We start from the raw sequence: 59702 nt of genomic DNA, 5'->3' as shown, positions 1-59702 counted from the left end.
CATGTGGGAAATGGCCAGCCTGAACTCAAGGCATGATTCCCTGACTAAAAATGCCTGCAGGTCCTCCACCCTCTTGATGGAAGTCTGTGCGGTCAATAGTGCTTGCTTTAGAGGTAGGATTTTTAACTTGACTGACTCCAGGAGGGAATGAGGCACGGCTTTGGAGGATTTAGCCTCCTGGCGCCTCTCAGGAACCTCAGGAAAAGCACAGAGCTGATCAGACATTCCCAGGGGTCTTCCCGCTGGCAAGAGCACCACTCGGCAAACAGACTTCACTTCAAAGCATAAACTTGTCTAGTAGAGGGAGCTCTGGCTTAAGTGATAGTGTCGACAGGCGCCATTGGTTGGCCCCTGGGGCCAGCTGTGTGCCACCGCGTCCGTGCCGAGGAGTGCATTGGTCAGAGAGTAAAAGAGCGGGCAGTTGGAGGGAGTGAGATGGGTGAGTAGCACTGCCAGCAGTTTCTAGGAAATTGGTATGCTACTGTAGTCAAGGTCCCATCCAGGAGCCCAAAGCTGCATGTCCATTGCATACAGCCTCCCAGACCGTTCTGGAGGCATGTCTTCCCCGTGAATGCATTCAGGCAGTTCAGCACTGATGGTGTCATGCTTGTCATATTGACCGAGTCCAACTCGAGAAAAGACATCCTCTGCTGACCCGAAGCCCCAGAAGGCTGAGGTGCCTGAGCACCAGGTCCCTGTGTTCGCACTACAGATATTGAGAGTAATGTAGAATGAACCAGTAGTCAAGATAGTTCAGAAGGCGAATCCCCATTACCTTAGCAGGGCGAGGACAGCCTCCGCAACTTTGGTAAAGACGCAGGGAGACAGGGACGGCCCAAAGGAGAGGACCTTGTACTGGTAAGCCTGACCGTCGATAGCAAACCGCAGAAATGGTCTGTGTCAAGGTAAAATCGAGACATGGACGACACGTCCTTCAGGTCGATAGCTGAAAACCAATCTTAAGGGGCCAACGCATGTGAGAATGTTTTTCTGCGTCAGAATCTTGAACGGGAGCTTGTAAAGGGCCCGGTTCAAAACTCATAGATCCAAGATCGGCCGTAACCCACCTCGGCTGGAGGGACAGGCTCTATTGCGTCCTTCACAAACAGGACCGTAATCTCAGCACGCAGATCAGGGGCATCTTTGCCTGCCACAGAGGTAAACAAGATGCCTCTGAACCTGGGGGGATGCCTGGTGGACTGAATCACATAGCCGAGACTGATTGTACGAATAAGCCAGAGGGACGGCTTAGTACGAAGAAACTAGAAAGTGAGATTGCTATAGGCAACCACTCGGCTCCGAAGCAAAAATCGGAATGAGTGGATGCGTGCCGCCATCTTATATACCCATATGTACAGGGAAGTGGCTTGCCATGCCAATTCCATTGGCCATTTTTTTTAAGCTTAGAGGTTATTGGGGCTCCCAAGTGAGACCCCATTTGTCAGTCAACATAACGTTGTAGTGACTGACAGATAGGGAACTATGAATAGGATTGTCATAAAATATACAAATAGTTTCCTCATGGTTTATTTTATTATTCTATTTTAGTTGTATTTTTTACAAGAATTTAAAATGTCCTAAAATCATCACTATAATCTGTTAGAAATGTAGATAGTTTTAGAACCTCTTTTTATGATCCTTGGTTTCAAGTGCCTTTAAGTTTTGGTAAAGAAGTCCCTATGCCCATGCAAAAGACCCATGCGAGTAAATGACCGTCAGAATCCAGCACACATCAATTCAGTAAATTGGCAGCAGCAAAACAAACTCTCCTCATGCAGCATTTGGTTTGTCTAAAATGTCCAACGAGGGATTGCTTGGATGATTAGCCATCAAAATGACAGGTCTCTGTTGCTTAGGAACATGACTAGACTGCATGAATTGTTGCATCGCTTGATCTACTCCAAGCAGACTCACAGTGACAGCACTTGTAGTCCCCTCTTCATATGTGTGTATACAATTATTGCACACAATCCCTATTTTTAATGCCTTATTGTGCAGCTCAAGCCACTGAGGGCTCTGGTGCCATACTGCTTTGACAAATGTTAATCTCGTTTTTATTTATTTATTATTATTTATTTTCCCTACATGTGGCACAAGACACATCTATGTTTATATATGTAGACTATCCTGACAGTCACTTGCAAACATGTCTGAAAGTACTGGTTGCTTTATGATGCTGGTTGCTATGGTAACCTCTAGGAACCAAACAAAAGGGGAAACAGGAAGGGGAGGGGGAGCCCCGATGCAAGTGGGTGACTGCCCTTGTGCTCTGTTAAATTTTGTTAACAGGACTATATGTGTATGGTTGCAGGACACAATGAGCTGGGACCGAAAGCTTTTGACTAAACCTGAGTTACCTTATATTTTCCACTTTCAAATATTTTCATTTTTTCACATCATACCAGCAATCATTTCAAATAAGCTTTCCATTTTCTCTTATTTGGTGTTACTGTGACCTAAATGTCAGTGTTGTATTCAAACATGGTGAACAGATCTTAGCACCAAAACAGCCTTTTGGCTTGGCCATGTATACTTCAGCAAAAATTAACTAATGCCAAATGCGAGTATAAATCGGCGTGTATATATATATGAAAAGGACAGTTGACCGGTAACATTTTAATTAATTCTAACAATGCAAAATTGTATGAATATTAACGTGAACAGTGTGAATGTGTTTTGTCGTCACGAAAGTTTAAGCCTTGCCAATTTAAATATTCAAGCTCAAAAAGGCGCGAAAGAGAATTCAATTGGTTGATCGCCCAGAAATGCACGTCTCTGACAGTGCGCTAATACTGAATTGAGCTACTCTTGCACTTGAACAGACATATTCAAACAAAATGTCATCATATGTCTTGGCAAGTATCCTTGTTGTAAACACAGTCAGTTATGTCTTAACTGAACTAAAAAGTTGAGAAATAAAACGCATAGGTGACAGTATATTCATTGGATCCGTCCATTAGCTCTTAAAGGGATAGCAGCCTAATAGTCCTGTTGCTGTCTTTGTTATTAGTGTTTATCAGACAAACAAAAGACAAAGAACAACCGCTCATTGCTCTTGACTGAATAACATTTGTAACTTTAATATGGATTAATTATGTTTCATGGCTGATAAAAAATATTTATTGTAAATTTTCTCAAGTCACCAGCCATTGGCAAAAAGTTAGCTTTAGGCCTTGCTTCAGCTGCTTTATTATAACTTGTTATGATTGCTTTTAGAAATACTGCATCATTCCATTTAAATTTATTTATATACTTTTTTTACTAGGAGGGTTGAAAGAAACTTCTCTGTGCTATTTAATTAATGGGAATGTAAGTGAAAAACCTTTGGGGGCATAAAGGTAATTAGTGGATTATGGTGGAAGTGGTCCTGCTTATTTCCAGAGCAAGAATACTTGACCGAACTTACCTCTTGAAATGCTTTACAGAATTAAAAATTAACAAGCAATAATACAAACCTGATTACTCAATTGCAGTCAAAAATAGCTTGTTGGTCTAACTTAATAAAACACATTTCCAGATAGTTGAATAGATTGATTTGAACCTAAACTAGAAGTACTTGTGTTAAATTCAACTTAATTCAGTGAGGTTTCATTTGATGGATTCTGTGAGCGTTGCCTGAACAACATAATTCACTCTTGTTATTCCAACCGGTTCTGTCGCTGGTCAAATTGGTACTCATATGCCGAGTTTTCAACTATAGTTGTTAGTGTTTAATGTTATATTTGACTTTTAAAAGATTTAAACAAAGAGGGTTTTTGTTGTTGTTGTTTTTTATGCGGTAAAGAGATGAGATTGTGTTTAAACTGAGTTATAACAAACAAGTAGCCTAAATGTAATTAATAAGTATAAAAAATAAACTTCTCACTGGAATTAGTAGTTACAATATGGCTCGTAGCATCTTTCTATTTGTAGTAGCCACTCACAGTCTGCACAAGGTCTACTCTTCAGCACAATGGTAACCACAAAAATCCACATAACAGAAACTCTTTTAAATGTCAAACATAACTGAACATTAAACATTAACAGGTATTTCCCTTTACTAAAAAAATACATAGCACTTACTTTCAAGATGTACTCTCCTAATCCAGCCCTGCAAAGCATGCTGGGAATTAGAAATCCACTGCTCTGTTTCAGTCAATGCAACAAAGAAAGTTAATTTAACATTTTACAAATTGAATTCCATTTGACGTAATAAAATTGAGTGCAAAAGACAATTAAGTAAAATAAATGTGTTGCTTTAGCTCATTTTAATTAAGTAAACTGAGCAAACAGCTCAAATCATTTGTACTCAGTGAAGTAATTTGTTGGTAAGTGTTTTTGCACACAGTTCGACTATGTTAAATGTCCACTTTGTGGCACACACATAGCACCAGATATTCAGAAATATATGTATTATTCATTTTAGATAAGGGTTTTCATACACACAATCTATGATTAAGTGCAAGGGTCTGTGAAAAGGTTTCTATATAAATAAATATATTTTATATTTTTGGTATAATGGTATTATAAATATACAGACCTTAATAATGTTTGTTGTTTGTAATAATGTTTGTTATTATTACTGAAAGAAACATTAAAAGCATGCAGGCACAACTCACTTGCCCACCAAGTGCTCCTATTATAAAGTACAACGGGGCTAAAGGCACACCCTAAGAATAAATGTGCTTTCTGCAGCATTGAATGAGATCCCATAATTCTTTAATATAGCCTATTGTAGTAACAAATAAATATTATATGAAATTATTAATATCATATATTTTGAAATGGTTTGTTATAAATAGGCCTATGATGATTATCTCTAAGGTGGACACCCACCTTTAAATATGATATTTGCCATCTGAGACTAACCATGTCATTTCAGCAAATGAAAGAGTAATGTATTTATTATCATGTTAATTATTGTGCTGTAGCTTTTTTGAGTTAGTTAGGCTATGTAAGAAAAATACACTGAGTGATTGTGATTGAAAAAAGGGCAGGATTGCAGAGTGATGTCAGTAGATCAGTGATGTGCTCGTTCAGTGCCATTAACCCCAACAGTACCTTTTACCCCAAATACCATAATATTCGTCCGTTATTGATTAACTGTTGTTTTAATACCTTGAACAAAACTGAAAGTCATTAACTCTTTCCCCGCCATTGACGGAATTTTCCGTGTTTTCACTGCTATACGATAGGGGGCACTATGACACATCTTCTGAAAGATTACTGAAACTCCTGATCACAACACAGACGAAAACAAGCAGAAACAAGCGCTAGCATATTATGTAAACATATGTCAAATAACTCGACCATAGGCTTAACGTTACGTAATGTTACCAAATGAAATGTCGACCCAGGACGAGGTTCAGAAATGTGAAGCTTTTTCTGCTTATTTACTCGTATTTAATCTGTGAGTTATGCACTCTTTTTTTTCCAGCTTTTTGGTCAAAATGTTTTTTTCTTTTTATGAAACTTACCCACATTCAAGTGTTGATTTAAAAAGAATGCATGAAGCTAGAATACAACTGAATGTTTCTTTTGATATATTGCATGTTCAGATATATATATTAAAAAAATGTCATGAAACTTTTGTTAAAATTATCAAAAGTGCTGGCGCTGACTGGCAACTTTTTTCAAAAATGCTGGTGAGGGAAAGAGTTAACAAGACATTTGTCTTAAAAAATAGTCTAGAATTTTATTTATTCTATTTGCTACATAAAACTACAACATTAAAAAAAAATGAAATATTAGATATTTAGAGCAGAATCAACTGCGTTGCTGTCCGCGATCGTGTTAATGATAAAAAAAATGTCATCGTCAAAAGCGGTTGAAAAAAATGGAGAAGAATTTAGTCAAATGCCTTTTACCCCCGTGTGCCTTTACTTGAACTAGTTTATATAGCCTATTATATACACAAATGTTTAACATTTTAGAATAATGGTGTGTGGTCATGAAAACTATGAAGCATTGGTAGCCTATTTCATAGTGATCATAAAATGTAATCTTATATTTGAGCTTTTCCTTTACTACATACATTTTAGTTGTCTATTTGTGTGTATGTGTATAATGCATGTCATATATAATATAAATATTTGTTATTTCCTTTATTTTTATAATCCAAATTACGGTGACGTAATGGGCGCTCGGTTTTGTCCTCGTTCCAATCGCGGTGACGTCATCGGCGTTCGTGAAATTGACGGGCCACCTGTCGGTGGAATGGACCTCGCCTTTAAGAAGCTCCTGCAGGATGAAAACTGGAGCTGTTCACAGCACATGGTGCTGAACGAAGCCGAGCACGCCGAGACATTATCGAGAGCGAAGAAGACACAGACAGAACGGCACAGAAACACTGCTTATGCCGGAGAACATGTGCACAGTTTGAAGAGCCACTGCTGGGAAGCGGAATCCATGGAGCAAGACGTCGTTTTCACAGTGTGTAGCTTTCACATGTTCTCAGTTTAATAGCCATGTTGATAAAATGTCATCTGTGTGTGTTGGCGTGGGAGTGAGTGCCACAGACATCACTGGACGAAGCAACAGGTAGCTTCAATCGTTAATTTCCTTTTTTCAGGCTTGATTATTATTATTAGTATTTTTTCTGTGAATGTTGTCAGGAGAAACTGTGGAATATTTCACGGTAGAAGGGGACTAAATCGAGAGCTAAAGCTCAATGTTATTTCTTCTTCTTCTTCCTGTTTTTTATTTTCCTCTTTCATTTGAGTAACTTTTCAATGTAACTGTTTGAGTCTTTTAGACCTGTTGATTACAAATGCGTGTTTAAGATTTCCACGTTTATTTTCATCCTGTCAACGCCTGTTTCTCCCATTGCACATATCGAGTGATTCTGTCCTTTTGTGTATTTATGATACAACCTAGATTGAATTTTGAAATCCATTATTATTATTATTTGTACTTGTGCTAGTGTTTTGATTGTGTTCATTTGCAATCATTTGTATACGATTATTTCTTCATTTCCCCCGTTGTGTTGTATAGTTTTTTGTGTACAGACTTTGTGCATGAACAGCATCGTTTTAAACTGGATTTTGCTTTATTTCTGAGCTCTAGGTTAAAAATGTCAGTTTTGCTTCTAAAGGCCCCTTAGTGATTTTTAATTTGTAGGATATTTAAGCTGTGACATATCTGAGTTATATTTCTGAAAAGTAATGGAAGTGGGCTCTACTGGGCTCAATATCAATGTCCAATAATAGATCAAACCTAATGACAACATAAATATGCAATTTAAAAAATGCAATGTTTTCTAATTTCTAAAAAAAAAAAAATGTAATGTCTGTGTCATGTAAATCACCTGTTCAGATTAGATTGCACTGTTCCATTTAAACAACACAAAATATATTAGGCTGTTACCATTGCTTGCAAATTCATCATGCATTACTGTTATCACCACATCAAATGCTGCGCTGTGTACATGTTGCATGCAATTCAGCCAGCGTGGCAGCAACTGGACAGATAAGTGATTAGAAAATAGGTGGGTTCACATATTGGCGTGAATGTACACACAACTTTGAAGAGGACCTGCTTTTGAAGGAGCAGGCCTTTTGAAGCCCCACATGGCCTTCAAAAAAAAAAAAGATCAAAACTTGATAGAATGTGCACAAACAGGGCCAGTTCAGGGACACATTTGATGTGCCATTACAATCAGGCCTGGAGGAGAACCCAAGCTTGCCGTATAGTCCCTACAGGCAGCAGGGAGCAAGGACAGTATTTGATCTAGTGTTTCATAGACCCAGGTGCTGGTAGCAGTACTGACTTCTTTTGTTAAAAAAAATTTAATGCTTACAAGGGCATGTAATGAACACTATAAGTCCCATAGTATCTGTCATTGGATTAAAATGGCAACATTCCAAATAAATCATCATTAAAGGGTTCTCTATTGAACCTTAAAGGGATAGTTCACCCAAAAATGAAAATTCAAAAAGGGAGGATCATGACACCCTCAAATTGCTCCAAACCTGTATGAGTTTCTTTCTTCTGTTGAACACAAAATAAGATATTTGAAAGAATGTTGGTAATCAAACAGTTGACAGCCATTGACTTCCATAGTAAAAAAAAATATATGGAAGTCAGTGGCAACCGTCAACTGTCTGGTTACCAAAATTCTTTAAAATATCTTATTTTGTGTTCAACAGAAGAAAGAAACTCATACAGGTTTGGAACAACTTGATGGTGAGTAAATGATGACAGTAGTTTTCATTTTTGGGCGAACTTTCCTTTAAAAGTTTATGTTAGGCGCTTCATATATATCTTTTTAGGGGTTCACATAATGGGATCATATTTAGTTTTAGTTTTATGTCATTACATTTTATTAAAGCTTGCAAATATACTTTATAATTAGAATAACCTGTTAAACACAATAGTATTATGCAATTATTTAAGACATTTTTAAAAATTGAGTTAATAACCCTACTATACCTTTTTTTTCTTCTTTTTTCTAAGAGTGTATAGGCTATATTTTGGTGATGTTTGTAATCTAATGACAAAAGATGGACCGGTCAATTTACTGCCATGTCTGATTTGCGCCTTCCTGAGTTTCATCTCAGTGTTAAAGGCAAATGAAAAAACTATGCTAGATAAACAGGGTTAGAATGCTAAATAAGGTTAACTCGCAAAATTGTCATATAATGTGATCATGCTGGTGTCACAGGGTTTATTTCAGGGTCAGATCTGGCGTGTTACACAGCAAGCGGCCTTAATGAGGACCCATGTCATAAGAACTCCCTGCTCCACTCCAGTCTTAGCAAACGTGACACCCGGATGAGGAGAACCGTTCCCACCTCTCCTCGATCAGATGAAGGTATAAAACATGACTCATGCAGTGCGACTCAAAAACCAGTGCGTTTGTAGAATTCACCATGGGAAAAAAAGAGGAAATACAAATCTGAAACATACATTGCAGTGTTCTTTATTCAGTAGAATGAAGTAATTGCTATGAAACAGATGCTGAGGAGGAACACAGCATCTGTTCTTTTTGCTTTTTATAGACATCTTTCGATACATGATTGGAACGATTGCATGCAATTCATATCTGTTTGTTGAAAGCATAACCAAACATATAATGTTTTAGGTGTAAAAACTGTTCAAATAAGCATTGCATGGACAAATATTAAAGTTTAGAAGGTAAACAGATCGTATCCTCAATATTTCCCATTTATGAACATTCACTGTTCAGGTAGTGGTAACTGAGAAGGCACATAACCGTGTATGATTTATCAAAATCACGAAATTATATCCGACTTCAAATGTGATATCTCATTTGTTTGTGTCTGAGTGTACTTAAGAAAAACACTACTGTTATAAAAATGATAATTTTGTCTGTCAGTCAGAACAGAATATTGCATTCTTGATAAGCACATTAAAGGCCCGTTCACACCAAGGACGATAACTATATTAGCGTCCACACTAGCGAACGATAATGCTCTGTTTCTTTTGTGTACACCTTCGCTTTCTTGCCTATCACTTTAAATGCTCAAGCCCTTAATGGATTCTGATTGGCTGTCGATGTTTTTATCTTTCCTCTGCTGTTCTGAAAGTGATTCCAACGATATTGTTTCTGTGTCGCTATCGTTATAGTCGTGGTGTGGACTCTGCTATTCTTTTAGAACGATTTCTAGAACTATATCTAGTTGGTGTGAACGGGCCTTAACATTTATTTACCGGCATTATGACAGACAATTCGTTCGAGAATATAAAAAAGATTTTCCTTTATTGATCGAGTCTGTGTTGTTTGCATACATAAACTTGTTTATGATGGGCAGCATTATGCCAACAAAGGTATCTAGATGTTTGTCCTTATTATATCCACACACTAATTGACTATATGGGTTTTTATTGCATGATCAACCTCTGATTAGTTCTCTGATAACCTTCTGTTAAAGCAGACAACACATTACAGCCGTGTTATTGGTGTATATCTGAGTGTGACTGTGCTTCTCTGTTTGTGAAGGAACAGCCTGGGGTGGGGGGAAAAAGAATCAAAAATGTCTTCTTTTTTGCATGGCATTTCAGTTCAGCGCTCAGGAGGTGGAAATTAATCAAATTAATATGAATAAAAACGAATAGTAGACCTTCCTGTCGCACTCTCTGAGTAACAAGCTTGCTTGATGAGGCATCATAATTAAATTACAGCAGACTGAGAAAACTGCTTCACCACAGACATAGGATTGTTGTTGTTATTTATCTGATCCATATGCATTTGTGTAGAAAATGTGTTCACATCTGAGTTTTTTTTAAACAATACATTTAATATATCTAAAAAAAAAACATCTAAAATAACTAGTCAAAAATATGATTTCATATTGCTGAATTAACCTAAATGCATTAATTTATAGCAACAAAATGAATTTATATGGGTTAAATCAAGTAAAAAAAACAGCTCTTTATGTTAACAAATGCAGGTTACCACTTTTTACAGTGCATGTTTGTCTAATAAGCTACAAATAATAATAATAATTATTATTATAATTAAAATATGTTTCCGCATATTCATCTTTTACATCACAAAAATACAATACATCAAATGGTAACTATCAAAAAAAAAAAAAAAAAAACTTTCACAGCAACGGAAATTCTCTGAAAAATATGATCTGTGAATGTCCTCCCTATTCTTCCATCTGCCAGTCATCCGGAACATAAGTGGCTTGAGAGTTGTATTCTCCCTACGAAACGGACTAATTAGGTTCTTCTTTTGGAAAGTGTAGTCCGGTTGTTTATTTCAACAGTGGGCACAATTTCTCAGAACAATATTTCTGTTGTTCGCATTGTTTGCCCCCTCGTTTTCAGAGTGGATGTTGAAAATGGTTCGTGAGTGGCAAGTCAAGCAAGTTGCACAAGTGATTATTATGACCATTTGTGTCCATTCAAACCACACAAGGACACACTAACCATACACCCACTTTTACCCAAAATGCCTCAGTGTGAAATTGTACAAAATGTAAGACCCTCTTTGCAACTAGAGAACATGATTTCTTAAGATTTTAATAATGCATTACTATTCACCCATTATATCCGCCAAGAGGTTGATTGGATAGCCCGCAGTAAAAGAGACCTTTTTCATGAGGCGAGACCTTTAGTAAATGCCTGAATGCATGCGGATGTGCAGAATGGTTTAAAAGGATCCGTCTTTGGTTACGATCTCGACTATTATGACAGTCTGTGTCATCCCAGTGCGATGTATGTACAATGTTCAGTACAAATGGATGGTGTTCCTCCAATAGAGCTTCTTTTTTTCTTCTTTTTTTTAACCTCCAGGCAAGTCAAAAGTTATTCTGCATAATTGTTTAGAGAGAGAGAGGCAGTGAATGTTTTATGAGGGCAGGTCCTGTGCATCCACATTTAAACTGGTAGCCAACATTGAAATGTAATAAAGGATCAGTGTAAGAGGCTTGAGTAATGAGGAGTCAGTTGATAACCTGTGGATATAAAGACGGATATGGACAGCAGAGACTGCGTCTGGAAAGGGCATGGGGATTCAATGGCTTGACATTATTAACTCCAGACATTATTTCTGAATGTGTCTTCAAGTCGCTTTATATTAAACGAGGGTTTTATTGGCTTCTGGTCTTTTTTTTTCATCTTCTTTGAATCTGAAATGTTTCTATCCATGATGAACTGTTCTGGTACTGTTTATTTATAGTATTGTTAGTATTCATCCTTACAAATTGCAACTGCTGTCATTAAAAGCTTGGTTTTCGTTTTGTTGCAGTGACAGGTCAACATTTGACATCAACATTAACCTGAGAGTTACCAAATGCATGGTACATACTGTAATCACATTAATTCTGCTGTATTTCACATTCACATATTTTGGTCACCATGGAAGACTAGTGATTTTGTTGTTGTGAAGTCACCAGTACTGACAACAAGTCACAGTCTGCCTCAGTGACCAGAATCCACTCAGCGTGAACTTTCGACTGGCAGATCATCACTTTCCAGCTAAGATGACATTGATCAGTGATGCTGGCATTGTGCCTATAAGAGGCAAGAGGTTCAAAAATGCAAAATGTATTCTGTTCCGTTCAGAAGAACAAGACTGGCATCCTAATAACTGTTTTTACTTTGCAAAATGTGATATCCACTATACTGTAGTTCTCACTCGTTTTATTGTGCTGTGTTTTCCAAATAAATCAATAAAAGAAACGAAAAACATGTCTCTTTTTTTACCCATTTGCTTAATGACTAATAAAAACAATCACATGCAATGGCAAATACATATTAAAAAAAGGGTTTGCTATTTTATTTTTTGCTATTGACTTTTTACAGTTATGAAAGCAGTTAATTTCCTAACAGAAAAAGTGTGGAACTAGTTGTCAGATAGGGAATAAAAAGTAAAGCAAAAAGTCTAATTACACAAATGGCTTTTGTTCACTGTTTAAAACCCTCTTAAAATAGCCGTCTTATTTCTGTGAATTCTAGCAAATGAACAATTTTTTTTTCCCCATTGATTGGCTTCTAATTGAGTGAAAAGGAAGGAAAAAGAAAACAATAAAATCACATTGGCTTAGATTGAACTAAATAACCAAGACAGATTTTAACTGAAAGGTTGAATCCAGGGCAAGAGTATTTTTCAGGGAAAGGCAGTTACATTTTAAATGTAGTACATGCAAGCAATTATATTTGCTGGACAAAACAATATTTTTGATGTTATTTTTTTTACAGAAATTATTTTACGCTTTCAATTTGGAACAAATTTTCGTAGTCAAGAATCTTTGCTTTTAAGGTTTGTGCCTATCAAATATAAACAGAGTAGGCTAAACTGTGACAACTATCCCCAGTCTCCCCTATAGGCCTAGCTACATGCTGGTTACAAACAAAATCATCAATATTGTTTTTTTATTATTATCCCTATTAGCCTACAAATGCAAACACAATGATACTTTTCAGAAACACAAAGGTTTCTTTTTATAGGTTTCATCTATCTATCTATCAAACTATTACAACAAACAGAACTAAACAAAGATCCGCTGTAAATCAGATTTTACTCAGGCATTTGGGGAGCCGACTGAATGACATCACTGCATCCACTGCGCTCGTCATGGGCTGGTCTGGATCCAGGGAATGGGCTTTGGGAATAGGAATGGGATGTGCCCTGAGGACTCAGAATTGATGGACTCGGAAACAACAGTAAGTTAGAAAGTTATGAAAAACCTCTAAAAACTTTACATAACAGTAACGTTAGCAGCTTTGCACGCGCTAACTTATATGTGTTGTAGGCAAATCTGCGCGTGCGTGTTTTGAGCTTTGTTTTCAGTGTGCTGTGTGTGTTAAAGAGATTTTAACTTTTAATACATTTGCTAGCGGCTAGGCTAATCTGACTTTAGGGAAAAAGTTAAACACATTCATCTGCATAGTTATCATCTCGCTGAGACTTTCCATATCTCGTCAATTTAATTTCTTGTGCTGGAAACGTGTTAGGAAATTTTTATTTACTTTTATTTGCTGTTGCATGTTTTTTTTTCGACACAAATGAAACTTTTCTCAAAACTAGTTTGGGATACGAACACTGAAAGTTGGTTTATGGTTTAGCCTATTGTTTCGTATATGTAGATTGTGATTATTTCATGCTTTTTTTATTGTCTTTTTTAAGTTTTTATTGTTTTTTAAGATGCACTTTAACAAAACAAAACAAAAACACAAAAAATACTATTATAATACTATCTAATATATTAAATACTAAATTATACGTAGCCTAAGCAAATACCATTCCATCAGCTAAACCATGTCCTTTTAATGTTTGCATTAACTCACAAATTATTGAGTTAAATATTGCTTGTTTGATATGGATTTTAAATAATTAAATCCCAGATATGTTTATAAAGAGTAGTTTGACATGTAAAATATTTGATATACATAAAAAAGGAATTAGTAGGCTAATTAAATGTGTAATATATATTATATATGTGTGTGTGTGTGTGTGTGTGTGTATTCAATAATATATTTTTTAACTTTTAATTTAAAGTGACCTTGAACAATCTACAAATAATAATTATTATTATTGAGTCATTCCATGTCAAATCAAACTTTTTTATTTTGATAATATTTTATCTTAATATTTTAAAGCCGACAAACATTAATATTGATAACAGCCAAAAGGTTAAATGTCACAGATGCATATTTACTGTGTAATCCACTATTTTGTAGGGGGTCAAAAAGGACAGTTTTCACCTGAGATTTTGAGCCAAATTATAGGTGGGAGAAAATGACTTTGTGTATTTTTATAAATAAAGAGGTCGATTAGTAAATACTGTGGACTTCTTTAGCAATCCTTTCATTATATGCCAATAGAGACTCATAAATTGTTACATTTACTCAGTGGTCAAAAAAACAAATGTGGTTCACTTTGCATAGCTGATACTTTCTTTTGAAGAAGAATGTCTTAAATAATATTAATAAAATAAATGTATCTTGTTTACTTTTATGAAAGCAATAGAACATGCCTGTCTGAGTACCAAAATATTATTTTTCCAAAGTTTGCTTGTCTATAACTCTAGAAGTGTTAAAGATATCTCAATATCCTTTTAGATTCTGGTTCTCAACAAACTTTTCTTTTGGTATCTTAATTTTAAAGACCATTTAAGCTATATGGTCCATTGCCAGATATATAAGGATCTCAAATATATATTATATTTATAATATATATAAATATAATATATAGATCTCAAATATATATGTCCAAATTTGTTGAACTTTAGCCATTTCCAATGGTCGAAAACCAAGTATGGGCAACTTTCAAACAGCTGATATGCCTTGTATTGAAATAGGAATGTCTGATGAACAAATAATGTTGATAGTAATGTATCTTCTTTACTTCTATCAAAACAACTGCATTGGACATACCAATTTTTTTACAATATGTCAGTGCCAAAAATACTGAAATGGTCAAGTTGAGGCACATTAACTTTCTCTCAATAGTTTATTCATAGGATTATATATTTTAATCAGTCTCAATTGGTATTTAATGCTACAATGATTGCTAAGACAAAATAACTTACTAATAGACCTACTAATCTAATTTTTGTGTAAAAATAAAATAATGTTGCTGCCATCTTTCTAAAGTCATTTTTACCCCCTGTAACTTGGCTTTAAATTGTGGGTAAAAATTCTGAACCCCCTCTACAAAATAGTGAATTACTCCAATTATTTATATATGGTACTTAATATTTTGGCTTTTATCATCACTATTTATGTTAGTCTTTCTTCAGAAAAGGGGAATAGAGCTGGGGAATAACATAAACAATGACCCTATTTATTATTATTGACCTAGAAGTTAGTTGAAAGGTCTCTGTCAAAGATGGTTTGCCCTTTACTCTGTTAATCCATATTTCTTATTTAATTCAGTGCCTAAAGGAAGCAGTATCACGGCAGCACCACAGAAGTAATGAGGGTCTGCTAATCATCTCAGAAATGTCTCCCAAAGGAGTTGGCCAAAGTAAGGTAGAGGAAACCGCTGTACAGGTGGCCATCCGGGTGCGTCCGCTGCTTCCCAAAGAGATTTTGCACAACCACGAGAGTTGCATCACTGCAGACCCAGAGGAGAGGAGGGTCACCCTGGGCAATGGACGCCACTTCCACTGTGACTTTGTGTTTGAGGATAGCTCTACACAGGAGGATGTGTACACAGACTGCGTTCAGCCTCTAATCGAGGCCTTCTTTAATGGTTTCAATGCCACGGTTTTTGCCTACGGGCAGACCGGCTCGGGCAAAACCTACACCATTGGAGAAGCCAACATTTGTAAGTCTTTTAAATGGAAGTCAAGTCACATTTATTTACATAGTGCTTGCACAGATTGTTTCAAAGCAGCTTCACATGAATAAACCGTAAAATAACAGTGTTAAGGATGTAAAATTAATCAATATATAAAAGTGCAGTGTTTTTATTTTATTGGAGGTATATTGAGTATTGTGACAGCTAATGTGTTGAGTAAACAGATCAAAAGCATGCCTAAGTTCAATTCCGTGCAGCATATTATTATAAATGTGCTTCATCTAGACCAGACATGATTCACGTTAAGGCTAGGAAAGGCTTTGTCTGTCTTGTTAAAATGCTTCCACGAGTTTGCACGTTCGTTCTGCCAGCAACACCTCCCCCGGTTCAGTTGCCACCGCTCCACTGGCAATCTGAGATCTCGCGTTTTAGCATTCTGCCTCATAGAGTTATTCATTAACCTTCTGTTGGTTTTTTGGCCGCAGCTGCTTTTAGGGATGACGAGCAGGGCATCATTCCCCGAGCTGTGGCCGAGATCTTCAAACTGCTGGATGAGAATGAGCTCGTTGACTTCTCTGTCCGAGTGTCGTACATGGAGGTTTACAAAGAGGTCTTCAGAGACCTTTTGGAAGTTGAGACGGCCAGTAAAGACATACATATTCGAGAGGATGAAAAGGGCAACATAGGTAAGTTTGCGAGGAAAAGTGATGCAAGAAGTGGAATAAGTACGGGTGTGCAAAACTATATTACCGGTCAAAAGTTTGGATTTGGTAAGAGTTTTTTTTTGTCTTTTATGCTCACCAATGCTGCATTTATTTGATCAAAATACAGTAAATAAAGTGATACTTTAAGACAAATCTGAAATTGCTCCAGTCTCCAGTGTTACATGATCCTTCACAAATATGCTGATTTGCTGCTCAATAAGCATTTCTTATTACTATCTATGTTGAAAATAATTTTTATATTATGCTTGATAGTTTTGTGGAGTCTTTAATAATAATAAAAAATCAGGATTCTTTGATAAATAGAAAGTTCAAAAGAACATTTAAAATATATATATTTTTGTGTACCTTTAAAATGTCTTTACTGCCACTTTTGACCGATTTAATGCATTTATTAAAAGTCCTGAATAAACGTGTTAATATAATTTTACTGAGCCCAAACTTTCAAATGCTAGTGTACGTATTCTCAAAATCAACTACTTTGTGGGTTGCCTGTAAAGCTAAGCTAGACTAAACGATTTTATTAAATAATAAAAATATCCTCCATATAAATAATTAAAGAATTATTATTGTTTAAATGCATATTTATAAATAATATATTTCCGTAACATTTCTAATAATTATTGTTACATTTTTTTTCTTTCTTTTTTTTAGATTAATTATAGCATGTCACACTGCACAAACATACAACTTGAAATCATGTCAGCTGCCCATAAGTCGACAAAGACCCCTCAAAATCCTGAGAGCATCCGTTTATTATTAGTATTATTTACTTTTGGTATGCTTCTCCTTTGTTAAAATGCTTCATTTTCTGTTTCTGTTTTTTATGTACTTAAAGTATAGTAGTTCACCCAAGAAAATAAGAATTTCAATCATTTACTCACCAACATTCTTTAAAATATCTTCTTTTGTGTTTAGTAGAGGAAAGAAACTCATACAGGTTTGAAACAAGTTGAGGGTGAGTAAATGATGACAAAATAAAAAAGATTTGGGTGAACTATCCCTTTATGGTGCATCCCCGATTCGCGTACTTATTCACTATTCTGTGCCATTTTGTAGTAGAAATACTGCAAATAATTTGTTCACACTGAAAATTCCAAAAGAAAAAGTGTACTTTTAAATACCCGGATGATGCATTTATTTAACAGAAAAATGCTCGACACTTCATGCACTCGACTGTCACAGCTTTATTTACGTAGCGGAGGGGGAGGGGCTATGACAAAATAACCTTATAAAGTTCATACACTACACTGTTGAGTAAATAGTGCATAAGTAGATAGTGTGTCATTTGGGACACAACTTTAGTGTTTTGTGTTATGACTCTTCAAAACTGCCCATTTAGACTAGTCGACTAATCAGGACATTTTCGATTGCTGAAGTGTTTTTCAGCAATACGTGACCGTTCAGAAAAAGAAAGACATCTTTTGTGTGTTCCCACAGTGCTTTGTGGTGTGAAGGAATGTGAAGTGGAGGGACTTGATGAGGTGCTGAGTCTCTTAGAGTCAGGAAAGACGGCCCGTCACACAGGGGCCACCCAGATGAACCCCCACTCCAGTCGCTCTCACACCATCTTCACGGTGCTCATGGAACAGAGGCGTGGAGGTTCTCGAGGAGCATCCGGGACTGTGCAGATCCTCTCTTCCAAATTCCATTTTGTGGACCTGGCTGGATCAGAGCGAATCCTCAAAACCGGCAACACCGGTGAACGGCTCAAGGAGAGCATTCAGATCAACAGTGGGCTTCTCGCTCTCGGAAATGTCATTGGAGCGCTTGGGGACCCCAAAAGAAAAGGCACCCATATTCCATACAGGGATTCCAAAATCACAAGGTACAAATCTTTTTATGCTAATAGTAGTGTTTGCTAATGCAAGAATCACTATTACTATTGCTTACTCTTAAAGTTTGGGATAAGACAAAAAGGCTGTTTTTTTTAGTGAAGTGTCAACAGGAAAAATCTTAAGTAGATTCTATCTTTCTGAATGTAAATTATTTATTGTCTTTTAAACAATAAATTTGTTATTATGATTTTTTGTTTTACTGTTTCTTAAAAGTAGACGTAGGTCTCTAAAACTAAGCACCACTGACTTTTTGTTTTGTTTAAAAAAAATGTAAAAAATTAGAGTGAGACATAATGCTGTTCAAAATTAAGTCAGTTAGATTTTTTTTTTAAATATATTTTTGAAAAAAAGTCACTTATGTTCATCAAGGCTGCATTTATCAAGGCTGCAACTGTTTTCTTATTTAATATATTTTAAAATGTAATTTATTGTTGTTTTTTAAAGAAATTAATAATTTTATTCCACACAAGGATGCATTAAACTGAGGAATAGTGAAAATAAAGACATAATTAAAGAAAATATTTCATAAAAGATTCCTATTTCAAATAAATGCTGCACTTTTGAACCTTTTGTTCATCAAAGAAACCATGAAAATAAATTATCACGATTCCACAAAAATATTAAACAACACAACTGTTTATAAGAAGAAGAACTGTTTCTTGAACAGCTAATAAGCATATCAGAATGATTTCTGATGGATCATGTGACTGAAGACTGGAGTAATGATGCTGAAAATTCAGCTTTGACATCACAGGAATAAATTACATTTGAAAATATTAATAATAATTTTGCTAATGTTAAAGGAACACGCCGACTTTTTGGGACTTTAGCTTATTCACTGTATCCCCCAGAGTTAGATAAGTCCATACATACCCTTTTCATCTCCGTGCGTGCCGTAACACACTCTGACACACTCACCGCTAGCCTAGCTTAGCACAAAGACTGGAGATAAACGGCTCCAGCTAGCATACTGCTCCCAATAAGTGACAAAATAAGGCCAACATTTTCCTATTTACATGTTGTGATTTGTATAGTCACAGTGTGTACAAATAACAAGGTCACATGAGACACAGCCATCTTCTAACCGTATACATACTGGGAACTATATTCTCAGAAGGCGAAGCACTGCTACTTCTGCGGAGTGATTAGCGCAACACTCTGAGCGAACTCTCTGCTCCTCACCACAGGGCTTCTCAGGTGCTGCGAGCAAATCACTCCGCAGAAGTAGCAGTGCTTCGCCTTCTGAGAATATAGTTCCCAGTATGTATATGGTTAGTTGCTGTGTCTCATGTGACCTTGTTATTTGTACACGCTGTAACTATACAAATCACAACATGTAAATAGGAAATGTTGGCGTTATTTTGTCACTTATTGGGAGCAGTATGCTAGCTGGAGCCGTTTACCTCCAGTCTTTTTGCTAAGCTAGGCTAGCGGTGAGTGTGTCAGACAGAGTTACGGCACGCACGGAGATGAAAAGGGTATGTATGGACTTATCTAACTCTGGGGGATACAGTGAATAAGCTAAAGTCCCAAAAAGTTGGCGTGTTCCTTTAATAAATTTTTTTTTTTTTTTTTTTCTTCTCTTGTATTGTATTTGATCCAATGAATTAAGCCTTGGTGAGCATAAGAGACTTCTTAAAAAAAAAAAAAAATCTTAAAACCCACAAAGTTTTAAACGGTCGTGTGTAAGCTGTTGTTATTTTACTACTGACCGCACTGAAATCACACGTTGCTGCTCACCTTCCCTATCTCTGATTGAAATGCTTTCAGTAGTTTTTTTTATAGGGAAGGGTTTAGGAAAAAGGGCATGTGTAACATCGCCTTTATGTAGTTTAAAGGCTTTCGAGGTTGAGGATGTCAATCTGCGTTGCATCTTGTTGTCAGGATCTTAAAGGATTCTCTTGGAGGCAACGCCAAAACCCTCATGATTGCGTGCATAAGCCCTTCCTCCTCAGACTTTGATGAGAGCCTAAATACACTCAACTATGCCAAGCGGGCTCGTAACATCCAGAACCGGGCCACAGTCAACTGTCGGGGGGAACCTGACCGCGTCGAGGGGCTTGAACTCCAGATCAAAGCGTTAAGAAGAGCTCTTGAAAACCGCCAGCGCTCTGAAACCCGTATCATCGCTCGTTCCGACCCCGAGAAGAGACTTCGGCCCTTTGAGCTTTTGGACGTGAGAAAGCTGCAAGCGGAGAGCGCCCACTACCGGACGTGCACGGACTCGGCCTACAGGCTTTTGACGGAGCTGCAGGGGGAAGGAACTCTGAACGCAGGTCAGCTCCTGCGGGTGAAAGAGTGGCTTTGTGCCGTTGAGGAGGAACGCAGCGGCCTGACCTCAGCATCAGGGCTGGACAGTGGCATCGAGAGCACCTCTACTGAGGACAGCACTGCGCTAAAAAGGGGGCGGGCGGCATTGAACAACCAGGTTAGCTGCAGGCACATCCATTTTCAAATATGAATATTTTATGTTGAACAATTCATCATAAAAAGGCAATTACGCATCTTGTCAGGTCATTATTTCTCCAGCATTAATTTCAGATATGCTCGCATGATGTAAACTATGTGATTATCTGCGTAATTCTCACAGCAGTGGGATTTATTTATGCTAAAGGATCCTGACCACGTCAAAGTGGATTGGAACGGGGACCGCGAGGACTACATTTCCCAGCTGCAAGCCCAGATGCAGCAACTAGAACAAGAAAACACTGATTTTCTAGCTGCTCTGGAAGATGCCATGGAACAATACAAACAACAGGTGAGGGGATTGAACATTCTCTGCACTTTTAGTTGTTTTTGATTTTGAAGATTTAATTGTGCTATGTTCCAGCTATATTCCAGAGTTGGAAATTAATAAAGTCTTGGAAAAGTCTTTGTTTCTATAGTAAATAAAAATTAATATAATTATCCTCTTCTCTAAAATATGTAATTGGCTAATTGTTGCTCTTGACGGACCCTTTTCACATACAGTGATGTTTCCAAAGTTATTACCATCATAAATCTAGCAATTTTTTTTTTTTTTTTTTTTTTTTTATTATACTATACACTACTGTTCAAAAGTTTGGGGTCGGTAAGATGTTTCTGCTCACCAATGCTGTGAAATATTATTACAATTTAAAATAACTGTTTTCTATTGTAATATATTTGTAAAAAAAAAATTATACCTGTGATGACAAAGCTGAATTTTCAGCATCTTTACTTTACTACAGTCTTCAGTGTCACATGATCCTTCAGAAATCATTCCAATATGCCGATTTGCTGCTCAAGAAATATTTCTTATTATTATAAACAGTTGGTATGCTTAATATTTTTGTGGAAACCATGATATTTTCTTATATAACCTGTGCATTAAATTACCAAACATTATTTAAAACGGCTTTGAGGGTGTTTGTTCACTGTGATTTTGCCAAGTAAGACATATTCCGGGATCAACATCTTTTGTTTATTCTGAAACAATATTCTTGTTCAAAAACAATCCTAACCCTACCCATAAATTATCCCTAAATTCAAAAAGAAATGATAGGTGAATAAGAATGGTGTAGAAGCCCCATAACCCTTATTATAAGCCTAGATTTTAACTTTAAACCTATCCCTCAAATATCATTGGATGATTGGAATATTGTTCCAGGATCAACTAAGATCCTTCACAAATCAAATTTAACAGTGAACGATTCTGAATCTATCTATCTATCTATCTGTCTGTCTGTCTGTCTGTCTGTCTGTCACAATGCACTTAATCCTTAAAACAGTACTTGGGACATCTTTGGTATTTTCACAAGGATTTAACTGCTTGTTGTTTTCTCTCGTTCCTAGAGCGATAAGCTACAAGAGCAGCAGGACCTAATAGCAGAGCTTCACAGTCTGTTAGCCCAGCCTGGTGGAGTGGGACTGCTCCACCTGAAACCGAGACCTCACACTGCTCCTATCCACTCACTGCTGCAGACATCCGACAGCTCCGGCCGCCTCACTCCTCCCTGCGACAGTGATGTGGGCAGAAGCCTCGCCAGACAGGTAATTGATATGTTTTGATTTGTCTCGCAGCATCCTCGGCCGCAAACACACATCAACTTTAATTCAAGATACAATCCACAGCTGCCGCCACCTGGGCTGAGCCGTTAGCAGTACACAAACATCTTCAAACACTTGTCACACACGCTGGCTAATTCTGTGTTTTTACTTCACCCACATATTCTCTGATCCAAACAAATTCTGCTAATTGCCAAGGTAACACTGTGATTTCTTAACAGACAATTATACACCCTAAACCCACTTTTGATGCTTATTTTTCAAGCCTGTTGTATGACAAGCTGGGATTTGATGTATTGTCTGGAGACAGGGTTATTTATTAAAGCAATAAGCCATGAGCGGCTGTGTGTTGAGCCTTGTTTGTGCTTTCGCTTGGCACCAGCCATTCTCCGAAACAACAGATGGCAGTGACGAGAATATATCAGTTGTAACAGCAGTGATGAAGTAACTTGCAGAATTTTTTACGTTCGCCTATATTGTTTGTTTACTATATAGTATTTGTTATTTACATTATTTGTTTGTGTTTATTGAAAATGAGTCAATTGCAAAAGGAGGATAAAACAACAGAAACACATAAGTTTACTGTGACTTTGACTTTGGTTCACATTCTAGTGTTTATATTTTACAGCCCTAGTCAAGATTATTAATTTAATCTAAAGCTACTGTTCAAAAGTTTGATCAGTAAGTCTTTTTTTCTTTTTCTTTTTGTGAAGAAATTAATACTTTTATTCAGCAAGGTCGCATTAAATTCATTGTGTGACAGTAAACAGTTTTTCCATTGTTACAAAAAAATAAACTATTTAAAATAAATTCCTTTTAAAAATTAAAAATATGTATTTCCACAAAGATATTAAGCTCCACAACTTTGTTTTCAACATTGATAATAAAAATAATTATTTCTTGAGCTGCAAATAAGCATATTAGAATGATTTAGAGTGACACTGAGTAATGATGTTGCAAATTTAGCTTTGCATCACAGGACTCAATTTTAAATATATTAACATAGAAAACGAGTTATTTTTTAATCAGATAAATGCATGGTGAGCACATTTTTGGTGCATTAATATGAATTCAAATGATGTGCAGCCGTGTGTGTATATCAGATATTTTACTGTATATCTGGTGCCCTAAAAACCCCAAAATTATTATAAATTCTAATTATTATTTAAAAAATTATTATTAAAAATATTTTTCGTTCATTAAATATAATAATAAAATAATTTCTTCTGCCAAATAATATAGTTAATTAGCATAATTTTTTGTTGAAATTGTAGATATATAGATTTAGCGCATTAATATGAAATGCGGTCGATATTTGTTTACTTTTATGCAAACTGTTTTAGGGTGAAATGGGTGCGTCAGTGGACAGCAGCTCATTTTCAGACCAGACCCAGTGGGACAGCGGACATGGAAACGCATACTATGAAACTTCTGGAAAAGGAGTGAACCGAGATGAAGATGGACATGTTCAAACCACCAGAGATAAACGCAAGTATGGAAGATGGTATTAATCCTAAAGGGGCTATGTGTAAGAATTTCCATGTATTGATCGCTTTTTTTATTGGCAATGTATGAACCTCTTGTATCGTAAAAACGTAAAAATCGAGAACACCTTTGACTTTCTAGGTTGTCTGTGAAAGCCTGCAGACTGAATTTTATGTGAAGAACTCGACTTGATGCTGGTGAAGTGCAGCAAAATTGCTATGATCGGATGGTTTCTTGACTGCTGTTTTCTCACCGATGTCATTTTTGTTTTGAGGTTATTTTGTTGTTTAGAGGAAAGCACACAGAACATATTTACATATTCATCCAAACAGCTTTCTCAGCAGTGTGGATGGCGTCAGGATGTTTGTTAACAGTATATCACTGTAATTCCAACTTGTTTTTACTTTTAAGCAAAAAATGTAAAAGAACTTCGCCGTGAGTATATTTGGGCCTTGAATCACGTTCAGTTTCTTGTGCGTTACGTGTGTACAGGTGCGAGCACGAGGAATAAGTTGCTGGATGCAGTTCACTTAACAGCCACCAGTGTTGCTTATAACAAGGGTTTATGAATTTTACATGTAGCCCCTTTAATTGAGAAGAAATGGCTATCTACTGTATTTAGAAGTCTATTTAGCATTGCAGTTTTTTTTTGTCAGATCTATCAATGTAACCTGGTCAAAAAAAGAAGCTCCAGTGCTCCAAGGGTCTTCTGCCAGGGCTCCGCTGCCTCAGGCGCTTGGGCTTGGGCATCCTCTGGGCATACAATGCACAAGACGCACATGTGAGTTAAACATCCTTGAAAACATTTGGCAAGCCTTGAGGGTCTCTGTGTTTCACGGAAGGACTCCGGCCCACAGTAGTTTCTTTCCAGCATTCAGTCTGTTTTGATTTTGATTGATTCTCCAGCTAACAGCAGCTTTGGCGAGAGCTCGGTGTGGGAGAGCGTGAGAGGTTTTGGAGGCGAGTTCTGCTCGGAGAGAGGGCTTCTCCAGGCACAGCAGAAGATCAGAGAGCTCTCCATCACCATCCGCATGAAGGAGGAACTCATTAAAGAGCTGGTCAAAACAGGTGAGGGCATTGGGAAAACCTATTGTACCAGTACTAAAATAAAAGTAAATATTAAAATAACATAAAACATGCTTTCTACAGAATATCTAGTATAGAGAATGGACTCAAATACCTGAAAATATTTGTGTGCACCTTTTATGATAATTGCTTTATTCTCAACTGGAAAAGCAGTTTATATGATTTATATCTTTTTTTCAATTGCTTTCAATTTGTTTTTTTAGTTATTTATTTTACGACTGCCTGTGTTTACTTAAAGGGGACCTATTATGCCCCTTTTTACAAGATGTAATATAAGTCTTAGGTGTCCATAGAATGTGTCTGTAAAGTTTCAGCTCAAAACAGATCATTTATTATACCATGTTGCAAATGCTCATTTCTGAGTGGAAGGAAAAACATGATGTTTTTGTGCATGTATCTTTAAATTTTTTGTTTGAATGCATTTATTTGCATAAAGCCATATCAGTTTAAACTTATGATATATGGTTTTCTGATCACACACACACACACACACACACACACACACAGAAAGCTGCCTGTCAGACGGCGCGTCCCTTGAGTATTAAACTAATTTCTCTTTCACGTCTTATTGCGCTTAAACTGTCAAATACACTCTAGATTATGTCAGAAACGCACCAAGTTCACAAACGCAGTCGGTTATGTCTGTGGGAAAGAAATCGCATGTATATTAGATCTGTGTATTAAAGTGACACAGCGTAATACAGTACCCACTGCTGTATATGCTGTTAATATGGTACAAACAACTAAAGGAAAACAGAAAATCACTCACTGCTCTTGATTGAAAAGCTTTGTGTCTTTATAAAGAATACATTTCTTACTTGAATGCTGCTGTCAAATGCTCTGGCGGGGTTCAGTTTTCAGATTATGGGGAAAATAACAAACGGGGTGGATGGATTTTTACAACACACTGCAGTGCAGACACATAAATGTGTTCAAAAATAATATAAAAGTGAATTTTCCATAATAGGTCGCCTTTAATTTACTGAATAATTACTAAGAAAAAAACGGTTTATTTAGTTGATGAAATGCAATTATACTGTCTTTTTTAATTGTATAACAAAATATAAAGCCTCACTTATACTTCATAAACTCTCTTCAGTCCCAGAGTTTATTGTCTGCAATAATCCAGAGGCCAATGGAAAAATCATATCAGCTCTTCCAGGTTGACCTACAAAAATAATGACGTGTCCGTCGTGAAATACGTCATCCCTGCAGCACTGTATGCGCCCAAACAATGTGTAATGAATAAAATCATTAATAATAAATAATGAAAAAAGTATTAACAATCAATTCCACCATCTGTCTGTGCAATCAGGAACCTTCATCAGTTGTACCACTTTACAGCAGTGAAAAACATTTCTATGAAACAAAATGGCAGAGGTCACAGAGCTTAGCTGCAGCGGAAACATTCACGATACAAGTCCAAAGCGTGGGAGAATGTTATATTAAATGCTTTAAAAAAGCTCATTGAGTTTCATGTGCCCAGTGTTTTGTGACAGATGCTTGTGCTGTTTAATGTGCTTGAGAGCTGCTTAAAGGATATTTTATGGTTATAGTCTTATCTGTAAATGTTCACTTTTATTTTGCATGATGACTTCCCAACTCAATATATCCATGCATGTATGCGGACCGCTAGGTCACGACTCCAACAGATGGCACATTTTAATGGCACTTATGATTTGATTTAGATATCCAAAAAGAAACATTGAATTTTCTATAAAATTAGATGTTTGCATTAGAAAGTGACACAACAGTAGCAGCTTGATTTAAACATATACTACTGTTCAAAGGTTTGTGTTGTTTCAAAGTCTCTATGTTCACCAAGGCTACATTTATTTGATAAAAAACTGAAGAAGAAAAAAAACTGGAAGTGTTATTGTGAAATACTTTTGTTTTCAAATATTTAAAAATGTTATTTACTAAAAAATATTTATATTGAGTTTACATTTTTTATTTATTCAATGTAAATGTAATGTTCAGCATCATTACCCCAGTCTTCAGTGTCACATGATCCTTCTAAAAATGGAAATCATTCTAATATGCTGATTTGCTGCTCAAAAAAACATGAATTATTATCAATGTTGAGAACAGTTTTGCTGCTTAATATTTTTGTGGAAACTGTTTTTCAGGATTCTTTGATGAATAGAAATATCAAGAGAACAGCATTTATTTGAAATAGAAATATGTTGTAACATTATAAATGTCTTTACTGTCACTTTTGTTCAATTTAACGCGTCATTGTCTTCTAAAACATACAGACCCCAAACTCTTGTCATCATCCATTATGAGTTTATCATCATCAGTGTTCTGTTATAATGATCATGTCCTGTCTTTCTCTGTAGGTAAGGATGCCCAGGCCATGAACAGGCAGTACAGTTGTAAGATCTCTGAGCTGGAAGCCGAGGCGGAGCAGGCCCGCGCGGAGCTTACAGAGGCACAAAAGCAGCTGCAGGACCTGGAGGTTCAGGGCGGCCGTAATGCCGCTGACCGCTCTAAAGCTCAGGAGTGCAGGAGGAAAATCGCAGCTGCGCAGAGCAAAGTTCAGGTCTGTGTCTGGCAGCTTTGCCTTGCCGAAAGGCATCATTATGGAAATCTCTTTTGAGTGGCGTTTCTCTATAAAGGTTTTAGGGTTGTCACAAAACAATTTCTACAGCATGAACTGAAACAATAATAAAAGGAGAAGCAAAGACACAAATTACAAAATATAGAAAAAAGATATACCGGTAAATGTTTTTTTAGGTATATACTGTAACAGCATTAAAGTCACACTATGTAAGATTTTTGGATCAAAATATTCAAAAACCACTAGAACAATGTTATATATTTTGTTGATTTGTGTACTTGCATTATCCCACATGTCTAAGAATGTTTAAATCCAGAGAGATAAGCAGATTTAACCACGACACGGACCGTGTCCGTGCTTTGCCTATCAATGACATCACACCCGCGTTACCCTCGATTTCCGGTTATATTTTGTAGAAACCATGGAAACACCAAAGACGCTTTAAAATAAATATATAATATATAATACATCTTTAATACATTACCGGTCATCCATGAATATGATTTCTGCCCGAGTCCTGTCGTATTCTCCACCGGCTGTAGAGGTATACCGTGAAATCAAGGCGTCATCAAGCTACGCCTTTATTTTGAATAAACGACTTCTAGTGGCGAAAAATGACATAGTGTGCCTTTAGGTATTACGTTCAGAACATTCGGAAATTGAAACCAAATATAAAATAAAATGACAAAAGGACTGTCATAGTGTATATATATATATACTGCAGATATTTATTGAAAGAGCAGCATTCAGGCTCAGTTATCATTTTTGAAGAAACTTTGAATAAGTTAACGGAAGCATTAAGAAATGTTCCTATAGTATATGCTACAGCAATTCATCATTCTTATTCTGTATATTCTGGTATTACAAATTCAATGCAAAGCTCGATTCTTTCTGGCAATATAAATATAGCCCTGCTCATGTGCTGTGCCTTCAGGTGTTGAAGCAGAAGCAGCGGGACACTGCGCAGCTGGCCTCCCTGTCTGCGCAGAGCGAGCGGCGTGTGCAGGAGCTGGAGAGGAACGTGCAGAACATGAAGCAGCAGCAGGACCTTCTGCAGCGCCGCCTGCGAGAGGAGAGCCAGCAGAAGAGACGGCTGGAGAGTGAGATGCAGAAAGGAAAGCACAGAGTCAAGGTGAGCCGACTCGCTGTGCGATTGACCTCAGTGTTGCGTTCGGTCTATTATCGGCGCAGGTGGGGAACGGAGCCTGGGAGAAATCCAGAGTACAGATGTAATTGAAAGTGAAGTGTGTAATTTATGCTTCACTAGCAGTGGAATTGCAGAAATAATTATTTCTAGGCCGAGGCTGTGGTTTTTCTTCATACAATATAAAATGGACTACCGTTCAAAAGTGTGAGGGTTCAATAAGATATTTTCTTTAAGAGGGAAAAGATTTTTTTTTTTTTAAATGCTATTTTTTTAAACTATTCATCAAAGAATCTTGAAAAGAAATGTATTTCAGTTTCCACAAAAATATGGATTCATCGGTGGTCATAATAAGAAATGTTTCTTGAGCAGCAAATCAGCATATTAGAATGATTTCTTAGGGATCATGTGACACTGAAGACTGGAGTAATGATGCTGAAAATTCAGCTTTGCCATCACAGGAATAAATTACATTTAAAACAGATTAAAATTGTAATGATATTTCACAATATTACTGTTCGTATTGTATTTTTTTATCAAATGGTTGCAGCCTTGGTGAGACTTCTTTGGAGACATGAAGAAAAACCCAAATTTTCAAATGGTAGTGTATAAAATATAAACACAAAATTTCTTCATAAAATATAAAAATTATGGTATTTTTCTGTCTTGTTCACTTCAGATCAGGCCTTTCTTTGTGTGGTGCCACTGGAGTTTCAGAAATTACACATTTAATGGTATTTTTTGGAGTGTTCATCACAGTTTTCTTTTTTTTTCTCAGTTCTGTTCTGTAAGGGCCAGAATTAGTCATTTTTGTTTCGGTATTCTGAACAATACTAATCTACAGAGAAACCTCAGCCTCCCAGTTATTCTTGTTTTTCAATAGTGAATGATTTTCCAAACAGCGTCTTTCTCTTTCTCAAAGGAGCTGGAGATAAAGAACGAACAGCAGCAGAAAATTCTGAGGATTAAGACGGAGGAAATCGCTGCCTTCCAGCGACAGAGGAGAAGTGGAAGTAACGGCTCGGTCGTATCACTAGAGGAACAGCAGGTGGGTTCAGACAGAAAAACGAAATCGTGCTCTTTTCATCAAACCCTTCCCACAGCTATTACCCAGCTATAAAATATTATTTTTAGATCTGTTTACTCAGACGTGGTGTTTAATAGTTTGACTGACGTTCGAAAGACTTTTATTATTTTTTCCTTGTGGCTGAGGGTATATTTCAGTAGCTTGTTTCAACAGTTCATTTTGTTGCCCAAATCCCTCTCAGCCTGATATTGATACAGGTTTTGTATGTTATTTACCTTACAGCAATGCATTTGCTGTTTCTAAGGTCATGGTTGTGGGTTTGATTTCTAGGGAATTAACATTAAAAAGTATACCTTGAATGCAGTTCCACCATCTGATGAGTAAACCCTTTTGAAAAGAAAAGAAATTTCCCTATATATATGAATGATCAATATATTAAATGGTTTAACAGTATATTTGAAAATATACAGAATAATATATTGTGTTAATATATTACAGTATTTTGAATAATACATAAGGAATTCCCTCTTTTCATATATTGAATATAACAACATATTTACTAATATATCATAATGTATGTAATTTTATATTCAGTAATACACTTCGTAATATATAGATGTACAGGTGAAACTTGGAAAATTAGAATATCGTGCAAAAGTTCATTTATTTCAGTAATTCATTCAACTTAAAAGGTGACACTAATATATTATATAGACTCATTACATGCCAAGTGAGATATTTCAAGCCTTTATTTGTTATAATTTGGATGATTATGGCTTACAGCTTATGAAAACCTTTTCACAATATTCTAATTTTGAATTTGGGGTTTCCATAAGCTGTAAGCCATAATCATCAAAATTATAACAAATAAAGGCTTAAAATATCTCACTTTGCATGTAATGAGTCTATATAATATATTAGTTTCACCTTTTAAGTTGAATCACTGAAATAAATTAACTTTTGCACGATATTCAAATTTTTCGAGTTTCACCTGTATATGTGATCAGATATGGTACTGCATGTGTAATAGATTGCAGATATATTTTCTCATGCAGAAATACACATATAATGAGATCGATTTTTTAAATCATTTACATTATAAATATTTCATAATTTTAAGCTAGTTAACAAAGGCACAAGCACACCTGCATGTACTAAATTATTTAGCCAAGAGACTATCACAGTGCTGAGGAGTGCACAGCCATTACTTTTAAAATATAGTAATTACCGGTATAGTCTTCTTGATGGTGTTCGGCCAATTGTCAACTTAACATCGAGCTCTACTCTTCAGCACAAGGGCAACCCATTTAACAGATCTCCCCCCTATAAATAATATTGAGCAAAACACATTAAATAACACTTCATTTCAATAAAAAGAAACTCTCAGAAGCAAAGCATCCTGGCAACTAGAAATCTGTTGTAACTCAGTCTGTAAATGTGTATATATATATATATATATATGTATATGTGAAAATACATTCACATTTAAATTGGAACATGTATGTGCAATATACATATGTACGCAATAAATGATCAAACTTTGTGAATATTACATGTAATGCTATTTTTGTCTTCATTCATAAACATTTTATATGTATTAATATATAGCCATACATGGTCAATGCATTTTTTGCAGTATATTGAAAAATATAAGCACTAGTTTTCCATAATGGAAATGTAATATATTGCATTATATTTTGCAGTATATGAATGAATGAGGCATTTAATAGCACTTTTCATATGTACTACTGTACACCCAAAACGCTTTACAATCATGTCAGGGGATCTCTCCTCAATCCACCACCAGTGTGCAGCATCCACTTGGATGAGTATATATATTCCCATATATTTTTGTTCCGTAAGGGAATGCAAAACGTATTTTATCATTTTACGTTTCAGAGGCAGTTCCATGTATTTAATATATAAATAATTGCATTCAAAATATCTGTGGTTGAGCAGAAGATAGAGGAGCAGAAACGCTGGCTTGATGAGGAAATGGAGAAGGTTCTGGATCAACGGCGTGGACTTGATGACCTGGAAGGAGAACTGACCAAGAGAGAGGAGATCTTAGCCAAAAAAGAGGCCTTGCTCTTGGAACGCAGTGGCTTGGAATCCAAAAAGCTTCGCTCTAGTCAGGTCTGTGTAAACTTTGTGGCTTTGCTTCGTCCCATCATACACCCCTTTATGAGTCTTTAAAAGTTGATATGGTCTCTTTTCTCTGCAGGCTCTCAGTAAAGACCTGTTGACCTTGTCGAGCCGAATCGAGTCTCTGGAACGGGAGCTCACTGAGAGGAACGGTCTTCTGCGTAGTGGCAGCGCTCAGGACTCTCAGCAGATCAGACAGGAGATCTCCAACCTCCGGCAGGAGAAGGACCAGCTCCTCAAACAGAGGGTGGAGCTGGACGACAAGCTGAGACAGGGCAACCTGCTCTCCCCTGAGGTGGAAATCACTTTGATTTGCAGAATTTTAGAAGTACTTCCCAAAAAACATTGTTTGAATGCGTTAGAATTTTGAAATTCCCATCCAGATTTGTTTGCATCATTTTATAATTTACAACATTATAAATCTGAGGCCAGCTCACACAAAACATGTTTCTGCGTCTCATTTGCATGCTTCAGAATTTTTTAATTATTAAAGTTGTAGAGTTAGGATGTCCTAGCTAATTTAAGGCTGGAATACACTACACAACTTTTGCCCAGATTTAATTTGCAGTCTGGAAGTCAACACTAACCAGTCTGCAGAATTTGGGTTCTCGAAATTTACATTTTATTTAAAATCATGTAGTGTGTGATGGGAACAAGAATATCCTTTTGGAATTAGAATATCCTAGCCAAATTTATGCTGTAGAATTTTAGAATTCTTAAATTTTTCGAATTCTTAAAAGATTTAAGAATTCAAAATTTTTAACTTCTGGAATTAGAATATCCATCCAAATTTATGCTTTTGAATTTCTTCTTATATTTTACGAATTCTAAGATATTCAACTTCTGAAATTGAATTTTAGATTTCTTAAACTTTTAGAATTCTTAAAAGATTTAAGAATTCAAAAATTTTAACTTCTGAAATTTGAATTTCCTAGTCAAATTTATGCTTTAGAATATCAGAATTCTTAAAAGTTTTCAGAATTGTACAATTTTAAATTCTGGAATTAGAATATCCATCCAGATTTAAGGTCCTTGCACACTGAGTCCGAAATTTGCGTCGTTTTTGCACGTTAAAAAATAAATACGACCTCACATTATGTCAATCGCGTTTACACACTGCCTGCGAAACTTTCATGTTACATTTTCTGCGTTTTTCGCATCCGTAACAAGCATTTGAATTGGTGTTTTGACAGTTCAGAGCCACCGAATGACGGATACGAAAAAACGCATGCGAAAATTTTGGACTCAGTGTGCAAGGACCTTTATGCTTTCTGAAATGAGAATGTCCTAGCCACATTTCTGCTTTAGAATTTTAGAATTCTGCACCTTTTGGTGTGAAGACTTCCAAACCAACCTTGCACATGATGTGCAAATTCCATTTATTAAAGCTGCCCTGTCCTCTGTTAAACATCAGGAAGAGCGAACACTGTTCCAGTTGGACGAGGCCATTGAGGCTCTGGATGCTGCTATCGAGTACAAAAACGAGGCGATCACCCAGAGGCAGAGGCAGTTGCGGGCGTCAGGGAGCATGCTAACCCAGTGGGAGATGAACCTGATGGCCAAACTCTCCAACCTGTCCGGCTCAGAAACTAGAGCTCTGCTTTGTAAATACTTCGATAAGGTCAGACTTTCCTCAGATTATTCTCATTAACCTCCTTCGTGAAGTTATAGGCTGACACTTAGGTGTACTTGTTTGCGGTGGTGAGTTACATTCGAAGAGGTGCGATGTATTATCATTTCAGTTGGCAGACCAGTACCAGTTCTTTGTCAAACAATAACAACACTTTATCCGTGTTTATCACAGCCACACGTTAGCTTCTAGCCCGAGTGGTCACATTTACCCTGTTTTGGCAAATGTAGACACGTTTTCTCACATTATTTTTATATTCATGCTTCCTTTTAATATAACTTATTAGTTTAGCTGTTTAACACATTAGGGAAAGGCAAAGACTTGAGTAATTGTGTGATTTTGTAACAGCATGTGTTGTGAAGGCGCTCTGCAAGTAAATTGAAATATTTGTTTATTTGCTTGACCTGCCTCTCTTTAGCGAAGTGTACGACTGATATAATGCTGGGTGTGTGTTGAAAAGGTTGTGTGTCTCCGAGAGGAAGAACGGAGGCTGCAGCTGGCTCTAGCAGAGCTGGAGCTGAGAGTCGAGGAGCAGCAGAACTTGGTTGTGTGGTTGGAAGCAGCTCTGGAAAGACAGCAGCTCGAGGCGGATCGCAGACTCACGCAGCAGCAGAAAGAACACGAGAGAAACATCCAGCTTCTGCTGCAGCAGTGCCGAGGTTTGAGTCCTGACTACTGCAGTCTTCATTAGAGATGCACTGATTGATCGGCTGGTGACCGGCATTGGACGATTTTCATGTGATCGGCCATAACCGGCGACCGGCCGGTCAGTCTGACATATGCCGATTTTATGCCGGTCAAATGCACTCGGGCGCCGCATTAACATAACAAAATAAATATGATTTCACACAAAAAGTGCCCAAAGTGCACAGAATTTGCATGTCTAGTGTGTTTTAACAAGAACTGGAGTAGGCTATGTCAGAAAAGAAAATGAAGACTCAGAAATATATAGAATATGTACCCATTTAAACTTGTTTTTATTTTTCAGTTTGGGTAAAAGTATATGGTGATTTATAAAAATATATATATTTATATAGAAAATAAATATTTGTGTGTGATGTAAAGTGGTTAGAAAAAATGAAATCGGAATCGGCTAAAATCGGTATCTGCTGGTCAAACTCAATGGGAAATCGGAAACCGCCTAGAAAATAGTAATCGGTGCATCTCTAGTCTTCATCCACATAAACACAGACCATTCAATAGATTTATCTTTGTTTTATGCTATATTATCCTTGGTTATAGAACATAGCCAGTGCTAATATGTAATTAACTGCAAAACAACACTGGAGAATGTATCTCTGGTTTGTTCATAGCAGCTATAGAAATATTCCTGAACTGGCAATACTATCCACGGATATGCATTATGAGCAAATAGTGAAAGTATTGGCGATTTATTGTGTTTCCAGAGCAAATGGATGAGGGTCTGGCTGGTAGACAGCGGCAGTATGAGTGCTTGATCCACAACCTCAGCAAAGAGCTGAGCTTCTGCAAAATAGCAAATCAGGAGCTGAACATCAAGCTGAGGGAAATGTGTGGCCCTGTAAATCATGCTGGAGAACAAAGCAAAGGTGAGAAACTGCTTGGTTATTATGATATATATATATATTAGGGCTGTCAGTCGATTCAAAAAATTTTAATCGCATGATTGTCATGAGTTAACTCGCGATTAATCACGATTAATCAGTTTGTAATACTCTAATCATTATGGGCATGGATAAATATGGATGCTTTATGCAAATGTATGTTTATTATTGAAACCATAGTCAACATAGAGCATGAAGACGAGACATGTTTCAAAGGTCATAGATGTTTTTCAAAGAACTTGTTCATGTCTATTAGACGCATGAAGAAAGAACAAAGAAATACCAGGCTCCCATTACTTCTCTTTCTTTGCACTGAGCAATTTACTAAAACAAACATGTTTAGATTTTTGCATGACAGGGCAGCTCTTCTGAAAATGTTAAATGTACATTTATTATTACATTAGTTTGTCTATCTCTGTGCCCATTTTGATGAAGCTAAATTCTCAATAAAACGGTCACTGTCATAGGACACTAGATGTCCTACATCACTTTTTAATGGACACCCTGCAGCCAATCAGAATCGAGTATTCACCCAGACCATGGTATAACTGCTGATAATACTGAAGGAGCTTATATATGGATGCTCTGATAGGCATCATATTCCTATAGGTAGACGTGGATCAGCTGACAGTCAGCTGATGCAAGCTTGACTAACGTAACCTGCTAGAACTGACGCCACGCTTGATAATTAAGTGTTATCCATATGATTTGTATGATTATATTCAAGTCTTCTGAAAAAAGTATATACTGGTATATGTATATATATGTCATACAGGAGCATACTCCTCCATCTGTTTTTTTTTTTTTTTTTTTTTTTACTCCTCAGGTCCATATTGTGACAGCCGGCTTTCAGGTGGGATCCAGGGCAGAGTTACTGAAGATGGAAGTCTAAAGTCTGAGGCAGAGAGAGTTCAGAAGTCAAGAGAAGAGATGCGGGAGCTGGTTCATGCCCCGCTTCCTCCGACATGGAGGCGCTCTTCTCTCCCCACAGAGGACCAGTACAGCATGGAGGAGCTCAGGCAGAGAGCAGCTTGTGAACTACCAAATAACAGAATAATTCAGCCTGGTATGAATTCCACACACTGGAGTGGGACAGCCTCCCTGCCCCTCACAAGACCACGGAGAGAATCAAGGAGATCGAGCCTTAACACGGGACCACTTAATTCCAATTCAACAATAATTGATGTTCGGAAAAATCCAATGTAGTAAAGAACTTTGTACAGTTAATATCTTGAGTAGCGTTCCATTTCTTTTTTCTTTTTTTTAGAATACTGAATCTAATTTTTATTGCAAAAAAATGATGATTGATTGTTTACTTGTAGGCTACTTTGTCGGCCATCAGTCATCTTTGAAATGTACTTTCGATGCATTCAGTCACATTTCAAGCACTTTTTAGGAAACTGTTGCAGGTTTCTGACACTCATGGACAATTTTTTAGTGAATGTAAAAGTTTTTTTTTTTCATATATAATGAAATAAAAACTGTCTACTGTCTTGACAGAAAAAAAACATCTTTAATCAGACCACGTTTCATTTTACATGTAAAGTAAATTAAATATCACAACCAAGAAACAATTATTTAAACGTATCGCGCTTGTAAGGGATTTTAGAAAAGATGAAACGAGCCAGCCAGGAGTCGAACCTGGAATCTTCTGATCCGTAGTCAGACGCGTTATCCATTGCGCCACTGGCCCGCATGGTGGTCGCCATTTTCTAGAGCCAATACATGGGTTTATGTAATTAAATATATTTCAAATGTGATGTATAAATCTGATAGAGCGGCGTGAAACGTAAAGCCGTCAGCAGAAATGTGTAAGTCGCTCAGTAGGCCTAGTATTATCATCTTTATCCTTTGTACGCAGCGACTATCTATGCGCAATAGGATTTGCTCATTTTTACTGTATGGTTGTAACCATTAATAGCCAAGTTGGTTTGTAGTAACATAAATCTTAATAGTTTGACTTAAATATCACATTTGACGACTCAAACTTCTTGTTTTGAAAGAAAGTGATATTTTGTCTGTGTGCGCCCTCTTTTGGTCCATCGGTGAAAGTGACGCTTGATGCTAAGAAAATTATCGTACACACAAAAAAACAAAATTTTCAACACAGAAGGTGTTTTCTATGAATGTTCGAGAATACGATTTATTGGTCGCAATAACGAAAATAACGAGAATAATATATAAAAGTTCAGTGTTTACGCTACAAAACCCGCATGTTTATAAATAAGACACTACATTAAAATAATATGGTAAGAAATACCAGTTTGCAATTTCAAGCAGCATACATGTACAGATAAAAAGAACTGGAAGCGAATGACACAGGAAGCCGCGCTTACCTGAAAAATAAGTGGATATTATGTTCTAGCATTTGTAGTGTGACACGTGACCAGAGAAGTTTTTTCGCAGGCCTCGTGGCCTAATGGATAAGGCGTCTGACTTCGAATCAGAAGATTGCAGGTTCGAGTCCTGCCGGGGTCGCACTTTTACAACATTTCTACAGTTCACTAACTGCTACTAGGCTACTTCAGTTATATTACTTAGAGCACGTGAGTGTAGCGCCAATGAACAAGTGAAGGTGTTAACGAGAGTTTTGCTTTAGATTTATTATAAAACAAGTGAATAACAAGACGATGATGCGTAAATAACCACCAGGTGGCGGTATAAGCCCACAATTCAAGCTTTGGACATGCTATGTCTGAATTTCACTCACGTTTTTTCCATGGGAAAGTTAATCTTAAAATAGTATTCAAAAACAGAAGATAATTATTCCGATTTAAAAGTCTGCGGATAATAGCCTATGTGTAGTGCTTCTTGTTATAGGCTTATAGGCTTATATTCCATTCTGTGATACTTTGGGGAATCAAATCAGTTTTATCAAAAGAGAAACATGACGAGTCATCACGGACAAAAATCCTAAAAAATACATTACCTATGAGGCTATTGGGGCCTGTCTATTTTATTAATTTTTTTTCTATTTTTTGATAACTATCCAGGTAGTTAATTTTACATTCTTTGTTTTTACATTCTGACCGTTTTTGAATGCTCAACGATCATCTTCAGAATGTCCTCAAAAGTTGGATTTTCTATATTTTGTCATAAATGTGCACATGTAAATCTGTAACCACAGTGGAGGAATATTGACCGCGCACGAGTAAATAGGCATAAATTAATGACAATCAAAACAGTTTACAAATGTGTAAAAACGACCCTTAATGGCAAAAAAGCAAAAACAAAAAAGAATCAAGACAATATTTATTTATTTATTTATTCTGTAGATTGTATACATGGTCTTGTGTTATCAAATTGTCTAAATGATTGCAAATTAGTGATGACTGTGCATTCTAAATAAAAACCATTTGACATTATAGGTTATAATGTAAACAAAAAAATATATTAATAATAAAACCCAGTAATAGACATAGGGTCTACAACTTCAGTTCAAACTGTGCTGTAGCCTAAGAAAAGTTTAAACAAATTCTAATTTCAAAAGGCTTGTAGGCCTATCGTTTAAGTCGAAATGATTAGACACAAATTTTGATATTTTTGTATTTGTTTTATCAGGGTGACTGACTGGTTATCGCTGTCATTAAAATTGAAACAATGTTAAACGATTAGGCTACATAGTGACAATTAAACGCCGCAACATAAATATCTATAGGCTACAAGGTCAAATGCCATTTCAAAACCTGGAAAATAGGTGCTTCTACATAGGACTCACACAACTTTATAACATTTTTAAAAGAGTTTCCTATTTTTATTTATTTAGACCGAAACGTAATTGTATGAAGCGCCTGAAGATGAGAAGACTCGCCGCTAAGGGTCGCTGTTGTCAAAACTCTAGTTTGCACACGTTACATGTCCTTCATTACGCGTTGGTGAAACTTTAGGCTACATGATTATAAAAGGCCTGCAACACTTTACATTAGTGTCCACTTATCACGTGTTAATAAGCAATATAGTACAGCAATAAGGATATTAATACGATTTTACAAGCAGTAGGCTACCACAAAAGTATTCAGTCAACATGGAGACTGTGATTTGAAATGTTACCAAGGCCAAGGCCATTGTCTATCTCAGAGATGGGGGATTCTTAGTTATTATTTTTAGCCAAGAACCTCGAGATAGAAATGCACTCTTCTGATGTTAGCCTACTAAAGGCTCATTGTCTGGTTAAACTCCCGTTTAGTTCAACATAGTAGCCTAAAGTGCTGTATAATGTCAAGCGATGCTGTGCACGTCCCTCAGCTGCAGCAGTGCACGAGACACCACGACAACAGAGACACTCACAGCCACAGGACATTCAGGACATTTAACCCAAGTGACCTTTGTGAATGAACAGAGTGGACTCTTCACTTAAACGCCCTTCATAACGTGTGGCGGGGTCAAGAAAACATCATCATTTATCCGCTATCAGAATGGACATTCTCCCTTCAGCCCTACAAAATGCACACAAGCATTTTTCACTGACTGAGTAGGCCTGATTTTTAACGGACATTCAGCTAATTGTGCGCGCGTATTCGTATTATAAAGGTTATTCTAATAAATTGTAAAGTGAAGATTGCTTTTAAACTTGCTTTTTAACGAAAATATAAGCGCCAGACCCTTAAGAAGAACCTTCAATAATAATAATAATAATAATAGTAATAATAATAATTATAATGCTCAGAATGTCATACAGAAAATAAGACCTAATTAAAACAAACGATGAAGAGAAAAGGAATGAGTAGGCCTATTTCAAATATGTCAAACATATTTTTTAATTAGAAGAGAGCACACAGTTGGCCAATCAGTGCAAACAGATGCAGTGGATATCAAGAAACAGTTATTATGACCAATTTCCAACTGAATCTTTCGCGCGCGCTCTCCCTAAATGCCATATGTGTTCATAAGTAGCCTACCTCTAATGAAGTCCACTCAAAGGTCAGTGACATAGCCTAGGATTTAGACTAAATCAATGTTAAGGATATAGCCTATTTGTTATAAATAAAACAATGTTCTAAATTGTTATCAAATTCTGTTAGTTATTTATTTGTACATCAAAAGTTGCAATAATATTGTTAAAATGTGTTTGAAATATTGAAGTGATATTTGTCGTCCAAGGCTGTTTCAGAAGTGGAACAGCATGATTTGACTAATCTGGGAGAGTTAAATAATATGTTCAATTGAGAAAACGTGTATTAAGAAAGTTAAATGCCACACATATGCCAATTTTTGTTCAATTATTGGGCTTATAATGCAGCAATATTATTTGTTTTAAGATCAGGATTCAAAACCTTGGACTAGAGGACAATGGGATCCTTGACCATGATGAGTCCATGACTGGCAAGAACTGTTTATTTCAGTTATGAAGTGCTTTTATCATTACAATTTGCTTAACACATGCTTTTGAAAATACATATCCCATGGTCTTTCCATGTGCAGATTATGGAAGTTAAAAAACACCACATGTTCCAAAGTTTAAATCGTTTTAGAATCTTTGATCAAGTTATTTTGCTATATTTATTAACTCCAATTTTACTTCATTGCTTATTATTGTTGCTGCCATCTGACATGACATATTTATACATTATTTTAAATATGATTTTTGTTTTAGGCTATATGGTTGTGTAACATTCCACATGTGAACAGGCTAGATTTTTTAAGACAAACTGATAAAGACAGCAAACACACTGTATGTCTACTAAATTAACAAACCAAACGTGTGTACGCGCATTTAACCAGGAGTGTTTTTGCAAGTTTGCTTCGTAAAAATTCAACCAATTCTAACCAAAAAACAGCGTCAGATTTTAGCGCAAACTCTCCCACATTAGAAAATACACCAATTATTATACGACTTACGGCACAAGAATCACTAATAGGCCATATGTGCAATTTTCATTTTGAGAAGCCTACATTATCTGAAGAATTTCTCCTGATTTAATAAAGGAGCATCTTAGGGGATTTCATAATGGCATAAGATTTTGATATAGTGTCGTTTTGGGTTCGTATATGGAAATGTGGCACACAAGTCACAATTGCAGAAAGTGTCCCTCATTACCATAATCCACCTTATTAATATAATTCTCTACAACCTACATATGGTTATCCGATTTATTTGTAAAGCATCGTTGCATTTAAACTCTTGTATTTTCTTTTTAGACCCAGAATCAGCTTTTACTAGACACTTTATTGTTTGCAAACACAAGGATTTTGTCATCGGTTCGGGCAGCTTACTTAGAAACATAGCAATCAGACACATGATAACAGAGTAAGAGTGCAGTCAAAGAAAGATGTACATATAGTGAGTTACCATGAAACATGCGTAAATTTGAAAGGATAAAGCCTACTTTTACAAAGTTTCATTTGAAATTCACAAACCTCTTACTCATTTAAAAAGGCAAATATAGCAGAGGAATGCTGAAACTATAGGCATGACTTAATTCATTTTAGGTTAGGTTACTATAGGAACTCTGGAACCTATAGGCGACACTCTGGCGCGCGCGCACTCAGTAAACCAGGGAAAGCGCGCGCGCAAAAGGGAGAGAGAGAGGGAGAAAAGGAGCACGCGCGTCTGATTGGTCGCTCGGCTGCCTGCTGCTGGAGTGACGTCACTGCAGGAGAGAACTGCCAGAGGAGGATGCATTTAGTCAGAAACTAGACTCTCTCAAACCGGAGAGAGAGAGCATCAGATCCACAGAGCGAATGAGAACATCGCGTGCAGGTTTCATAAAGTAAGCCTTGCATCTTCCTCCCACGTCCATGCATGCACACTGTAAGCATGCTTTTCAAGGGTGGAATTCCCCATCTTGGAAATTAAACTGCCCGTTCCGATCCCTGGAAGGCTGAGACGCAACATTCGATGGCTGAATACTTAAGGACTGCGAGTTTTGAACGGAAAACGCATCACTGAAGAGATGCACGGGAGAGTTCGCGTCTGCGCTGCTCAGAGATTTCAGCGTCATGTTCTTTAACGCAAGACGCACGGGAACCTCTATTTGTCCCCGACACACGGCCACTCATAGCTTACTTTCTGACAGAGAGGAATATGTACCACGTCAATTGTTAAAAGTAAGATTTTTGAATTATCTCAATTATTTCTGCTTACTCTTTGTGCAATTTTTTAAAATGAACGGACTCATAGTACAGCTCGAATCACTGTTTTGGTCGCAATCAATTAGAACTCTTATAGACAGTAGTCGCTAAGTTGACTTTAAATGCATATTTGTAAAAAATGCATGGATATATGTATGTATGTATATAATCCTAACATTTGACATGAATTGGTTATAACTGACCCCATGTGACAGACAAGGCCATGCTCAGTGGTAAGTGCATGTGGCCCTCTGAACACTGTCTGGACTTTGTGCACTCTCAGCAGGTGCATCTAGAATATCTGGAACATTTGTAGTTATTTATCCCTTTAATAACTTGATCTTGAAATGAGTGGCATGTGTTTTGGTAAAGAATTATCTGTTTATTAGCCTATATATTTATATTTATAATGTAGGCTCTATATTTTTTGAGGTTACATAAACGTCTTTCAATACAATACAGCATGCATACTTGTCTAAAAAAAAGCAGGACAATTTGCATTAGCCTATATAGAAACAACAAAAAAAATAATAAGCAATAAATGTAACTGTATGACGTCACATTTACGTGAGGGGAAACGTGGGTTCGGGAGACATGCTTCATGATTAACTGAACTACTGAGATATGCTTTAAATACGTTCTTGTTTAGGAAGATATAATATTAACTTTTTAACTATTTGGGTTTAGACTGAAATCAAGCTGCAAAAAGGCCTTTTGCAGTTTCTGAATTATAATGCACGGCATAAATGATGCATGATGTAGACATGTGGTGCGATTGTTGGGGCCTAACGAGCCAAATGAAATGGTTAGACCTAACAATCGTCATTTTAAAAGATTATTACTGACCGGAAGGCAGGGACAAAATCCTGTTTAAATCGGTTTGATGAATGGAAACCCTGACAATAACTCCAAAGGCTCAATTTGAAACGCATCCAGACCGAAACCGCAACTTGTGGAGGATGTGGATTATGTCTTCACCACATAATCCACATTCAGAACCTCATAAGTCCTTTCAACACTTGACTTGTTAACAGTGTTTACAGGTCTATAAAAAGAGTCGATTAAATGGAATTTGAGTGTAATTTATTTGATTGCGCATTAACCCTGTTTTCATTTATCAGGTCAACTTTATGAGATGTTCCATCACATTTAAAAAGTGTTGACAGGAGGTAGTTGCTGTCTTTGGTTATCTAGCTGTATGAGTGTTTATCTTCCTTCATAAAGCTAGATAACCGAAAGTAGAAACGTCCTCCTTAACTGCATGTGGACAAGTTGAGTGGGAAGCAATGATTGCAGGGAAACTGCATGAGGTAAGCAGGCCACCTCTGTGTGAATACTGGCACTTTAAATCACTGCAATGTAAAGGAATACGATGACAAATAATGTTTCAGCCTTTATTATTTTCAATACACCTTTGGACACGTGCACGTTTGTGGACACATTCACTATTTCGATTTCAGACAATTTCGTAAACGTAGTGCCTTTGTTTAAAAAAAAAGAAAATCAAACGATTTAACGTGTTTGACACTAGCCTATATAAAATTTACACGATTATTTTTGAAGTATTAATTATTATTGCTTATTTCACTCCATAATTGTTTCTTAAAGTTATCGTTTGACCAATCAAGATTGGTTTTGTTGGCTACTGTTTAGCCCTGCAAAAGGCATATTTAAAAAGCTATAAGAAATGAAAGAAAGCCTAATGAACAGCAGTTATACATCACAATCTAGTTACTAATTTGTAGGACTGTTTTGTATTTTAAATTTCATGCAAATGAAAAACTTTTGTCAGTAGTGTTGTGCATTGTTAACTTTACGCGGAATAAGTTTATAAACTTCCAAGCTAGTTCTCATTCCCAAACTGGTTCCTGCTTAAACCACGCGATATCATTACCTCGACCAGGGAAAACTCACTGCTGCTATTACGCCTGCTTTTGTTCCGCATCTGACACGCGCAAATGAGGCCTGCGTTATTATAATGCGCGTGTATCGGATCTCAATCTTGGTATGATCTAAAAAAAGGGACTCCATGTGGATTTTACAATTAGTCTGTTACTAATCGAGGATAAATTAGCGCTCAAATGCTTGGTTTTAAATCTCTTATTATGACAAATAAGGATGTCAGACTCACCCTAAAAAAAATGATCTTTTTAAACATATCTTGTACAAAATGGCTTCCTGCGTGTTGGTCACACTTACTGATTTAGAGACAAAATTATTAAACATTTTTATTTATTTATTTATTTTAAAAATTCACTAAAAGATTTCAAAGAATTTATTTCTTTTTTATAGACACTTGCTAGACATTTTTGCCCCCCAAAACATATATTTTTTTATGAAAATAAAAAGGCCATTCAAAACATTTTTGTATGAATTGAATTTTATTGCAGCCTTGAACAACTTCGATCTGGGTAACAAACAAAAAAAATGAACGTGACGTCATTGACCTAAAACACAACTCTTAAGCAATGACATCATGCTGAAGCAGCTTCATTATGATTGGCCATATTAATCTGGCGGTAGGCCTACACGTCAAAGATGCTGCGGAAAATAATGCAGAATGGATTTTTTTTTATCCCCATGTCCTTTTTTATGACATAAGATGTAATTGTGAGACAGCACTCCCATGCTACTGTAAAAAAAAAAAGACTAAACAAAATGTTAGTTCAAAATGTTTAGAGTTCAAAATCATAAGAAGTGTAAGCGCTTTTACACACACACACACAGACACACACACGCACACACACACACACACACACACACACACACACACACACACACACACACACACACACACACACACACACACACACACACACACACACAACCAAGTCAGTGTGTTACAATGCTCTTTAGTAGACCATTGCCTTTAGTCAAAAATACTTTATCATTAACTAAAAAAAGTCTGAGTAAAATATGTGTTATAGTGAACAATAAACTACCTAGCCTACCAACAAAATGAAAATACTGGCACAATATCAAATTCAAATTATTATTATTTTTTCAATCCAATGAAATGTAGGAAATTCTAACCTGATTTGGACTTAGTAAATTTCCTGGCCTGAAAGTCCTTGTTTCACTGCTCTAAGGATATGCCTAATACTAAATACACAAGATGCCTATTTTTATTTTCAGGGACAGACAGAAAGGTTTCTTAGGCTATAAAATAGGATGTGTAAACACTATCAGAGTGCCAATTAAACTGAATGAAAAAATAAAATAAAATAAAAATCTTGATAATCAGATCATAAAGGGAAAAAAAGATGTAAAATGGTAAGAACTCACAAAGAAATTATTGAGAGCAAAAAAAAAAAAAAAACAGTTGAATGAGCTGACTAGGCAGATTTACATTCTCTATATGTCACATGCCAAGTGTGATTTAAGGTGCAAATTAGGCCTCAGGTCAAATTTGAAATTCAAGATTGTCTGCCATTTATTTGTTTGTAAATTATATATCATAATTAATGATGTATGTGTGTTTATATGTAAAGTTAAAATATTCTGATTATTGTCTCATCATAATTTCTTTTATTACTCTAACTTACTGTAGCCTCTCAAACTGCAGTGTCTTTGTGAGAGACCAGAGGACTGGAGCTAAGGGGGAAAAACGCCATCTGGTAAGTGCAATCAAAGCGTATTACAATGCAACATTGTAATTAACAATTAGTTGTATAGTTAATCTGATTCAAACACACAGTACATCATAAAGTATATGCTAATGAATGCATGCACTTGAAAGGAGACAAATGCAAATAGTAATCCTTAATCAAGTCCAAGACACTACATGCATTACATGAATCTTTCATCAGAAAATCTATATATCTATTTATCTCTCTTATTATATATGCATATTCATGTTCTATATTTATGCATACGTGAGCTTTTCCCTCTCAAATGTACACTCATCAAAGCCCCAACGATCCTCAGGCATTCTTTGTCAAGTTGCATACAAATGTCACTTATAGATATTTAGCCTTTAAAAATACTAATATCTGTTTCACATTTGTGCTAGCCACCAATAATTTATTTACAGTAAAAGTGCAGGTCATAATCCAAAAGGCTCTCTTAATTATTCTATTAATGTTGCATTATGCTGTATGGCATATGTTTACTTGCGCTTTTCAAATAGTTTCAAGCAGACGTTGTGCAGTTGCAGTTCACACACATATTATCAAATTAATAAGCAAAGGGCTCGCTATAGCTGTTAATCATAACAGGGGGAAAAAACACAAAGCGCATAATTATCTCAAGAAAAATCCCTCAAAGGCATGACCCGAGTGAAAAGGAGCGAAAATAAATCTAAATCGCAATGTGTTTTAACATGGCTGGGAATACACGGTTAGTATGACTGCAGGACATTAGGCCAAAGGCTTCAATGCGATGAATGATCAGAGAGAGGAAATTATATGTCCGTCTCCATCTCGATAATGATAAGAATGTATGGGCCACTATCACATCGCATATTACTTTATGTAAAATTAATGTGAGCAAAGAAATTCTGTCATCATTCATTAACAATGATCTTTTCCAGCTAAACTGGTTACCTAGCACAATTGAATAAGGGTTATTCAATGAAATTATGGGTGGACAGTAATTGATGTGGGCTGATTCAGTATACCTTCACAGTGACCAGCATTGGCAATCGCACAGCTAGGATAACACAAAAAGCCGGACGTGCGTGCCTTTGCACGATTCTTGTAGTGCTAATGCACAGCTATTAACGTTACTAATAGGGGATTGTCTGTCCCTGGTGAAGTTGCTTAGCATGACAGCAACAAGAAATGTTACCGCTTATATTATCCAAAGAAATGATATATAGTAGTAGCCATGACATCTGCTTTGGCAGTGCTAAAAAGGGGCTTTTTGTCCTTTATTTTCTTGTTTCCCCTTGCCAGCCATTTACACTGCCTTTTTTGAGCAAGAGAGAGAGAGAGAGAGAGAGAGGGAAAAAATGGTGCAATTGTCCAAATGAAAGAAAAGAAAAATAATAGTCAACCCTCATCCTTCTTCAACCAGCTCCCCTCCCTTCTTCTTCAACGGAAGCATTTAGTGCCATCTGTGCCCCCGGAGAAAAGAGGGAAAAAAGAAAGGAGTGAGAGCCTACATCCCAAGTGCCAATGGGGACAAAGAGGCTGCCAGTTGCCACGGACCACCAGATGCTGGAAGACTGCAAGTCTGAATGAGGGGTGTGCTTTCAGGAAGCCATCTTGATGGAGAAACTGGCTGCTGCTTCCTAAAATGGCTGTGTTGGCATGAGGTAAGCTGCATCGTTGCCTATATCAGACTAGCTGCCGCGTCATTGCGCCTGATTTCAGCTCTACCGGTTGTATGGAAACGTTCAGCAAACGAATGGGGCAAATGCTTACACGAATTTGTCTCTAAAAAAAAGATTGAATGTGTTTCGTGGTTGTTCTGAGTGTAAGATTAGGCCCTGTCGCCCAAATCATTTTCCTTAAAGACTATCGCACTCTCATCTTTCCTAAATAATTAGCCCTGTTATCTATATGCACACACTCTTGCTGATATGTAGCGAGTTTTGAACGCAAATGATGCCCTCGTGCTTCTATATGCATATTTTCATATGGAACGTAGCAATTAATTCACGCACTTACCCCGTTAATTGACTGGAGGTCGTGTTATGCGTTTTGCAAATTCATTCAACTAAATCCTAAGCCATGCCATTTCAACGATGACACAAAAAATGACCAGGTGACCAGATTTTCAGATGAAACCAATAAAGCGAGAGCTGCTTGAACTCACTCGAGAGACTAAGTTAATTGACACACTGCATCCTCTTGACCAATGCAACCGAGTCAACCTGGACTGGAGAGCACTTTTGTTTCTGCTGCTTAATGATACACTAAATTTCTGGCACAAAGGTGCCAAGTGCCCCTCACCACATTACAAAAAGCATGTACGCTGCCCTGCCCGACTTTAATGTTGGAGAAGAGGTCTACCGATTCACACTGTGCCATGCTTTTTAATGATATTTGGTGCCTCGCAAAATAGCCACAGTTTGTATCATTAGCTGGTCAGAAAGTGAGAGGTGCAAAACATCACATTGCTCTCTCGGTTCACTAGGATGTTACGTGGTAAACGGAAACGTACGCAGGCCGCTCGGTTACAGAGAGCTGCGTGTTATGTCATTGAAATGGATGGAAGACACTGAAATGTTCCTCACAAAGGTGAACGGTTGCGTCATAATGGATTGCTGGTGATACGCAGAGCTGTGTTTATTGCAGAAAATTATGAAAGTAGGTGGAACACAGGCATTCGGAAACATATTTGCTCTAGGATGACAGATTTGCTTTGCTTTTGTGCTTTAGCCAAAACAACACAGACGACTAAAACGCAAATATCCAAAATACATTGAAATGTATTGAGATGCGGAGACGAGACAAATGATGCGTCATCTACTGAATATTTAAAGCCACTGAATCCTCCTCGTAATAACAGAAAACCGTTTTTGCATACTTACTGAGCGTGGAAACCCTGTGTGCCTAAAAGACCTCGTTGTCCATAAATGAGAGAGAAAAAAAAGACTGACATTTTATCCTAAAAAGAGGAGGCTTGGCAGAATAGCCCATCAAAAAAGACGTGTAAAAAAGATCACTGATGTACGGAAGGTGCCCGTGGAGCTTACAAATAAAGGAAACAATGATGCAAGCGCCTCTGTTAATGAAAAAGACCAGACAAGCTCTGCATATTAACATAATTGCATAGGAACAAGCAGAGAGGACTGAGCCCCCAATTAAAGGCACAGTGGCGCTTTAGAAACGGCACGTGGCAATGCTCGACATTTTGAACGTTTCAATTTAAATTTGAATTCAAATTGTTGCATTTCAAAGCAAAGACAAAAAAAATAAAGACTTTGATGTTATTGTTGTGCTTGTGTTCTACCTGCGTTCAGAAATTGTTTTTTTTTTTTTTTTTTTGCAGAGAACTAGTGTTTACATGCATTCTGGAAATTTCCAGGTGAATACACACTCAAATGTGCAGTGCAAAAATCTGTCTGGATGCAAACACTTTTCTTTTTTTTGCAATGTTTAAGAAGGAGCATTTGCTTTCTCTGTTTTGCATGTGACAGACAAGAACAATTTCTGTCCTTTTTTTAAAAGAAATACCCATAGGTTTTAGGATTTCTCATGGGCCCGTAATAATCAAAAACCTTTAAGATTACACACAGTGAACTGGTTCAAAACAAAGCTGGAGATTTAAGATTTAACACAGCCCATTTGTATCAGTAGATGTTATTAATATATGGAAATAGTTATCGCATGTTTACATTCGGGGGGGGGGGGGGGGGGGGGCATTTCAAGACAATGCAAAACTAAGAGTCTCTATTTCTATTTGAAACTCATCCTTAGACAAAATAGTAGCATGGAAATGAGAGTCTGCACCTTTAATATGGAATTTCTAATTAGGCTGTGTATCTTGCAGCGAGGGGGAGGGGTTTCCTCCCTCTGCATCTCTCAGGGTTTTATGTAAAAGACCTTCAGTGCTTAAAAATCTCAGATAGGGACACAGAACTCATTTTATACTCTTGGACAGAGAGTCTAATGCAATACTGTTACACAACAACATTGCATTTTCCTAGGTGGCAAATAACACTATCAGAACTGGAGATTTAACAGCAAATTTGTGTTCACGAATATATGAAGCGAGAATAAATGTTGAGGTTTGCGTTTGGTGTGTTGGTTGTGTATAAGCGGTCGAGCAGGGGGAGTGGATGCTTGTCAGAGCATAATGTGACTGCTGCAGAGCAGTGGCTGAAAAGTGTTAATTATGCCGCTTGGCACGGTGCCAAACCCATACCAGATTTTTCCAGTTTTCAATATGCAAATCACGCTCTGAACTGTGTATTGTTTTTGTGGTTTACCAGTTCTTTGTGTTTTCAGTCAAACAGAATGTGCACGCAAATATTTGAGTCCGGACACACGTATGGGTAAAAACATTTTTTTTTAAATATATATTTGCTCAAGCAAGCAACAATTGCACTATATTGCTGTGAAACAATTCCAGTCCAAATGCATATAAGCACATATTCACAAATGGAATTATTTCAAGAAATTCAAATATTCCTTGTCATATTTGGATTACTGTCTGTAGTAGCAGTCCAGCTTAATGTGCTTGATGGATGTGGCATATGTGGATTTTTATGTATGACTCTGATTATATTTTTTTCCCATGGACTGAAAAGGGCAAATCCTTGAAATGTCTCCCAAGGTGTCTGGCACAATAATCACTTCAACACAAGGTCATTTGCATCTGTGTATATGATGATAAATGTGTTTTATTTGTGTGTGTGTGTGTGTGTGTGTCTGTTTTGAGACTTTTTTTTTTTTTTTTTTTTTACACAAACTCTCCTTACACATATTCAAGCATAGCAATAACACAAATGATGATTTGCGATAAATAAGAGCAAATCTTCAGCTCTATAGGCTCTGTGTTGGTAAACAGTTTGATAGTGCCCACATTATTATTCCAGACCCCTCTCCTCTTCTACAATGGCAGCATTGTACGGCGAGTACTTGACGTGGGTCCGCGGTCCCCCCTGTTTCCCACCATTGTCTGTACGGATGGAGTGGCAGAGACAGTGGAGGGTAATAAGCTGAGAAAGATGCTCAGGCCCAGACAGAGCCAGATGCCTAAATTAGCACCAAAACCCTAAGAGACTATCCTCAGGGAACGGCTGAGGGCTTTATTTCTCATCCGTGCAGTGTGTTAGCACCATTGTATGCTCGTGCAGCCCGGAATTGCGTGATCATTTGCACAATCATGTGTGCTCGCGCAAGTCGATGTGACGTATTTTTGCAGTGTATGCTAGAGTATCGAGTTGTTATGCAAAGGGTTTGTAATTCATGTCCGTGTGTATTCTAAAGGGGCTGCACTTTATATTGTACACGTTTTATCTTAGTATGTGCAGTTTAATCTATTTATTTGATATAATGCATCAAAATAATGCTTCTCTATTGGCATTGATGGTTCCTTGAAGAACCTTTAACATCCATGGAACTATTCAATTCCACAAAATGGTTATTTTAGGGGCTGTTCACTTAAAGAAAGTATATATAAATGCATTTTGCATTTAAAAGTCAAGTTGAATTTGAAGGATAGTGTTCCTCTCCCCCCTTCTGCTAGGGCACAGCAGTTGGGCAAGCTATTAATTAAAGCTCCATTACAATATATTACCCGGCAAAATGGAGGCAGTGATACAGAAAACCACAGAGAAAGTTTGCACCGGGACAGCGACAGTATTTCACAGCAAAGCAAAAGGGGAATCACAAAGAAAGGAGGAATTATTTATGCTAAATAAAATAGAAAGAAAAAAAAAAGTTCCGCAGAACAGTTGGAGGACTTGAAAGCGATGCATGCAAAGCCTACGAGGACAGTCGCCGACTGAGGTTTTCTGTTCTCGGTGGCGGGGGGAAAAAAATAGGGTGAGATAAACAATTGACGTTAATAAATACACTGATGATGAACAATAAAATATGGAGGAAACATGTGTTTGGTGGAGAATGGATGTTGGGGGGGAGGGCTTTTACTGTCTGGCTCAGTCTGTGGCCCCATGTGGCAGTTGCTGCAGCTGGCATGTTAATATCAAAGGCCTATGGGAGGTGGCTATCTGGGAATATTTGTCTGGCATACTAACAGTATTCTTCCCATCATATGTCATCTTTATGTCCAGTGCTATAGGGCTTCACATATTTATTTCTAAAAGCCAGCTCTGTGACATTTCATTTCTTGCTCTGAGAAAAACTTTGTGCCACGTTAGATTTGGAAACGTATATAATATGAGAGCGGAGGCTTATGGTGCTTTCTAAGAGTCATATTTTTGGCATGCGCTACCGAAGTCATCTCTCGAGGAAAGGTTGAGAACGGATGGTGTTAATGAAGGCACTTAAGAAGGGTAGACGAGCATTACGAATCACTTTCATCAGTGGTCATAACTGAGAAGTGAACAGTGGAGAGAAATGACTCCGGAGCATCTCTTGGGTTCGTGTTAAAGACCATTGTGTGTTTTACGGGAAAATTCCCCTTGTGGATACCTCAGCTGTCGATCTCGTCTTAATCTGGGGATAAACACGATTATCCCGCGAAGGGTTGTTCTTAGCTTTGTATCAGCTACGGGGGAGCTTTGAAATTCTTTTCCCCCACCTTTTTCTCCCCGTCCTTGGACGAGTGGTCATGAAAAGCTCGGGATTGGGATTCCTCTGGCTGGAATAACAGGCAGCAAAAAGAACCGCAGTCAGCAGAGTGGTAGATCTAAACTGAACTATTAGACGCAGGTTATCCAGAACGACAACGGAGACGTTCGGATCACAGAATTATACGGCACCTTAATCATGACCTAAGCTAAGCTTGACGGATGGATGAAAGTGAGCATTGTACCTTAAAGGGATAGTTCACCCTAAAATAAAAAATAACATTCATTCACCCTCATGTTGCTCCAAACCTCAAAAAAAGTAAGATTGCCTCTCAAAATATCTTTTTGTGTGTGTATATTCAACCGAAAAAAAAGAAAGTCATACATGTTTGGAACAACATGAGGGTGAGTAAATGATAACATAAGTTTTTTTTATGTGATAAAAGTGCGGTTTTATGCTGAATCTAAGTACTAGTCTCACGTGACTTCAGTTTAAAGTGACAGATGCACTTTTTTGTTCCTTATTATTCAGTTCTACGCCATTAAAATCACATGTTCTATATCATATTGAGAGCATAACCTTGAAAAAAAATGAGGTCACTTAGGAAAGCAGTTCTTTCAGACTTTTCTTTTGTCGATAACAATGAAGAGTGCTAAAGATGAGGTTGGAATAGCCTGTCTAGAGTTGTGTTGAAAAGATCTGGCAATGTACTTTTTTTGTATTAAAGCAATAAAATGAGACCGAAGCTATAGGTCTTTTCTGCATATCCTTTATAGGCAGCCACTCACAGGAACGTCAATAAACTGTATCCTGGAGGACGCAAGAGGAAAGGCCAGGACTAGGAATTCAAAAACAGGAGAGTGGAGACCAGGGAACACTTAAACCTCCATCATGGCCCCACCATTATAAAAGACCTTGGGATATAATTATCCTCACTTTGTAGCTTTGCTTCGCTTTTTGCCCACTTTACATCCTAATGAGGAGAATTACCATCGCTTTTAAAGTGTAAATAGAAAGGAAATATATGTTGTTTAATGTTGTAAGTTTTAGAATTTCTTGAAACGTCATTTGTGGATCTATCATGACTACTCTAAAAAATCGACCAAAAAATAAAACGTCTGCCATTGTTAACAAACAACATGGGACCCCTTTGACTTTCATTGTATGGACAAAAGAAATATGATTTTGTGTTCGTTGAAAGGATGTGCGATCCTCGTTATTGCTTTCAGAGTCAAGTTCAAGTTCAATGTCTGTAGGAGTCCCAGCCAGACTGGGAACTTCTTCATCCACCCCTGTGAACCAGCTCACCCCTTGTAACCCACACCCTATCTGCCCCTTGTCCCCCACCCCTGTCATTTCGGTGGCCGGCTGGAGGGGGCCGTTGCTAAGGGAGCGAGAGCTGGCTGGCCCAGCAATGCGCTGGTGAAAAGGCCCGCCTGTCAAAGTGTCTGAGGGAAGTCAGGCTGGTTGGCTCGCCCCTCCGTACACACACTCTTATATATACACAGCGTACTTGGGTGGGTGGGTGTGTGTGTGTTCTAGACCCTGGGAATGGCAGCAAGCACTTTATATTCATCAGCCCCCCCACCTCCCCTTGTCACAGTGACTTTGGTAAACAGCCCCCCCCCCACACACACACACACTAAAAAGTCTAGTCTACGACCATCCCATAATCCTCCTCATGGCAACTTCTCGTCTAAGAACAATATCTGAAGCTATTGGTAAAAATTATCCCAGGCCTTTGGCCTTCTACAGTGTGAATACACTCTCCATTCTTAGTTTATTAGGCTCAGTTGTGAAGATATTAGGAACTTTTTAATATTATGTGTCTACCATAATCAACATAGAATGTCATGAAGGGCTCTGTTCTCATTACAGTAGAGTGTGGTGATGAGAACAAGTGAGAGTTGAGTGAGTGTGTGTTTTCTTGAGGTCTCATTCAAGGCTGAGGACGAGAACTGAGAATAAAAGGCCAGTGATTTGCATAAGCTGCATGCTGTCTGAGGATTTTGGGACGAGGGGAGGGGGGGGGGGGGTGCTAGAGGGAAAAAAAAGATATGCAGGAATATAAAAAAAGAGACAGAAAGAAACCCCACATTGTAGAGGCGCAGAAAGAGAGAGGGGGCTTGAATGAAGCAGAGGGTGAAAATTGACAGAGAAAAGGGTCTTGCCAAGACTCCTGCAGGGATTAAATTGTCCATAAACCTCTCTACATATAATTTGGGAAAACTGGTAATGGCGTTGGTACAAATCGTACACAAATTCTGAGGGCGACTGGGTATAGAAAAGATTCGCACCACTTTTGGAAGCGAATGAAGAATGAGGAATTGTAAACAAATACGGTCAATGAATGTAAAAGTGTCGGGAAGTTGTATGCATTTTCCCTTCTCTAGATAACCAAATTTGTTTTACAGCATTATTTGAAGCAAAATAAAATACTTAAAATGATCTCGAAATGCCATCCTTTTAAGACTATAATGACTAAGCTGAGTGAACATGGTGAAAATTGTAGAATTACACACACACACACACACACACACACACACACACACACACACAAAGAAAACCCGTATTACCACGCTGTAATTTAGATGCTTGATTGCTCTCATTAAAATGAACAATTGAAAAAGCCACCAATATGGATTCCAACCTTTCCAAAATCTGCAACCTTTGAATTTTAGGAGTGTTACAAACCCATAAATCCTCTTTCATCTATTTGTGGTGAAAAACAAAAGCCATTAAGAATGGTTGAAGGTTGTTTGCATTGCATTGTGTTTCAGTTCACCATTTTAGTAGACTGGTCGATAATTCTAAAAACTCTTCCCATAGACATTTACATGACATTTATGCATTTAGCAGACACTTTTATCCAAAAAAAACTTGCAGAAGAAAAACAAAGCATTCATCAAAGAGCCAACAATCGTTTTAGTACACAATGCCAGGTTTATTAGACAACTAGAAAATAGAAGAGAATGGTTGTCATTTGCATTTCAGTCGATCAGATATTTTCAAGTTAAGAGTGGAGAGACGTTAAAGACCACAAACTTCACTTTTGGCACACAGGATCATTTTTTTATAAAGTATTTTATTTTCCTTTCAGAAATGTAGAAAACACGTCAGAGGCTTTATTTATCCCTTGTGACCAAGCAACTTTAATGTTTCTAATGTTCATTTTCATATAGTTTTTATAATGAATGCCACTGACTAACATCACTGTGGTAATCTTCACTTGAGTTTTGATTGTGCACATTGTTGTCCATTCCAATATTTTATCTTACATTTATGTATAACAGTAAGCCATGTGATATTTATCTTCTTTTGTTCTCTCTCTCTCTCTCTTTCTCTAACAGGCTCCTCTCCAAAAACCCCATCATTGTCATCAGCTTCCAGAGAAACTGAGGCCATCCAGCTACGTTTGACTCAAATGGTCAATCACATCACCTCAGGAATCCAGCGTCCAGCATCTCCTCCAGATGGTTCGCTGTGAAGATTAAATAAGCAGACGTGAAGGATGGATTTCAAAATGTGCACTAATTGATTTCACAGAGTGTCTTAAAACCGTTCAGTCTCCAAACAAATCAATAATACCGGATGGGTATGTGGATGGGAACACGTTTGGCCTGTTCACCCAGTTAATTCTTCGATATTAAAAAATGTAACGGACAATCTTATTGGTTTTGTACACACTGAAGAGAATAAAGTGCCTTAATGTGTCAGATGTTTACAATGAGATTTGGCATTATTGAAACAAATGTCAATATCTGTGATCCGCCCTTCTTTAATGCTTCCTTGTCTTACATAAAATGAACTTTCATGCTTGAGATGGGGAGCGTCGTTTATTTGAGAACGCCAACGTTCATATCATATTTATATCTTTGACGTGAAAAAGTGCTTAGCAGAACGTCAGGGTCTAAAGCAGACGTACGCGCTTTTCCTTGTGGCAGAGAGGCGGAGTACTGCAGTTATTTAGGAATCTGAGCAATTCTTGCCGCTCGCCGTTCTCAAGTAAAGGATTTGGACGTTGACTGGAGCTCTTTTATATGTTAATGACATTAAACGCCATTAGGCGGCGTTTACAAGGCGGAGATCTGAAACCATTCAGCTGCGCACAATTTCAAGATCATTTATGATTTATAAATTTCACATCTGGAAGAAAGGCGAACGCACGTTTTTTTTTTTTTTTTTTTTGTGCGCATGTTCGTTCTCTGAATCACACGTATACACACACTTGAGAAATGTTCGAGTGTAGGACGGTTTCTACGCAACACTTTATAAATAAGGCCCTATATTTACAAAATGTACCAGTTCCATGTGATTTACAGAAAATTGTTTAACATTTTGTAGGCAACTTTTTGCTGATTTGTCTGATTGTGTGATGTATGAACAAAATGATAAAACCGTACTAATAAACATGCATTAAACTATAGTCTGAATGGTTGTTGACATTGAAAACCCAGTTATGTATGGAAATGAACTTTAAAAAGGATGTGGACGTCAACCACAGCTTCACATGTACTGGCCACGGGCTATTTTGTAAGCAGCTTGACGGCTCGGAGTTCTGGCACTCCTGTCAGCACCTTGGACAGCACATAATAAAGTGTGGAAAATAACGAGCAATGAGTCACCTCCCTTATTGATGCAGAAATCACACACACGGAAAACAACATTTGGGCTGAGAATGAGTCAGCTTAATGCGTTTGAGGTGATGTGTTTGTGTTTTTAAGCTTTGGGAAGGAGATCAAATATTTTCATCTAATTTTGTCAATGGGATTTTCTTGATTGGCAGACTCTGTCAATGATTGTTTCTATTTACTGGGATAATGCGAAAAAGCATATTTTTAAGTTGTAGTATGACTTAAAAGAGTATCAAAATATGTAACAAAGTAAACATTGAGGTTATTATAAGCAAAAAAAAATCTGTTTAAATGTTTATGACTGAGCTGGAATACACATTACAGCTGATGAGAAATACACCGTAAAACACTGGTTAAATTACATTGCGCCGTAAAAAGTATGATTCACACATCTTTAAAGTTAAAATGGATGTCTCTTTGCCAAATTTCACAAGATTTAATCTTTAAGTAAAATTTCATTTTAATAGGTCTTCCCTCCGCGGTTCCAGAATCACAAAACCACAAAACAATTTGAGGAGTTGGGAGTCCTGTAAATGAATCGTTCATTAAGTGTCAAACCTCAGCTAAACCTTTATACAAATTAGCAATGATGTGTCGTGTGTGTTCTGTGATTATGTGAAATCGTGCGGTCATAGCTTGTAGGCTTAATGTGCGCTATATTTTATGATATAAATCCTTTTATGATATAGATTCCTTTCTTGGAATACTTAAAATCAATATCGGAAGTTCAATATTATAATACTTTTAATATAGTATTTCAAAACGTTAAAAAAAAAATCCTGTTACATTTAGTGTTTGTAGATCATAAAGTCTTTATAGATGAGCTAAACAGATTAAACATATAAACATATTCAGAATTATCGTTTTAAAATCTATCTAAATGTATTGCAGGCAGTCGTTAAATGAATACGTTGAATTAGGCTAGTTGGGCACAAATTATGGGTCGGCCTACAGTGCATGAACAATTTCCAACCATGTTAACGGTGAGACTTTTTTTTCTTCAGCTTTATCCGAGAAAAATTAGTTTAAAAGAGATGCGAACTTTGAAATGGTGTTGGATAGGCCTAATTGAAAATCCTTCCCACCTGTTTACATTAATATCAAGGCGGAATTGGCTCAGTTAAATACATAAACAGAAGGAAAGAAAATAAAAAAAGACAAGAGGTCTAAAATATCAACAGAATTTGTTTATTTAATTGTATTTATTCATTGTGTGTGTGTGTGTGTGGTAGGGGGGGGGGGGGACTGAACGAAGATCCGGCGTGTATGCTATTCAATAAACATTTACAGTAAGCAGTAAATAACCTCTGTATTCGATTTCCAGCAATCTAACCCTAACAAACACACATCGTTCATATCTGGATAAGCCTGTGGAGAAACAGGACACTCGTTAGTCGTTGGATATCAAGTTAATATTGTAGAAAAGACCCTGGACTGCTGTAACTCGGGGTAAGGTGCAACACCATTAGTTTACAATTAGAAATCAGCTACAGGGGTGAAATCACAATCACACATGAGCACCACTCACCTGATCACGTTGTAATACTCTGTGTGCAAATATAAAGGATTTACAAGGCAAAAAAAGAAAGAAGAGGCAATAAAATAAGTTCGTCTGCTTTTACTTTGATAAAAAAAATATGTAACATGATATGGGCATGCTTCATCATGATTCAGCAGGTTCTCCTGTTTAATTTGAAATACACTCAACCTTGTCATTTATATGTAATAATTCTCAGACGGTAAGGGTTGTAGCCACTTCCAATGTAGGCCTATGACTGAGCACAATCTCCTGGATAACTGCCTTTGTTGTTCGCGAATTAGCCTGTTCCAAAATGTATTTTCGGTATCACTTTAATTTACAGTCCTATTCCCCATGTACATACAATGTACTTATAATAGTTATTAACTGCGTAATAACTAGGTATACTTACCCTGAACCTACCCCTAAACCAACCTTAACCCACCTTATTTCTTAAGTAGGCCTACACTAAGTACAGGTGCGCGTAAGAGCGCGTATAGCATACTGTAAAATAAAGTATATCTTATAGCGTTTCCTATATCTATTAAATTAAAATGTTCAAAATGTCCTTGTCTATTCTATTAATGTTTCAACCCATCACAACAGGTGTAACAACAGGCTCTCTCTCTCTCAAAAACAAAACAAACAAAAAAAACACAAACACACACACACACACACACACACACACACACACACACACACACACACACACACACACACACACACACACACACACACACACACACACACACACACACCATGATCTCCCCTATATTTACCACAGCTTGTTTTGGTTGACCTCTGCGGTTTAGACAATAGAAAAGGGTTGTGACCTGTTTACGGTGGACCAAGGGGGCAGACGGATACAGCACTGACCAGACACGTGCCCTTTGCTTTAAACAAGCCTCTTAAATAACAATATCAATGCATAATGGCAACTGGTGAGGGTGTGGGGGGAAGGGGAATTATTTTGTTTTAATAAAGTGTTATGCTATATGTTATTAGTGAAATTCTGCAACTGAATCAACGTACATGTCTTGAAAATAACCTAAATAAAAAAGTCAGACCACCATGAAATCCATTTGAATGTGTTATTAGAACTATATAAATGTTCTGCAATCCAACAGTCCGAAGAGTGGACCTCATCGAAGCTCTTCAGTGTCATATTTGAAGTTGATGTCAACATATAGTCTCTTGAGGGCCGTCACAGCTGACACGAGGGTCAGAGGTCATGTGCTAGGTTCAAGTGGTTTGTCCAGTTATTCCCAAAGGGCCAATCGAATAATGAAAAGAAGATAAAAGAGATGACATCAACTTGACGACATGAATTTGCTTCCTGTTTCCCACTATTCCTTTTGCTTTAAAAGACAATAGTGGAAAGCAT

The 59702-nt window shown here is 37.1% G+C and overlaps 1 protein-coding gene and 1 long non-coding RNA gene across 3 annotated transcripts; both read left to right on the top strand.

Moving 5' to 3' along the window:
* Window positions 1-12935: 12935 nt before the first annotated feature.
* kif7 (kinesin family member 7) lies at window positions 12936-36662 on the top strand. Of its 2 annotated transcripts, none has more exons than XM_079594956.1 (19): window positions 12936-13116; window positions 15331-15724; window positions 16183-16383; window positions 17860-18247; window positions 20142-20685; window positions 20848-21015; window positions 22071-22268; window positions 23627-23775; window positions 24425-24549; window positions 24675-24836; window positions 27197-27399; window positions 28352-28549; window positions 29484-29609; window positions 31548-31724; window positions 31813-32028; window positions 33148-33354; window positions 33824-34022; window positions 34770-34931; window positions 35773-36662. In XM_079594956.1, the coding sequence occupies exons 1-19, from the start codon at window positions 13051-13053 to the stop codon at window positions 36150-36152; spliced, it is 4263 nt and encodes a 1420-aa protein (XP_079451082.1). In that variant the 5' UTR covers window positions 12936-13050; the 3' UTR covers window positions 36153-36662. The 2 variants fall into 2 exon arrangements, with proteins under 2 accessions (XP_079451082.1, XP_079451083.1); XM_079594957.1 differs by having other exon boundaries at window positions 12937-13116; window positions 20872-21015.
* A 6596-nt stretch (window positions 36663-43258) lies between these two features.
* On the top strand, window positions 43259-56780 carry LOC306986862. Its single transcript, XR_013795037.1, has 4 exons — window positions 43259-43327; window positions 45568-45634; window positions 47034-47274; window positions 55516-56780. It is a non-coding gene; the product is annotated as an uncharacterized lncRNA (long non-coding RNA).
* Window positions 56781-59702: the final 2922 nt, after the last annotated feature.

Source organism: Phoxinus phoxinus (assembly GCF_949152265.1).
Source record: "Phoxinus phoxinus genome assembly, chromosome: 2".
NCBI lineage: Eukaryota > Metazoa > Chordata > Actinopteri > Cypriniformes > Leuciscidae > Phoxinus > Phoxinus phoxinus.
This window is presented reverse-complemented; position numbering and strand designations above follow the sequence as displayed.

Excerpts from the sequence above, each read along its gene's own strand:
- kif7 (XM_079594956.1), top strand. The coding sequence starts at position 13,051 with ATGGGCTTTGGGAATAGGAATGGGATGTGCCCTGAGGACTCAGAATTG. Across the intron at positions 24,837-27,196 it reads TAAAGAGCTGGTCAAAACAG|GTAAGGATGCCCAGGCCATG; the intron begins GTGAGGGCATTG and ends CTTTCTCTGTAG. Across the intron at positions 27,400-28,351 it reads CTGCGCAGAGCAAAGTTCAG|GTGTTGAAGCAGAAGCAGCG; the intron begins GTCTGTGTCTGG and ends CTGTGCCTTCAG.